We start from the raw sequence: 68,089 nt of genomic DNA, 5'->3' as shown, positions 1-68,089 counted from the left end.
GAATAAAGATCATTTCAGCTCAAAGAAAAGCAAATGTGGATACTGTGAACCCTTCCCAGACTTGAGTCTCAGGAGAAGAGTGCACAAGGATTTTGCTTTTTAAGTTAATGAGCTCTGCCATGCTGGCTGTCTCCATAAACCGAGTTACTGTTACACAAAGGTCAAAGCCCACAGTTACCATCAAATGTAGGGAGGCCTTAAGACGATGGAAAGGAAGCACTCACCCCAATCCTTACCTCCCACAGAGGATATGGTGAGGCCTCCTTGTGAAAGATGGAAGTTTAGTTCACAAAGTAACTCTTCATTCTTCTGTCCTCTCACTGGTGCCCGAATGGGATGCTGGCACCGCAGGTGGCAGCTTTACCCACTACGCCACAGAACCGGCTCCTTATCTCTTTCTCTACCTACCTGTCCATCCCAGGAGTTGGGCCAATCCAAAGCCGAGAGCCAGGAGCTTCTTCCAGGTGTCCCACGTGCGTGCAGGGGCCCAAGGACTTAGGCCATCTTCCACTGCTTTCCTAGGCCATAGCAGAGAGCTGGATTGGAAGTAGAGCAGCCGGGACTAGAACCGGCACCCATATGGGATGCTGGCACTGTAGGCAGAGGCTTTACTGGCTACACCACAGCGCAGGTCCCACCTCAAGTTTTATGCAAGGACGAAGATTTCATCTGTGAGGAAGGCAGCTCTGGCTGGGGCAGATGAGTTGTGTCTGGAGCAGACCTTAAGGGGATGCTGGTAGGTTCTAGAGTGGGCAGTGGCAGGGAAGCAGGTCTAGGCAGGAAACATGAAGAGTGGGTCTGTGACAAACAGTGCCATGCACCAGCAAGATGCACCTGTCCTCACCCTCCCAGCCCGCTGCCCCAGCTCACAGCCCGTGAGCACTTAGGAGTATCAGAAATTGTCTTGGGGCCGGCACTGTGGTGTAGTGAGTAAAGTCACAGCCTGTGATGCCAGCATCCCATGGGGCACCAGTTCAAGTCCTGGCTGCTCCACTTCCCGTTCAGCTTCCTGCTGATGCACCTGGGAAAAGCAGTAGAAGATGGCCCAAGTGCTTGGCTCCTGCTACTTACATGGGAAACCCGGATGAAGCTCCTGACTCCTAGTTTCCATCTGGTCCAGCACTGGTCATTGTAGCCATTTGGGGGGTGAACTAGGGGATGGAAGCGCGCTCTCTCTCTCTCTCTCTCTCTTCTTCCCTCCCTTCCACCCTCCCTCCGTGTGTCTGTCTGTCTCTCCCTCTCTCTCTGTAACTCTGATTCCCAAAGAAATAAATAAATCTTAGGAAAAAAAATTCTACATCCACACCAGCCTCATCTGATCTCAGAAGCTAAGCAGAGTCAGGCCTGGTAAGTTATTGGATGGGGGAAAAAAGAAAAAGAAAAAAATATCTTACTGATTTGCTCACTGGTCTGTTGTCTCCCCACCCCCATCCCAGTCACGTAAAGAGACGCTGAATAATGTCCCACAAGTGGTTTAACCTGGCCCCTGCTCTGAGTGACAGGTGTCATTTGCATCATCTGCTGTTATTATCAGCGCTATCACAGTCACCTGGTGCATGCGCACTCCAGAAACAGCACGTAGGCGACAGTCAGAGCAATGGCACAAGGGACATCTTCTCCATGCCTGTAAGAACAAATGAACAAACTCATTTTGTTTGTGGGTGGGGGAGGGGAGACAGAGGGAGCACGGGAGCCCAGCCTATCATTCATGGCTCCTGGGGTCAGGAAGCACAGATTCGGTGCCTACACTGAACGATGCACCTGCGCCTGCACCTGCAGCTTCTTCCCACGCGAAGAGAGTGGAGAGGGGTGCAGGAAAAGAGTAAGAGGAAAATACAAGCTTAATGGGGTGATGGTGAGAGCCAAGACTGGGTTTTGGGGCAAGGCAAGAGGGCAGACTCAACCTACGTATCATCTAGGGAGGGTGACAGAAGGAAGGAACTACCTACACACGCCAGCTCCTTCCTCCCGCCCCTGCCTAGCTCCTTCGCGGTTGTAGATGTTCCTTCTCCCCTGGCTGAGCACCGGGACACCTGGGCTATTATCTTCCTCCACCTTCCTCTTCCTCCCCTGCCCAGGTGGGTGGATTTCTACAATGCACAATTAATCCCTAATTGTGGACCGGAGTCTTTGAAGAATCAGTTCTCACCCTTCAAACCTGGCCAAGGCTGGGTAGCAGGTTTCCCTGGCATATGTCTGCCCAGGGTATCCATGGGACAAGTGTGCCACCAGTGTGCCTTTCCTCTCCCAGCCCCTCCCAACGTGGCGGCTCCAGCTCTGCCATTGGCAGGAGAGGAGCAGGTACCGAGCTTCCCTGGGCTCTGGGGCATGCATCCGTGTCTCAGTGAGCCTCTCAACTTTTCCTCTCTGGGGTGCACTTGAGTCCAGAACTCTTAGATCTTCCAAGCGAATCACCCTCTGGGATATTATTTAGTGTGTCGAAAAGTAGCTTCTGAGCTCCCCCGTGTGGCCAGCATTGCTCTTAAACACAGCACTCGGGGCTGGCTCCACAGAGCTCGAAAAGAGGGCAGGAAGGGAGAGTTTGGGTTCCAGAAGCAAGGCAAGGCAGTCCAGATACCAGCACGCCTTGGGGTGAGCTTGCTGTGTCAGAAAGCTCAGGGGTCTGGCACCTGGCGGGGAGGGGGAAGGAGGTTCTGGGGGGCAGAGGGTGAGGGCCACGACGAGAGAAGGAAGCAGCAACATCGGTGCCCAGTAATTGCTCTGTCCCGAGACAGACCCCAGACTGAAGCTCCTGTCCACATGTCACGGTGCTCCCCTGGGCTTAGATGCAGCAGGGGGGCCTCCCAGACCCCACACCCCTGCATCCTCCAACCTAGGAACCCTCCATTCTTTTATTTTTTTGTTAAAGATTTATTTATTTATTTGAAAGGCAGAGTTATGGAGAGGCAGAGGCAGAAACAGAGAAAGAAGTCTTCTCCATCCACTGGTTCACCACCCAAATGGCCACTACAACTGGAGCTGCACCAATCTGAAGCCAGGAGCCAGGAGCTTCTTCCAGGTCTCTTACATGGGTGCAGGGGCCCAAGGACTTGGGCCATCTTGTACTGCTTCCCCAGGCCGTAGCAAAGAGCTGGATCAAAAGTGGAGCAGCCGGGACTGGAACCAGCGCCTGAATGGGATGCTGGCACTGCAGGAGGCGGCTTTACCGGCTACACCACAGCACCAGCCCTGAAAACCTCCATTCTTTGGGAACAGAATTACTGAGTCTTTTGTCCTTGGCCTACTTGGAGGTTGCGATGATCAAACTGTGTCTGGCCTGGAACAAAGGGGACCAATGAAGAACATGTTGCAACTCTCCCGTGAGACAAGGTCCTCCGTGGTCAGGGGGAGGAGGTGGCAGAGGCCACCCTGGCTCTCTGTCCCCATGGCCCTGGCCCATTTCTAACACAGACAAACAGATGCAAGTGTCCAAGTAGAGCCACAGCAGAAACCAGGGAGAGTCCCCACCCGCCACATGCACAGCACCAACACCCTGTACCACATCACCCCTCCAGACCAGCAGCCTCTCTGGCATAGCAGGTGTGTTTCCCTCCCAGGCTGCAGGTGAGAGTCTGAGGGTTGAGTTATACAAAAAAGCTCGTAGGTGGCAGTGTTGGGACAGGAATGCGTGATTGCTGAGCTGGCCTGTGTCGATCTCCTCTGCCCCTCCCCCACCACATGACCTGGGGCTCAGAGGTGCTGGTGTCCCTGAGGTTCCCCCAGAGCCGACCCTGCTTTGGCCATCACTTCTCACCAGCCTGCTGGGCTCCCAAGGCCCAGCCGTCTTTGAAACTCATTTTCTTGCATCCAATGCAACAGAGAAAGAAAAGCATTAGTTAGCTCTGGGCACCAAGGAACTGGGAACCTGAAAGAACTGTGGGCAGAGGGCCTCTTTGCACTCCTCTACCCCTCCCCCCACCACCCTAGCTGGGCCCCTCAGCCAAAGGCAGCGACCCAGGCTGGGCAGCCCCACTGCACATGCTCAGGGACTCACACCACCGCCCTGCTTCCATGTGACTTCCTGGGGCTCCAACCCTCCCCTGGCCCAGGCTGAGCCCCCCACCCATGCAGCTGAGATGGGAGGGAGGGAGGAGGCTGCCAGCCACTGGGGAGTGGCCCTGGCTCAGGGTGGGAACAGTGGTGCAGGTACTCCTGTGGAAAGGGAATTCCCAGGGCGTGGCTGCTTCCTCCATGAGTGGGCCACAGTGTAGGGACAGAGAAGGGCAGTGGGCCTCCTACCATGGCCACTGGCAACACCTCCAGATCTGTCACTGCAGGTCCCTGCCTCCTTTCCTGGGGACACACAGTGGAGGATGAGGGTGCTAAGCACATCAACCTAGCACGTCCAGCAGAAGGCTGAGACCCGAAACAAAAGCCGATCTTTGTAGCTTCCCCTTAGTCTGCAGAAAAGAATGGCTGATTTTGCAAGTGAATGCATCAGGCATTATGCATCAAAGCCACTTTACTGCTCTTTGATCCTGAGCACAGAGGGGATTTCTGAGTATCCTGACTTTAGTTTGACATCATGACAATGCAGCTGGCACTGACTGATGAGGCACTGACTGGCTCTAAGATGCCACTGCTGGCCACTTGGCTCGTCCCCCATCCTGCCAGAGATTGGCACACGTTCCATAGGATGGCTGCTGAGGTGGCCTGGAGGGTGAGCTGTGCCCCAGGACTTCAGGCCGAGGACAGGTAGATCCAGATTCCGACAGGTCGGAGAACATCTCCAAGCTGCTTGTGGGTTTTACATCTCCTTTACTTACAGTGATGGTGAGAACAAAACAAGGAACAGCCATGTGTCCCCAGTGGCAATGGGGTGACAGGAGATACGTGCCTTTGTGTGCATAATTGTGGTTGGACACACACACAGACATGTACACACAGCCACATACAGCCACACAGAGACATCTACACACACACAGAGACATCTACACACACACAGAGATGTGTACACACAGCCACATATAGCCAGAGACATCTACACACACAGAGAGACATCTACACACACACAGAGACATGTACACAGAGCCACACAGAGATATGTACAGAGAGACATCCACACAGAGAGACATGCACACACAGCCACACAGAGACATGTACACACTCACACACACACACACACACACACACACAGAGTCACATCCACCAATAGCCACATTCGTGTCCTCAGCCACCCACAGGCAGCCACACCTCACCCTGCCCCCAGTGGCTTATATGGATTTACAGACAACCGGGGCCCAGAGCCACACCATTGCACGACAGACCTGTGGGCAGCTGGACAAGCAGGTGGACCTGCTGGTGACCGTGACACAGTTACCATGGAGAGACAGAGATGTGGGCAGCAAGCACAAGAGCCGTGGGAACATGATATTTCCGCCTTCCCAAGTTCGTCTCCTCCTCAACAGGCTATCTGCCAAAGGAGCCTGGGGGGGCAAAAGGGCACTTGAACCCCCCAACTCCCATTGTGAGAGACCCCGGGGGGCTGCCAGGCTCACATTTCAGCTCCCTTAGGGCTGCAACAAACCCTGGACACGTGGTGGCACAGCGCACACTCATGACCTTGCCAGAAATCGGACAGTGGAAGCAGTAAAGTGTTGGCAGCACCCAGTTCTCCCCGGAGGCTGCAGGAGAGAAGCCACAGCCTTGACTTCTGCTTTGAGAGGCTGCCTTTACGTTCCTTCCTTGCCAGTCCCTTCCCCTTGCCGGGTGAGGGACTATTCATGGATTCCAGGCTTAGCCTCCAGCTGTCTTGAGGTTCCACTGTGCTGCCTGCCACTCCTATTGGGAGTTACTGTAGCTCTGGGAGAGGCCACTGGGCAGGAGCTGTGACCCCAGGTGGGAGAACGCAGCCACTGTCATCGCAAAGCCACAAACACTCCAACCCCTGCTCCAGCCACCCTCTGACCACCAACATTATGCAAACCAAGCCTAAGCCCTGGGGCCAGGGAGCCCGGGGATGGCGTGCATCCATGGCAGATTCCTGGGGCTCAGGGCTGCCAGTCAGGGAAGAGGACACAGCCCCCCGCCCTAATAGAACTAGACCCTGCATGTATTTCAGAGAATGTATACAAAGTAGAGTCTCTCAGGGTCTTCAGAAAGTGCATAGAAATGGGTATGATGAAAAACATATTCAGGGATTTCAAAATTCTTTGCACCAAAATAAATGCACCTTTCTTTTATTTTTTATTTTATTTTTTTGACAGGCAGAGTATACAGTGAGAGAGAGAGATAGAGAGAAAGGTCTTCCTTTTCCATTGGTTCACCCCTCAAATGGCCACTACGACCGGCACTGCGCCAGGAGCCAGGTGCTTCCTCCTGGTCTCCCATGCGGGTGCAGAGCCCAAGCACTTGGGCCATCCTCCACTGCCTTCTCAGGCCACAACAGAGAGCTGGACTGGAAGAGGGGCAACCGGGACAGAATCTGGCGCCCCAACCGGGACTAGAACTCGGTGTGCCAGCGCCACAGGCGGAGGATTAGCCAAGTGAGCCGCGGTGCCAGCTAATAAATGCACCTTTCAATTCTGTTTTTTTTCCGAGAAGTTTTGGGGGTACCCTCTTATATACTCATATATGCTTTTGTGTGTGTATATTATGTATTACATATGTATGTATGTGTACATATACATATACACACAAACACATACGAGTCTGGGTTTCAGAATGATATGACACAAATATAAAAAATTTCGGGGGGGCTGACACCATGGCTCACTTGGTCAATCCTCCACCTGTGGCGCCGGGATCCCATATGGGTGCCAGGTTCTAGTCCCGGTTGCTCCTCTTCCAGTCCAGCTCTCTGCTATGGCTCAGGAGGGCAGTGGAGGATGGACTAGGTGCTTGGGCCCCTGTACCCACATGGGAGTCCAGGGGGAAGCACCTGACTCCTGGCTTCAGATCGGCATAGCTCTGGCCGTAGCAGCCATTTGGGGGGTGAACCAACGGAGGGAGGACCTTTCTCTCAGTCTCTCTCTCTCTCACTGTATAACTCTATCTGTCAAATAAAAAATTTTTTTCTGGGAATTCTGGGACTGGCACTGTGGTTTAGAAGGTTCAACCACCGTCTATAGTGCCAGCATCACGTAAGGGTGCTGGTTTGACTTCCAATTGCTCTACCTCTGTACCGACTTCCTACTAATGCACCTGGGAAAGCAGCAGCAGATGGCCAAGTGCTTGGGCCCTGTACCCACGTGGGAGACCTGGATGAAGCTCCTGGCTCCTTCGACCTGGCCCAGCCCTGATAGTTGCAGCTATTTGGGGAATGAACCAGCAAATGGATGATCTCTTTCTTTGTCTCTGTCTCTCCCCACCTCTCCGTAACTCTGACTTTCAAATAAATAAATAAGACTTTTTAAAAAATCACAAAATAAAATTCCAAATTCTCCTGAAGTTAGAAAGGTAGAACGTCCAATCTGGTGTATGTTTGTTTATTTATAATTTGTTTGAGAAGGGGAGAGAGAGAGAGAGAGAGACTGACTGACTGACTCACAGAGAGCCCCTATCTGCTGGTTCACTCTTTAAATGCCCTAAATGGTCAGGACTGGGCCAGGAGCCAGGAACTCAACCCAGGTCTCTCACAAAAGGGTGGCAGGGACACAACTGTTTGAGCCATCATCTGCTGCCTCCCACGGTCCGCATCAACAGGAAGCTGGAATCAAGAGCCAGACCCAGAAATAAGACCCAAAGACTCTGAATCGGGACAGGGGCCAATGAACCACTAGTTAATATTTATGTGAGGGTCTGGCACTGTGGCACAGTGGGTTAACGCCCTGGCCTGAAGCACTGGCATCCCATATGGGTGCCGGTTCAAGACCCAGCTGCTCCACTTCCGATCCAGCTCTCTGCTATGGCCTGGAAAAGCAGTAGAAGATGACCCAAGTCCTTGGGTCCCTGCACCCGTGTGGAAGACCAGGAAGAAGCTCTTGACTTCAGATCGGCACAGCTCCAGCCGTTGCAGCCAACTGGGGAGTGAACCAGTGGATGGAAGACCTCTCTCTCTCTCTCTCTCTCTCTCTCTGTGCCTCTCCTTCTCTCTGTAACTTTTTCAAATGAATAAATGAATCTTTAAAAAATATTTATGCCTGAGATGTATTCAGAGGAGAGAAGAATATTCCTTAGTAGGGCACAGAAACATACTGGGATGGATGCGTGTGAACAAAACCTGTCCACACACACGCAGGTACACAGATGAGATCCAATAATTGCCAAGTAGGTCATTTATGGTGCCCATGTTTTAGACAGCAGAGTAAAGCTCCAAGAGCCAGGACGGCCCAAATCTGGAATGGGTCATTTTGGATAGAAGGAGAAGGAAGAGGAGGAAGGAGGGGGAGAGATAGAGAGGGAGGGAGGGAGGGGGAGAGAGGCAGAGAAGGAAGAAGGGAGGGACGGCTTCTCCTATCATGGATGACAGGACAGGTGCAGTGAAGTCTGTGTGGCTGAGAGCTCCTGGGACCCTGCACTGATGACTCTAACAGAGTCAGCTCCAGCAGTTGTGGCCATCTGGGGAGTGAACCAGCAGATGGAAGACCTGTCTCTCCCTCCCTCTCTGTCTACAACTCTACCTGTCAAATAAACAAACAAAATCTTGCCCCAAAAAAGGCAGTTCTTGACCATTGGCCGTCATGGTGCTCATTTCTAAGTGGGCACGAAGCCCCCTCCCCACTGCCCTTAGCAGCGAGTGGCAGGCAGAGAGAACGCTTGCCTCCAACTTCTTGTGTTGACCTGGGGAGGGCCAGAGCTAGGGCGGGTGGGCAGCCAGCTCTGAATCCCACTGGACATCCCGGACACTCTGGAGTGTGGAGAACATTGGGAGAAACTTGCGGGAACCATCAAAGGATAATTTTTCAGGAAGTCGTGAATCAGATCCCCGTACCAGTAGAGTGAGCAGCAGCAACAGGGGAAAAGCTGGCTCAGGGCAGAAGCAGAGCAACCGTGGCTCTTGGGCATGGAGAAATAATGTTGAGATGAGGAGGCTGGCATCACGGCACAGCGGGTTAAGTCCCTGCCTGCAGAGCCGGCATCTCATATCAGAGCACTTGTTTAAGTCCCAGCTGCTTTGCTTCCAATGCATGTGGGAAGGCAGTGGAGGATGGCCCAGGTACTTGGGACCTTGCCACCCATGTGAGAGACCCAGCAGGAGCCCTGGGCTCCTGGCTTCAGCCTGGCTCAGCTCTGGCCATTGCATCCATGTGGGAAGTGAACCAGTAAATGGTTTCTCTCTCTCTTTCTCTCTTTCAAATTAATGAATAAGTCTTTAACAAAAAAAAAGGTTGAGGTGAACAGTTTTTTGTAGCTATAAAACTGGCTCTGTTTCTAGAGAGAGAACAATGTATCTACTACCTCTGGGGCAATCTCTTCTGCAAAACAGAAATCGCTGACCTCATTCCTGGACAAAACTATAGTAAAATAATGTAAAATTTACCTTTTTCACAATCATAAAGTGCACAGCTCCGAGGCGTTGTGTGCATTCCCGTTGGTATGCAACCCATTTCCAGAACTTCTCATCTTTTTTTAAAGATTTATTTTATTTATTTGAAAGACAGAGTTACAGAGCTAAGTAGAGCCTGAGAGAGAAAGAGTGGTCTTCCATCCACTGGTTCATTACCCAAATGACCGCAATGGCCAGAGTTGAGTTGATCTGAAGCCAGGAGCCAGGAGCTTCTTCCAGATCTCCCACCTGGGTACAAGGGCCCAAGGCCTTGGGCCATCCTCTACTGCTTTCCCAGGCCACAGCAAAGAGCTGGATCAGAAGTGGAGCAGCCAGGACTCAACCGGCATTCAAATGGGATGCTGGCATTGCAGGCCAGGGCTTTAACCCCTGCACCACAGCGCCGGCCCCAGAACTCCTCCTCTTGCAAGAGAGAAACTCTGCTCATTAAACAACTCCCTGTTAGACACAACTATAAGGGGACTTCAAGACATCTGTGGAAATGGCATTAAGGCATAAGTTTATACTGAGGTAAAATAGTTTGAAATTCATGCGTACAGAGGTCTTTAAAAAGACCATGGAGGGGCCGACATTGTGACCTAGTATAGTGAGTAAAGCCTCCACCTATGACACTCATCCCACATGGGCATTGGTTCGTGTCCCTTGCTCACTTATAACCCAGGGTCCCTGCTGATGGCCTGGGAAAATCAATGGAGGATGGTCCAAGTATTTGGCTGCCTGCACCCATGTGGGAAACCCGCATGAAACTCCTGGTTCCTGCCTTCAACCTGGCTCAGCCCTGGCCATCAAAGCTTTCCGGGGAATGAACCAGCAGATGAAAGAGATCTCTCTCTCTCTCTCTCTCTCTAACTCTGACTTTCAAATAAATAAAATAAACCTTTAAAAAAGATTATTGAAACTGTGTATTATGAAAAAAACCATGCATGGGATTCAAAAATATTTTGACCAAAATAAACTTACCTTTTAATTCCATGTTCCGCAAATGTTTTTTTTTTTTTTTTTTTTTGACAGGCAGAGTGGACAGTGAGAGAGAGAGAGAGACAGAGAGAAAGGTCTTCCTTTGCCGTTGGTTCACCCTCCAATGGCCGCCGCGGCCGGCGCGCTGCAGCCGGCGCACTGCGCTGATCCGATGGCAGGAGCCAGGAGCCAGGTGCTTTTCCTGGTCTCCCATGGGGTGCAGGGCCCAAGCACCTGGGCCATCCTCCACTGCACTCCTGGGCCACAGCAGAGGGCTGGCCTGGAAGAGGGGCCCGACCGGGACTAGAACCCGGTGTGCCGGCGCCGCTAGGCAGAGGATTAGCCTAGTGAGCCGCGGCGCCGGCCTGTTCCGCAAATGTTTTAAATGCTCATATTCCCATTGTCCCAGTCTAATTCCTTCCAAATTCCCCTTCCTCCTTCCCTTTTCCTCCTATGCACACACAACCATGATGCATACACAGACACATGCACACACATTCATGTATGTACATGTTCAGATGCATACACACGCATATGACATGCCTCTGCATACATATATACATATATGTGTGCACAGAGAGACACATGCACGTACACACCCACACACACTCATGCATGCATGCAAATACTCAGACAATACGCATATGACGGGTTCATGTACACACATGCATATGACACACCACACACATACACGCATGTGCACACCCACACACATGCACACGATGCAGTTCATGCTTCAGGCTGTATTGCTTTCACCCTTCTCTCTTTGTGACCATTATTCACAGAGGAAGAAACACAAACCGCTCAATTCACAGAGACTCCACAGGGCAGAGCAGCTGGTTCTGCACAAGGACCCCCTCCCCCCACCCAGGGAACTTGTCCACGTGGGACTCTAGGGCAGAACAGAGCCTCAGACCCAAGGAAGCCTCCTGCTGAAGAGCTGCCCACTGGGCTCAGCCTCCATATGAGGCGCAGACTAGCAGGGCTGGCCAAAGGGGAGGGACGCCGTGGATGCTAGCGAGGAGGGCCTGGGCATGCTCACCCCGTGAAACTTAGAACAAACGGCACACAGAGCAAGTGTGTGTGTGACAGCCTCGCGCCTGTCCGTGTTACTTTTTCACAGTGCAGGCAGCCGCAGGGGCAGCAGGGGGGCTCCAAACACCGTCACACGTCCTTGCAGTGTTTCTCTATCACAGTGAATTCGCCATTCCAGGGAAGCGTTCTTACCCAGAAGTTGCAATATAATTTCTGAAAGACATGGTGACAAAAATCAGTGGGGTACCCCTCTCCAGAAAAAAAAAAGGGGGAAAAACGAGCCTAAGACTAGATGTCGGGTTAAGAATATGCTAGAAGGAGGCCAGCACTGTGGTGCAGTAGGTTAATCCTCCACCTGCAGTGCCAGCATCCCATATGGGCACTGGTTCTGGTCCTGGCTTCTCCTCTTCCAGTCCAGCTCTCTTCTGTGGCCTGGGAAGGCAGTGCTTGGGCCCCTGCACCCGCGTGGGAGACCAGGAGGAAGCTCCTGGCTCCTGGCTTCAGATCAGTGCAGCTCCAGCTGTTATGGCCATTTGGGGAGTGAACCAGCAGGTGAAAGATCTTTCTCTCTGTCTCTCCCTCTCACTGTCTGTACCTCTACCTCTCAAATCAATCAGTCAAATCTAAAAAATAAATAAGAATATGCTAGAAGATGGGTTGCCACCCACCAAGAAAAGCTTCTGGGAGCCTTCAGAGCTGGGGCTGCAGCCCTCGTGGCCATCAGCAGTCCCCCTTGAGGTGAGTCTCTCTTCCACACTAACCACAGGCAGGTAGCAAGTGTTACCCAACATGGTCATTAGTGGGGAGATTAGATGTAAACTTGTTCTCATTTTCGTCCAAAATTGCAATGAGGCAATGTTACATTAGATACAAATGTATGTATTTTAATGATCACATCTATGTATTTCTTTTTTTTATTTTTTATTTATTTATTTTTTTTTTGACAGGCAGAGTGGACAGTGAGAGAGAGAGAGACAGAGAGAAAGGTCTTCCTTTTTGCCGTTGGTTCACCCCCCAGTGGCCGCCACAGCTGGTGCGCTGAGGCTGGTGCACCACGCTGATCCGAAGGCAGGAGCCAGGTGCTTCTCCTGGTCTCGACCATGGGGTGCAGGGCCCAAGCACTTGGGCCATCCTCCACTGCACTCCCTGGCCACAGCAGAGAGCTGGCCTGGAAGGGGGGCAACCAGGACAGAATCCAGCGCCCTGACCAGGACTAGAACCTGGTGTGCCAGCGTCGCAAGGTGGAGGATTAGCCTATTGAGCCGCAGCACTGGCCTGTATTTCTTTTTAATTTGAGAGGTGAAGGGGGTCTCCTATCTGCTGGTTCACTCTCTTGCACGTGTTCCCAACAGCCAGGACTAAGCCAGGCTGCAGCCAGGAGCTGGGAACTCGGTCCTGGTCTCCCACTACTGGAGCCCTCATCGCTGCTTCCCAGGGCGGGCATTAGCAGGAGGCTGCAGTCAGAAGCCAGAGCCAGGACAAATGTGGGTGTTCCATTCGCGTCCTGACTGCTAGGGGAAATGCCTCCCTCTGATGGGGCAGGTTGGAAGATTCTGGGCTGCAACATACGTTTTGTCCCAAAGAGCCTTCTCTTCCTCTCGAAATATGATTTAAATGACAAATGCAACACTCAACGTGTGTGTAATAAATGGATGAATGGGTGAGTGGATGGATGGATGGATAGATGGATGGATGGAGACAGAGAGAGAGAGAGAGCAGATACTGGTACTGGAAAAACTGCCAAGTACACAGCTTAAAGCATTTCCAGGAGCTAAGAAGCAGATGGAGTTAAAAAGAACAAAGTGTGGGGCCAGCGCTGTGGCATAGTGGGTAAAGCCTCCGCCTGCAGTGCTGGCATCCCATATGGGTGCCAGTTCAAATCCCAGATGTTCCACTTCCAATCCAGCTCTCTGCTATGGCCTCAGAAAGCAGTGGAAGATGGCCCAAGTCCTTGGACCCTCATGGGAGTCCAGCACCCTCATGGGAGACCCAGAAGAAGCTCCTGGCTCCTGGCTCCGGATCAGCTTAGATCCAGCCGTTGCGGCCAATTAGGGAGTGAACCAGCAGACGGAAGACCTTTCCCTCTCCCTCTCCCTCTCTCTCTCTCTGCCTCTCCTTCTTTCTCTGTGTAACTCTGACTTTCAAATAAATAAATAAATCTTAAAAAAAAAAGATATGCTTTAAAAAGCCCAGGAAAATCACAGATTCAAGAAGGCGCAAGGACAAGTGTCCTTAACTCTTCAGTTTTTTCTAGAAACTAGCAAAAACAACATTCCAGTAATCCTAAGGACCTGGGGAGAAAAGATATATGTAAAACACATAAAGATCCATTTATTCTACCGCACAGTGGGTAGAAGCAGAAGATAAACACAGCAAACATGGAGTCAGACTGTGTTAGGACAAACTTATTCTTCAATGTTCATACTGGTAGCTATCCGCTATCACCTAGCAATGAGAGGAATTTTTTTTTTCATTTGAGCAGACAAAGGCAGTTTGGTTGAACATAACTGGAGGCCACTTCTTGAACCATGCGACAGGAGTGGTTGTCAAAATGTGGGACCTGCGTTGTGGCGCAGCAGGTAAAGCTGTGACACCGGCATCCCATGTGGGCACCAGGTCATCAGAGTCCTGGCCACTCCGCTTCTGAGGCAGCTCCTTGCTAATAGTCTGGGAAAAGCAGCAGACAGGGGTCCAAGTGCTTAGGCCCCAGCCACCCACCGTGGGAGACCCAGAGGAAGCTTGTGGCTCAGCCCTGGCGTGGACCCAGCTGTTTCAACCATCTAGAGAGTGAGCCAGCAGATGGAAGATTCTCCCTCCCTCCCTCCCTCTCTCTCTTTCTCGCCAACTCTGACTTTCAAGTAAATAAATTAATCTTTTTTTTAAAAAATGTGATCCCAAGACCAGCACCAGCATCACCTGGGACCCAGGCCTTCAGGTGATTCTGATGCTTGTTTATAGGGAAGAATCACCTGCCGAAGGAGGCACAGAGATGCACCTGCTGGGCAAACCTGAAGAACACCTGGAGCCTTCCCTGTCCTCTCTCTCGGGCCCTCCACAAACTCTGAGATCCAGAAATATAAGCCTTAAGCCAAGAAGAGCCCCTGGGACGAGTTTGCCTTTTGGTGCTGGGCTCTGGTCTCGTGACCTTGGTGGAAACCCATGTTGAACCCAGAAAGAATCAACTCTAAGTAAGCCTAGGAGGGCAGTGGCTATATCTGTCCAAGCCTTTGCTTCGTCTCCAGTGCCCACACAGTTCGGGTGCACAGCAGCAAGTTGCTGAGTGGAGGAGAAGCTGCGTGATTTTGAGCAGCACAAAGTTTGCTGCAGCTAAAGTCCAGAGTGGAGGGAGCCCTTGAGATAAGAGAGGACCTAATGGCATCATGCCCCTAGCTACTAAAGGTTCCACCTCCTTGAACCCTTGGCTCTCACAGCCCTGGGAGTGACTGTGCAGAGCTCTGCGCAGAGTGGGTATGGGTCCCCCAAGCTTCCCCCAGCACCCGAAGGCCTGGGTCATCCCTGACAGGGCTCAGAGCGGCTGTGGCCATCACAGACGGTTGGGGCATCCCTTACCTTCCCCAGCTTGGCGTTCTCTTCAATCACACAACCTTCGTCTTCACTCACGGGCTTTCTGCAAGTGCTTCGGGCGATCTCAGCATCGATGAGGTATTCCAAACGGTCGGTGATCTGCCAAGCAGCAAGTGAGCCGTTTCATCCAAAACAGCTCTTCTCCCTGTCCTGCCGAACACACGCCCCTCTCACTTTGCCTCTCCCCCTTTTCCTCACTTCCCGCCCTTGAAGTCTGACCTTCTAATCCCGTTTCCCTCCCTAAGTCTGCGCCATGCTTCATTCTCCATGATTCAGGGCAGGGAGAGGGAGTCGGGGCAGAAGTGGGAGTTACCAAAGCCATCAGCTCTCCTGCACCCTCCCTTTGAGCCTCCAAGCCTCAGTGGAGTCAGATTTCAGCTGCGCTCCTAAGTACTGGCAGAGGTGGCTCTGGCCTGTCTTGGAGGAAACTGGCTGGGAAGCATCAAGGGGTGACCAGCAGGGATCAGTCTTAAGCCACCACCTGCCACCATGGCATCCCATGGAGTCCCCCCCCCCGCCCACTGCTCCACTTCTGTTCCAGCTCCCTGCTCAAGCACCTGGGAAAGCAGCAGACGATGGCCCAAGTGCTTGGGGCCCTGCAGCCTTGTGGGAGACCCGGAAGAAGCTCATGGCTCCTGGCTTTGGATTGGCCAGCCTTCACCATTGCAGCCATTTGGGGAGTGAACCAGCAGATTGGAAGGGGTCTTTCTCTTTCTGTCTCTTTCCCTCCCCTACCCCACTACTGTAACTCTACTTTCAAATAAATAAAATACATATTAAAAAAACACACACAGGATACCAGCACTGTGGCATAGTAGGTAAAGCCACTGCCTGCAGTGCCAGCATCCCAAATGGGCGCCAGCTCGAGTCATGGCTGCTCCACTTGATTTACTTATTTATTTATTTGAGAGGCAGAGAGAGAGGGGTCTTCCATACACTGATTTACTTCCCAAATGGCCTCAACGGCTGTAGCTGGGCCGATCTGAAGCCAGGAGCCAGGAGCTTCTTCTGGGTCTCCCACATGGGTGCAGGGTCCCAAGGACTTGGGCCATCTTCTACTGCTTTCCCAGGCCATAACAGAGAGCTGGATAGAAAGTGAGCAGCCAGGACTTGAACCGGTGCCCACATGGGACGCCTGCACGGCAGGTGGTGGCTTTACCCGCTACACCACAGCACCGGCCCCGTAAATAAATAATTTTTAAGAAGCTGTTAGGCTGGCGCCGCGGCTCACTAGGCTAATCCTCCGCCTAGCGGCGCCGGCACACCGGGTTCTAGTCCCGGTTGGGGCGCTGGATTCTGTCCCGGTTGCCCCTCTTCCAGGCCAGCTCTCTGCTGTGGCCAGGGAGTGCAGTGGAGGATGGCCCAAGTGCTTGGGCCCTGCACCCCATGGGAGACCAGGAAAAGCACCTGGCTCCTGGCTCCTGCCATCAGATCAGCGTGGTGCGCCGGCTGCGGCAGCCATTGGAGGGTGAACCAACGGCAAAGGAAGACCTTTCTCTCTGTCTCTCTCTCTCACTGTCCACTCTGCCTGTTAAAAAAAAAAAAAAAAGCTGTTAAAAAAAACACCTCAGGAAGTTTGCAGATTGCAGATAAATGGAATTAAAAATTCCACGCATAAGTTTTTCAGAATCCCCATTTCCCGGGAACTTTGCAAAGATCCTGCCCTCTTGTGCACAGAGTCCTTCAGTTGCGCAGGCATTTAGAGAAAGCACTGCACGTACACACTGTGGTTCTGGGTGCTGGGTGGGGGTGTGTGCTCCCCAGGCCTAGGCGAGCTCGGGCTGGCCTCACCCTATGCAGGTGGGCTTCTCTGTGGAGCGAACACCTGTACCTGTAGCTGGGCTTGCAGTATCTTGGCCACCAGGAAGACATACTCGTCCTCACTGTGCTTGTTGTACTCTTGCATGGCAAACCACAGACTCTGCCTCACGTTGGCGTTCGTGACATTGACCGGGGTCAGTGTCCTCAACACCTTCATCTCATTGTTACTGGGCTCTTGGCTGGCCGCCAGAGCCAGAGAGAGGGTGAGGAGGAGCAAGGAGAGCTTCCACGAGCTGATCATGGCCCCTCAGGCGGGAGGCACTGGTCCGTCTCCTTGTTGTCTTGGGCTGGAGCTGCAGGGATGGAGCAGTGGCTGCTGCCGCTAGATGCCAAGGGCCGGCTTTGACGGCTGCCTGCTGTATGTGTCGGCTCAGCTGGATTCTAGACACAATCAAAGGATCAGTTTCTCCAGCCACCTCTCTCCTCCACGGACATCCACCCTCCGGGATGCCAGTGAAGGAGTCTCGGCTGCCCGCCTTCCCCCTCCTTCTGCCCTGGCTGCTGTATGTTTCTGGACAGCAGTTCCTGTCTCTCCTTAGCACTAGGGGTGTCTGCCCCTGCCCCCAGTGTTCCTCACCACCTGAGGTTTCCTGGCCCCCAGCCCCACCTGCCCAACCTGCCAAGCTCCCCCATGGAGCTGGGCTCTGATTGGCCAGCCCAGCCCATGGTGCACCTGAAGCTCCAGCACTTTCAGTTCATGCCCGGCTCCGTGGGTTCTGATCTCTGGTCTGGGTGCACCTGCTGAGCCCACGCCCTTCAGGGAGGCCACACTTTGTGATGTAATCCAGCACTTGTGACCCTGCTTCAGGGAGGGCCCCTCTAGCCCACCGGGCTCCCAGCAGCTCTCAGGGGGCCACAAACCACAGACAAGTGCCTCCCACTCTGCCCTAGGAAGGAGAGCTCCTCTGGGGCATCTGCCCGGGGGTGCCAGGAGCCGGGAGGCTGCAGTGCCTGGCCTCTAAACTCCATTGCTCTGGGCTTCTCTCCTATCAGGGCGCGCAGCGGGGGCAGGGGGTGGTCATCCAGTCCACCCTGATGCCTGGGTCTGAACCTTACAGGGAAGAGGGGTGTGCACCCCCTGAGCTCTCAGACAGTCTGCTTTTCTGTGAGACAGCAAATCCTCATCCAGCAAGTTCCTGGAGGGATGTAGATACAGGCATTCGTCCCAGGTGGCCAAGGTCAATGAACTCAAAGTGCACGTTCACAAAGTGCACAGAAATGTGCACTGTGAAAAAAGAAACATGCTTGCCACTGCCCCACTGTTCCTGAGGGAGGACACGCTTGCTGATTCGCCAGGCACTGAGATCTCAAACGATACCGTGCCCCTACCCGATGGTGGCCAAATAGCGTTTTGTAGCTGCTTCGTTGTCCAGGGTATCCTGCTACGTCCTCCTCCTGACAGCGAAGCCAACAGGCCAGTTTCCCCCTGCTGTCCCATATTCCCTGCTAGCAGACTCACAAACCAGCAGGAGCACTGGGCTCAGCGGCCCAGCCTCCTCTGCAATCTCCCTAAAAACCCCCCAGAGCGTCCTCACTGAGCAGGGCACCCTCATCTATGATGGACTTCCTCTTGCCGTTGTCCCCAAACCTTGCCCTGATCATTCGACTCAGCATCAGGGGGCAGGGCTAAGCTCTGAGTGACACCACCAAGGGCCTGCAGCAGGCCAGGCACAGAGGGCACACCAGTATTTGTCGAGTGAATGAGTAAAGGTTTTGTTTGGATGAGAGAAAATAATTCACTTCTTATTTTTCCTTCTATATATTTCTCTTTGAGAAAGACTCTTGGAGCAAACTCCAGTGCACCAGCCCTGATTTCCTCCTTACATTATCTAATCCTAGCAAGAACCTTACTGAGTCAGCTTAGTGGGAGCCCCACCCCTGCCCCTATTCCTTCTGCCCTGCCCCAGGTAATTGATGTCTGCTCACCCTGGCCTGCCCTCTGCCACAATCCTGCCAAGTCCATGTAGGCAGCATCCCCCCACCCCTGGGGTTTTCTGCCTAGCCACTGACCCCCATGCTGATGCACAGCCCTGGGTCCCCACTTTCCCTCGTTGTCCTCAGAATTGACCCCGACATTTCTCCTCCACCCCCAAACTCTGCTGCACTGGTTCCTTGGCCTTTCCCAATTATCCTGAGTGAAGTCAGCCTTCCCTTCTAAACCAGCGTCATGAATAACTTATTTATTGGAAAGACAGGGTTACAGAGAGAGAAAGAGAGAGACAGAGAGAAAGATATATTCTATCCACTGTTCATTCCCCCCAGATGGCCACAACAGCCACGGCTGGGCTAGGCCAAAGCCAGGAGCCTGGAATACCCTCTGGGTCTCTCACATGGGTAGCAAGGACCCAAGGACTTGGGCTGTCTTCCACTGCTTTCCCAGGAGCATTAGCAGGGAGCTGGACCAGAGGTGAAGCAGCTGGGAGTCAATCTGGTGCTCATATGGGATGTTGGCATCGCCGGTGGTAACTTGACCTACTGCACCATGATGCCAGCCCATGGATAACTTCTTCTTTGTTATACAGAGGGCTCCACATCCTCTCCCACCCTCCCTATCTTCATCCCTTCTTGGAAAGCCTTGTCCAGGTGGGTCAGCCACTCACTCATTCATTCCTCTTTCCTATCTATCTCTATTTTTCCGTCCTCGTGGTCTGTATTTCAATCAACATTCTTCTTACATCTAATATGCCCCTTGGTTCTTGTTCGTAACTTTTTGCACTTTGTGTTAGGCATTTCATCTTGCTTTTTGGAACTCTCGGGCAATTTTGCCTGAGTGTTCCGCTCCAGGTGTTGCAGGGCTCAGCAACTTTTCTGTTAAGGAACGGATGGGGAATGTTTTCACGCTGCACAGGCCACGTGGTTTCTCTGAAAGCGTCTCAATTCTGCTAGTGTGACACCAAAGCAACAAGGGACAATATGCAAGGGTAGGAATGTCTATTACACAAAACTATAACGACATGCGGTGGCTTGGATTTGATCCGCGAGAGGGGGATGGGAGCATATGGATTTCCTATCCAGGTTCTTGTCTGGAGATCAGAATTCAAAGCAGAGGCTTCCTAGCACGCACCAATGGGATCAGGATCTGTGTAACAGTGAGAGAATAAACATGCCTTCACAGGTGAGTGTGGGGCACCCCACACGGAGAAACACCCATCATGAGTGCCCCCGAAACAGAGAAAATGAGAGCGGCACCCCTATTTGTGCCCATGGCCAAGAGAGACCTCTCTCCTGCTCTCCACCTCCTTTAATGAGATAAGGGATGGCACCTGCATTGGATATACACATGGCATGGGGTCGTAGCATGTGCCCTGGTCTTGGATGAGACAGGCGGTGTGTCAAGCTGACAGAGAGAGAAACATTACTTGATGGGGATATGAGAATTGTAGAACTCTTACTATCTACTTTTACCCTATCACCCGGGCCATCCTTGGCTGATGCCGTGTTGTGTGTGGTCCACCTGCTGCTTCCACACTCACAAATCCACCTCTGCAGTTTCATGGAGTCTTCTCAGATACTGCTGGATGATCCTCCACTTCACCTGAAGAGTCCCCCATGCAAAATGCCATTCCCCTCACCTCAACCATCCCAGGGTCTCACTGCATCACACAAGCTTGCCAGAAGACTCAGCGTGGGCCGTGTAACTCCCTGAAATAAGGCCTTTGGTCCTGCCTGTTTCCATCAGCTTCCTCTCCCTGGAAGAAATCTCACACTGCCCTTTTCTTGGCCCGAGAACCGGATTACTGGTGTTCATGGAATTCGCAACTGGCTTCTATAGTGAAAATATAAATAATGATTGTTTTAGAACAAGGGCAAATCTATAGCTGCCACTCAGGAGACTACATGGTTTAAACCAGAAAGAAAGAAAGAGGGAGAGAGAGAGAGAGAGAGAGAGAGAGAGAGAGAGAGAGAGAGGAAGGAAGGAAAGATCGAGCAGGTGCTGAGCACAATGGTTGGACAAAGCTGGGACTTGGGGTGCCTGTGTGCCGTGTTGGAGAGCCTGAGCTTGCCTATTTGCTATTGGCTCGGCTCCTGATTCCAGCGTCCCGTTAGCACACACCCTGGGAGGCAACAGGCGATGGCTCAGATAGTGGATCCCCAACACCCACGGGGGAGACTCTGATTGAATTCCTGGCACCTGGCCTAGTCCCAACAGTTGCATACAGTTAGGTAGTAAACCCCTGTATCTGCCTTTCAAATAAAAAAAATGCAACTAGAAACACAAATAGAATAGAACCAGCAGAAGAATCTTTATGTTACCATTGGAAATAATATTAAGGCTATAAATCCACAAAAAGAGAAAATGAAATGAGCACGTCTAGTATAACAGTAATAAAAATAATTCAGTAAATAAGATATCAACACTCATGGATTGAATTTCTTTAAGTATTTACAACACAGTGTCTAAAAAAGACATACTGAAGGGCCGGCGCCGCGGCTCACTAGGCTAATCCTCCGCCTAGCGGCGCCGGCACACCGGGTTCTAGTCCCGGTCGGGGCGCCGGATTCTGTCCCGGTTGCCCCTCTTCCAGGCCAGCCCTCTGCTGTGGTCAGGGAGTGCAGTGGAGGATGGCCCGGGTGCTTGGGCCCTGCACCCCATGGGAGACCAGGAAAAGCACCTGGCTCCTGGCTCCTGCCATCGGATCAGCGCGGTGCGCCGGCCGCAGCGCGCTGGCCGCGGCGGCCATTGGAGGGTGAACCAACGGCAAAAGGAAGACCTTTCCCTCTGTCTCTCTCTCTCACTGTCCACTCTGCCTGTCAAAAAATAAAAAAAAAAAATAAAAATAAAAAGACATACTTAATTGGGCCTGGAGCTGTGGCATAGTGAGCTAAGCCTTTGCCTGCAGCTCCTGCACCCGTATGGGTGCAGGTTCATGGTTCAGGTTCATTGGTCCTCTTCCAATCCAGCTCTCTGCTATGGCCTAGGAAAGCAGTAGAAGATGGCCCAAGACCTTGGGCCCCTGCACCCACATGGAAGAAGCTCCTGGCTCCTGGCTTCGGATCAGTGCACCTCTGGCCATTGCAGCCAACTGGGGAGTGAACTAGTGGATGGAAGACCTCTCTCTCTCTCTCTCTCTCTCTCTTTCTCTCTCTCTCACTGTCTGTAACTCTACCTGTCAAATATATAAATAAAATCTTTATTTAAAAAAGATGCTGTGTCAAGAAGGACAGTTAGATATTGTGTAGTACAGAACGCCTGTGTTGTTACTGATTTTTTGTTGCTGGTTGTAGTTTTTTTTTTAAGATTTATTTATTTATTTATTTAAAATACAGAGTTAGAGAGCAAGAAAGAGAGAGAGAGAGAGAGAGCTGCCATCTGCTGGTTCACTCCCCAGATAGCTACAATGACCCGGGCTGAGCCAGGCTGAATCCAGGAGCCAGGAGCTTCTTCCAGGTGTCCCACATGGGTAGCAAGGGCCCAGGCACTTGGACAACCTTCTACTGCTCTCCCAGGTGCATTAACAGAGAGCAGGGTCAGAAGCGGAGCAGCCAGGACTCAAACCAGTGCTCAGATGGAATGCTAGCATCACAGGCGGTGGCTTAACCAGCCATGCCATAATGCCAGCCCTGCTGGTTTTAGTTTTATCAGTTTCTGGCTGTTGTGCTTGATACATTCTCACTATGATTGTGGATTTAATCAGTTCTTTTTAAAAATTCTTTGTCTTTTTTTCTTTTCTTTTTTTAATTTTTATTTAACAAATATAAATTTCCAAAGTACAACTTTTGGATTATAGCAGCTTTTCCCCCATAACCTCCCTCCTACCTGAAACCATCCCATCTCCTACTCCCTCTCCCATCCCATTCTTCATCAAGATTCATTTTCAATTATCTTTATATACAGAAGATCTACTTAGTATTTACTAAGTAAAGATTTCAACAGTTTGCACCCACACAGACACACAAAGTATAGAGTACTGTTTTAGTAGTAGTTTTACCATTAATTCACATAGTACAACACATTAAGGACAGAGATCCCACATGGGGAGTAAGTGCACAGTGACTCCTGTTGTTGATTTAACAATTGACACTCTTATTTATGACTTAAGTAATCACCCAAGGCTCTTTCCAAGACTGTGGAAGCCTCTTGAGTTCACCAACTCTAATCTTATTTAGACAAGGCCATAGTCAAAGTGGAAGTTCTCTCCTCCCTTCAGAGAAAGGTACCTCCTTTTTTGATGGCCCATTCTTTCTCTGGAATCCCACTCACAGAGATTTTTTATTTAGGTCATTTTATTTGCCACAGTGTCTTGGTTTTCCATGCCTGTGAAACTCTCGTGGGCTTTTTAGCCAGATCCGAATGCCTTAAGGGCTGATTCTGAGGCCACAGTGCTGTTTAGGACATTTGCCATTCTATGAGTCTGCTGTGTATCCCATTTCCCATGTTGGATTGTTCTCTCCTTTTTAATTCTATCAGTTAGCATTAGCAGACACTAGTCTTGTTTATGTGATCCCTTTGACACTTAATCCTATCATTATGATCAATTATGAACTGAAACTGATCACTTTGACTAGTGAGATGGCATTGGTACATGCCACCTTGATGGGATTGAATTGGAATCCCCTGGCACGGTTCCAGTCTACCATTAGGGGTAAGTCCGAGTGAGCATGTGCCGAACTGTACATCTCTTCCTTCTCTTATTCCCACTCTTATAATTAACAGGGATCACTTTTCAGTTAAATTTAAATGCCTAAGAATAATTTTGTGTTAATTAAAGAGTTCAACCAATGGTATTAAGTAGAACAAAAAAAATACTAAAAGGAATAAAATAGTAAGTTGTTCTCAACAGTCAGGACAAGGGATGATCAAGTCACTGTTTCTCATAGTGTCCATTTCACTTCTACAGGTTTCCGTTTAGGTGCTCAGTTAGTTGTCACCAATCAGGGAGAACATATGATATTTGTCCCTTTGGGATTGGCTTATTTCACTCAGCATGATGTTTTCCAGATTCCTCCATTTTGTTGCAAATGACCGGATTTCATTTTTTAGTGCTGTATAGTATTCTATAGAGTACATATCCCATAATTTCTTTATCCAGTCTTCTGTTGATGGGCATTTAGGTTGGTTCCAGGTCTTAGCTACTGTGAATTGAGCTGCAATAAACACTGAGGTGCAGACAGCTCTTTTATTTGCCAATTTAATTTCCTTTGGGTAAATTCCAAGGAGTGGGATGGCTGGGTTGAATGGTAGGGTTATCTTCAGGTTTCTGAGGAATCTCCAGACTGACTTCCATAGTGGCTTTACCAGTTTGCATTCCCACCAACAGTGGGTTAGTGTCCCTTTCCCCCCACATCCTCGCCAGCATCTGTTGTTAGTTAATTTTTTTTCTTTTCTTTTGACAGGGAGACACATGCTTAGAGAGTCTATATCTTCCCAGTTAAGCATTTTCATCAGTAGAAAAATCTCTATTTTAGGTGGTGCTTCTTAGAGTGCTTTTTGTGATATCAGCCCTGCTACATAGATGTTATTTGGTGAGGTTGGCACAGTATGCTTTAATCCATCCTCATTTTCCCAAAATTTCTGGGATCATATATATAAGGTATGTTTTCTTTGTTTTGCTTTTTTAAACCATAAGCTAAATTTGTCTTCTAAATAGAGCATTCAGTCTATTTGCACCATTTTGACCACTTGGTCTTCTCTCCTTAATCTGTGCTATCTTAATATATACTAGTCCTAACATATTTTATAATCTCAAATATAATGTGGTTTCTTTAAAAAAGATGCATTTATTTATTCATTTATTTGAAAGCAGAGTTTCAGAGAAGCAGAAGCAGAGACAGAGAGAGAGAGAGAGAGAGAGAGATCTTCCATTCTCTGGTTCACTCCCCAAATGGCGTCAAGGACTAGAGCTGGGCTGATCCGAAGCCAGGAGCCTGGAGCTTCTTCAGGGTCTCCCACGTGGGTCCAGGGGCCCAAACACTTAGGCCATCTTCCACTGCTTTCTCAAGGCTGTTAACAGGGAGCTGGAGAGGAAGTAGAACAGTCAAGATTCAAACCAGGGTCCGTATGGAATGCCAGCATCATAGGTGGCAGCCTTAACTGCTATGCCACAGTATCAGCCCCTAAATTTGGATTTTTTTAACTGCCTCTAGTTGTGTATTTCCTTTACTAAATCTTATGTGGATTTAGTAAATCCTAAATCCTATGCAGCATGATTTAAATTAATGGCTTGTTGTCTTGGGTCAGGTGTAAAAAACTCAGGTTTTATATTTTGTGTTTTTTTTAAAGATTCATTTATTTTTTTATTTATTTGAAAGCCAGAGTTAGAGACAGAGAGAGAGAGAGAGAGAATGAATCTTCCATCTGTTGGTTCACTCCCCAAATGGTCGCAACAACTAAGGCTGGACCAGGACAAAGCCAGGAGCCTGGAGCTTCATCCCAGGTCTCCCACCTACATAAACAATGGGCATTGGATCCATGAAAGAGAATTGAGGTTCTTGAAACAAATATAATGTCAATGAAAGTGGGCATGAGATTGAAGAACAATGGATATGGGTCCATGGGTCCAAAAACAGAGAGTAAGGTCCATGAAAAATAGGGTCCATGAATAAAAGATGAGATCCATAACAAACAGGTATGTGATCCATGAACAATAGGAAAGGAGCTGATGTCCAATAGACATGAAGACATGAAGACTACAGCAATGGGCACTGCACCCAAGAAGAATGGATGAAATGTGTATGAGATTGACGCCAAGAAGCACAGGATCCAAGGAAAGGGGAATAAGAGCCGTGCACCACTGACATGAGCAGCGCTCGTAGAGGGCTGTGAATGAAAGGTAAGAGGACAGTGAACTACAAGCCTGCATCCATGAGCAATAGACACGGGGATTGTGAATGATGGGGGTGAGGTTCATGGACAGTGAGCTTGAGGTTTATCAAGTGGGCCACAAGCTCTAAGGAGATGAGCACAGGATTCAGGAACAGCAGAATATATCCATGGAAAATGGGTGTGAGGTCCACGGAAAACAAGGATGGGGTGAATTAACAGCAAGTTTATTCGTGGAAGTGGGCACGGGATCCAAGATAGTGAGATGGGGTGTATGACCAAGGGACAAGACATTCATGAACAATGTTTACAGGGTCTATGGGCAAAAAGGAACTGAAATGAGGTCCATGAAAATTGATATATGTCCCGTGAACAATGGATGTGGGGTCTGTAAACAGTGGATATGGAGTCCCTGACCAACAAGCGTGTGGCCCAGGAGCAAGGGGGATGGAACTCAAGAATAACTAGATGGAGACCATGAATGACATCCATGAACAGTGGACACTGGGTGCGTGAACAACAGGAAGTATCCATAAACAATGGCCATGAGGAAGCTGGTGTAGGGTCCATGAACATGCATGGGATCCATGAACAACGACCTGAGGTCTATGAAAATGGGCACAGGATCTAAGAACTATCGGATGGGATCCTTGAACAGTGGCCATGAGATCCATGAAAAAATAACATAGTTTCCATTAAAACTGGCAATGTCATCCATACACAATAGTGTAGGCTCAATGAAAGCAGGTATGTGATCCGTGAATATGGTCTTGGTATATGAAAATATGAGGTTCCAGAACAATGGGTATAAAGCCCATAAGTGTCGGTCAAAAGGTCTTTGAAAATGACATGGAGTCCACACACAACAGACAGATGGTGAAGAACAATGGACGAGAAACAGCCATGGGGTCCAGGAAAATGCCTGGAGCCCTTGAATACCAGGCATGGGGTCCTTGAAAAGCACGTATGGGGTCCTTGAACCCAAAGAGGCTGATTTTGTCCAGCCACAGGCCAGAGGCAGATCAGCCTTGCAGGCCACACAGACCCACCTTGGTAAGTAGACCCTCATTCAAGGTTGAAAGGTATTTACAGATCATACACACAAGCCAGTCAATACACCAAAACACTCAGACCACCATGTCTGTGCTACACCCATGTCATCCACAGCTACCTCTGAAAATCCTGGGTTCAAGAAATGCCTGGGTTCAAGAAAGGGCAAACTCTCTGCCAAGATATAGTGCAATAGAAACCCTCAGAAATCCAAGAGGAGGGGGGACGGCCCTTGCCTTTCCACTCTTTTTTTTTTTTTTTTTGACAGGCAGAGTGGACAGTGAGAGAGAGAGACAGAGAGAAAGGTTTTCCTTTTGCCATTGGTTCACCCTCCAATGGCCGCCGCGGCCAGCGCACCTCGCTGATCCGATGGCAGGAGCCAGGTACTTATCCTGCTCTCCCATGGGGTGCAGGGCCCAAGCACCCGGGCCATCCTCCACTGCACTCCCTGGCCACAGCAGAGAGCTGGCCTGGAAGAGGGGCAACCGGGACAGAATCCGGCGCCCTGACCGGGACTAGAACCCGGTGTGCCGGCACCGCAAGGCGGAGGATTAGCCTAGTGAGCCGCAGCGCCGGCCTGCCTGTCCACTCTTAAGAATCCTCCAGAGAGGAGGCAGGTGCTATGGCACAGTGGGTTAAAGTCCCAGCCTGCAGCACCGGCATCCCATATGGGCGCTGGTTCTAGTCCTGGCTGCTCCTCTTCCGATCCAGCTCTCTGTTATGGCCTGGGAAAGCAGTAGAAGATGGCCCAAGTCCTTGGACCCCTACATCCACGTGGGAGACCTGGAAGAAGCTCCTGGCTCCTGGCTATGGATCAGCTCAGCTCTGGCCTTTGAGGCCATTTGGGGAGTAAACCAGCGGAATGGAAGACCTCTCTCTCTCTCTCTGGCTCTACCTCTCTCTGAGACTCTATCTTTCAAATAAATAAAATAATTCTAAAAAAAAAAAAATCTTCCAGAGAAGGCACTGCCACCTCCACTCGATCCCACGGGTGCCCACTTCCCACACCCCCATCTCTCTACCTTTCCAAGGCTTCCTCCCAGCGAGGACCCCAGCACAGGGATTTGCTACCCGGAGATGTCTGTCACCACCCTGGATGTCTCTCCCAGGGGCATTGGGTGCTGCTGACAGCCACAGAGACCAGGGTGGGCACCCAGTGGGGGAGAGAGGCTTCAAGAAAGTGGAAATTAGCCGGCGCCGCGGCTCACTAGGCTAATCCTCCACCTTGCGGCGCCGGCACACCGGGTTCTAGTCCCGGTTGAGGCGCCGGATTCTGTCCCGGTTGCCCCTCTTCCAGGCCAGCTCTCTGCTGTGGCCAGGGAGTGCAGTGGAGGATGGCCCGGGTGCTTGGGCCCTGCACCCCATGGGAGACCAGGAGAAGCACCTGGCTCCTGCCATTAGATCAGCGCGGTGCGCTGGTCGCAGCGCGCTGGCCGCGGCGGCCATTGGAGGGTGAACCAATGGCAAAACGAAGACCTTTCTCTCTGTCTCTCTCACTGTCCACTCTGCCTGTCAAAAAAAAAAAAAAAAAAAAAAAAAGAAAGTGGAAATCAAGGACCTGAAACTGCTGCCTTCTGAGCTGCTGCCTAGCCCTGAAGCACACGTTCTCGGCATCCAGGCAAGCCACAAGAGAACGGCTTTTCAGCAGCATCAGTTACCCTTCCCCACCCTGTTCAGGGCCTGGCTCCTTTGCAGAAAGGTCACTTGTTCTGAGCCTGGTCCCTGAGATGAGAGCAAAGTGATTGCAGAGAGCTGAGCCTTGCAAAATTTGCATTCCCTTAAGTACAATCCAGGAGGAGTATGGAGAAGTTGAAGAAAGAATGCATGAAAAAATAGAAGGACTAGAGTAATGAATGAACACACCCATCAACTCATGGGGCATCTCTCTGAACTAACACCCAGGAACTGGGGAGTTTAAGTCATTTATCACTCTGCAGCTCAGTTAAATACCGGCAGTGACAATAAACTCTGCATCCTTTATCGCTGGCTGTGACCTCCGTAGCAAACAAGTGATACAAAACACTGCAAAACTGCTCATGGACCTAGAATGCATGCTGGGTTGCCTTTAATTCTGCTGGGGTTATGCAGACCTTGGGCTGCTGATTGGAGAGGACACAGGACTTTTGCTGGGAGAAGTCACAGGCATCCCCCCGGCCGAGGTCTGTGCACAGGTGCTGTCCAGGATGGTAAATTTGGTAATCCATGCCAGGGAATGGATGATATAAGTGCAGCGTACCTAAAATGAGAGCATTGCAACACAGCAATTAGGAAAAGATAAGGCACTGACACCATGCAGCATGTAGAGGAGTCTCAAGGTACAGTAATAAAAGCACAACAGAAAAGGATGGAAGGAAAGACAGAAGGAGGAAGGGAAACCAGGCACCTGGGAGCAGGAATGGAGGAGCTCAAGGATCCACCAGGACAGCATGCAGAAGGGACTGAATTCTCCCAACTGAATCCATGGCCCCGTGAGACAGCAACTTCCTGGGGCCATCACCTGCCCTCTGGGACACTCCATCCCCCTCACAGCCTCCACAGTGCACTGCATGCTGGAGAAACTGCACCCACCCCATGTGTTCCAAGGCCAAATCACTGTCTGAGCCATGGTCCCACTTGACACCCCTCCAACTGGGCAGCAGCACAAACCCTCCCAGGGGAGGCTGCCCACCAGGCTGTGTGTTGGGTGCTGAGACTGGCCTCAAGCTCTCACACCCCACGGGTCACATGTCAGTCACATGAATCATGTGTCAGTCACATAGATCACCCGCCAATCATGGGATGGTGATGACAGAACTCAGACTGACCAGGAAACGGGCTCATGACCCAGGGACTGGGGGGACAGAGTGGTGGAACAGATCACTGGGAAGTCCTCCAGTCCTCAAGAACATGAGCAAGAAGAGTGACGACCACAAGGAGAACATGCTTTGCCTAAGCCTTGAGGGTACAGGGCTGGGACCAGGAGTGAGGTTCCACGCAGACATGGAGGCCCTGTGGACATCTGTCCCCATGAGCCTGTGGTCAGCCTGCTGGGCCGTGAGCAGGGGGCTCCCGCCCAGCACCAGGGTCAGGCTGTGTCCACCTGAGTTGACCAGCTCCTGCTTCTAATGTGGGAGCCCTGACACCTGGTGGGACAGGGGTCAAGAGCTCTCCATCCATCTGCCCCGAGACTTTCCTAAGCCTCCCCCCAGAGACCCTTCATTCTTGCAAGATCCACTGTGATGCTTGCGAGTTGATTTTATCCTCAAACCTTTTTCTCTCCTGGGCCTTCTTGCAATGGGCAGTTGTCAATATCTTCATCGTGTTTTTTGCAAATGGTGCGGCCCAGCTCCAAGTCCACTAAATAGATCCAAGAATACTTCTGTCGAAAAGAAATTGCAGAAACTGCTATGAGATATTTTGCTGGAGGGAGTGAAGCCAAATGAACCAAGGGTGTGGTTGTGCAAAGGTAAGTAAGTAAAAACACACAGATGTATGCAATCTCTCTGAGTTTTATTTTTTCCCATCTTTCCTCTTAATTCTTCATTTCTTTCCATAAACATGCCCTAAAGACGTGCACAAGAGTCTTTGCTCCGCATCATTCCCAATGGTAAAAGCCTGGTTGTAGCTGGAAGATAGAGTGTGGCACATTCACACAACGGAATCCTGCCCAGCTGTAATCTGCCCACTCTGCAACCACACCTGACAACAGATGTCTCACAAACGCGCACCTTGGTAAAGAACACACCTAGGGGTCAGTGCCGACCCCACAGGGCAGGAAGGGGCGGAACTAAGATTGGAGATCAGAGCAGCCCAGAGCAAAGGGGCTCTGGGCACTGCTGTCTTTCGTGGGGAAGCTGACATCACACCAGGGCTCATCTTGCCAAGTCTTTAAGAGGTGAACATTCGGTGTTCCGTGCCAGTCTACATTTTCATGAAAGTTCTTTGAAAAGCTACTGAAGATCCTTTCATTCCCATGAATAAAGGTCCATGAAAACCCAAAAGGCACCACCAGAGAGAGAACAAGCCAGGAAGGAAATTCTCCCAGAGAGGAGCATGCGGCTCACCTGACTGATCTGGAAGTCGTCTGGAAGTGGACTTCCTCTGGGGCTCAACAGGCAGCAATGACTCCCACTCATGCCTTGTGACACCAGCACACACGCATTCACACCTCTTGACACCTACACACTCACAGCCCATGACACCAACACACACGCATTCACACCTCTTGATACCTACATACTCACACCCCATGACACTGACATACCCATATACACCCCATGACATCAACACACACTCATGCCTTGTGGCAACACATCCACACTCACACCCCATGACACTGACACACTCACACTCACAGCCCATGACACCAACACTCTCACGCCCCATGACACTGACACACCCATACAGACCCCATGACACCAACACACACTCATGCCTTGTGGCAACACATCCACACTCACACCCCATGACACTGACACACTCACACTCATAGCCCATGACACCAACACACTCACACTCATAGCCCATGACACCAACACACTCACACCCCATGACACTGACACACCCATACAGACCCCATGACACCAACACACACTCATGCCTTGTGGCAACACATCCACACTCACACCCCATGACACTGACACACTCACACTCATAGCCCATGACACCAACACACTCACACTCATAGCCCATGACACCAACACACTCACACCCCATGACACTGACACACCCATACAGACCCCATGACACCAACACACACTCATGCCTTGTGGCAACACATCCACACTCACTCCCCATGACACTGACACACTCATAGTCATAGCCCATGACACCAAAACACAGCCCATGACACCGACGCACCCATACAGACCCCATGATACTGACACACCCACACACTTACACCTCCTGACACCCCCCCACCCAACACTCATTCACCTCTAGTAACATCTGTGCACTCACACACATACACCCTTTGACACCAACACACAACACACACACACACACACATTCATGCCTGACACACATCAGCAACCCTCACACCTTCTGCCCAGCCCCCACACACCCAGCCAGGTCTGGAGGCCCCCCGTTGGGGCAGATTCTTTAGGATCAATGGGGTCATTGGCACGGAGGGGTCCTCCAACTCCCAAGGCCCAGGCCTGGGGAGGACCCCAGAAGGAAGCAACCATCAAACCCTGGGGAAAGCTGTGTCTCTGGTTACAGAGACAGAAGCCCTGGGGTTACAGAACTTGGTGCACACCTAGGACCTCCTTCCGTGTCCCCACTAATCCCCAAGTGGCTCTTCATCCTGGAAGGTGCTCTAGCCTGGGCACAGGGATGGTTGGACAACACCCATTGCTCCATTCAAAGGAAGCAAGAGTTTTTTGTTTTTTGTTTTTTTTAATTTCAGAATTTTTAATATGCAGTATCTGCAGTAACATTGTGACAGCTCCAGACTGTGGATTGACACACAATACTTAGAACAGATTTATATTTGGTCAACACCGGACATCACTGGGAAGCCTTCCCGTAAGCAGGGGATGATGATATCTGAATTTGTGCCTGGTCTAAGCTCTTCCCCACCCACTGCCTTCGAGTCTGCCAAGGGGCTGCCTTTGAGCCAGCAAGGTGTTGCGCCCCACCCCCACCTCTTCCCTTCCCTCTGCCCCTCCTCTGGCTCCTTCAGCCTCTCAGTGGATAGAATCCTTGTGCCCTGTGCTCAGGACAAGGACCTGCAGCTCCTCCTCGACTCAGCTCCTCTCTGTCTCACACACACCTGCATGCCCCGCACCTGCCTCCACGTCCACCTGCGGGCAGCCAGGTGACCATCCAGGGGGCTGTGCAGGCCACTGTACATGCAACAGCCCACCAGAGAGGGGCCAGCTCCAATGTCCGAGGCTCCCCCTCCAGAGGGATCTCAGTACTAACTCCTCACCCCCCACCTCCCCCTGCACCCCTGCCTCTGAGCACCTCCTTCCTGGAGGCACTGCCCCCACCAAGATGTTCACCTAGCTCGTCTCAGTCCAAGGGCCACTCTGTGGCTGCCTGCACGACCCCTCCCCAAAGCTGGGTCCTTCCAAGCTCCTGGGCCCTTCTAAAATTGGCCCTCCTTACCCAGCAACCCCAGTAGCTGCCGCTTCTGCCCTTCGTGCCTGCCCCCCAACCCCATGTCATTTCACAGATGGCACCTGCTCACCTCCCACTAATGCACTCGCAGGTACGGGAGACTGCACCACCTCTGCTTTTACTCAAGCATGTCAGCCCCATGAGAACAGGTCCCTGGCTGCCTCCACTGCTGATTTCCTGCGCGACATCTTCCCAAGAGTGACACTCCTATCACTGAGGGCCCAGCCCTGCTGAGAGTGGGCACCACCTTTGCCATTGGTTTCAGCAAGGGTACCTGGCACCCCACCCAGCCAGCTGTCAGCCATCACCCATGATGGCTTTTTCCCTCTGCCAACCACTGCTACTCCAGCTCCCTGCCTGCCTTTCTCTGTGTGTGTGTGTGTGTGTGTGTGTGTTCTGGCTTCTCTCTGTCTCACTCCGAGGCTGCATTTCCGAGGTGGTGCTCCCGTCTCCCCATTTCTTCCTCGGCTTCCCAGGGGCTGCCCTTTGTATGGGAAGAAACCCAACAGTTGAGGCTCTTCCATGGAACCCTGTGTTTATAAACTAAAAGATGATATTTCCAAGTACAAAAGGAGCTGCTCTTTGCTGCAAACCCAGGGCTCACGCCCTGACCCGCCAGCCTGCCTGAGCTCCGGGAGGAGTGTGGGAGCTGCAAGGGGCGACGCTGGGGCCACTCACCTTGCGCTTGCTCCGCCTGATCCGCATAAACTTGTAGGCAAACTCATCCTCCTGGGACTCGTTGAACTGATACAGGACATGCTCCACGGAGATGGCAAAGACCTCCTCGTTCTTATTGATGTCTACGAATCTGGAGCTGGAGACCTGGCTGCCCAGAAGGATGAGCCCCACAAGCAGGAGTGCCCTCCACAACATGGCTGTCCTCGGGGATGGGGACATGTAGGCTGTAGGGGACGATGGCGGCGGGACCCGGTGACGTCCTTGTCAGCTGCAAGCCTACACAGCCCTGCCTACGGAGGCCTGGAGCTTCTGACTGCCTCCCTGTTGGCAACGTTGTTGGATCAGCGGCTCTGTCCAGTGCCTTGTCTCCACTCCCCCACGCAGTCCCTCTCATCACGGCCAAACAGGAACAAAGCAGGCAGTCACATTTTCCAGGCTGTGGCCCCATAGGCGTGCATGTGCGTACGTGCACTGTGCTTATCTCCTGCACATTTCCAGGGCTGCCTCATTCACCCATAGCCCAGTCCTCACAAGACCTGGGGGTTTAGGGGGAGGGTTGTCTCTACCTCTGCATCCCAGGATTGGCGGAGTTACAGGAGCTAGCTGGTCCACAAATAACAGTGGACCTGGAGTCCTGGGGATTTGAGGAAAAAACCAAGTCTGCGCCAGCGCCACGGCTCACTAGGCTAATCCTCCACCTAGTGGCGCTGGCACACCGGGTTCTAGTCCCGGTTGGGGCGCTGGATTCTGTCCCGGTTGCCCCTCTTCCAGGCCAGCTCTCTGCTGTGGCCAGGGAGTGCAGTGGAGGATGGCCCAAGTGCTTGGGCCCTGCACCCCATGGTCAAGACCAGGAGAAGCACCTGGCTCCTGCCTTCGGATCAGCGCGGTGCGCTGGCTGCAGCGCGCGCAGGCCGTGGCAGCCATTGGAGGATGAACCAATGGCAAAAAGGAAGACCTTTCTCTCTGTCTCTCTCTCACTATCCACTCTGCCTGTCCAAAAAAAAAAAAAAAAAAAAAAAAAAAAGAACCAAGTCTCCTTTGACCTTGGCCTCCCCATGCCCTAAGGCAGCTTCAGGACAGCAAATAGTGAGATAGTGAGAGGCCAGCATCTGTGGTAGGGAGACTGGCACTCCACCATCACTGGCATCTGCTGGCTGAATTGCCTTCTCTCTCATGCCCTGGTGCCTGTGCTTGGTGGGAGCTGAATTACAGAGAGAGAGAGAGAGAGAGACAGGCAGAAAGGTCTTCAATCCACTGGTTCAGTCCCCAAATGGCTGCAATGGCCAGAGCTGCACCAGGCGAAAGCCAAGAGCCAAGAGCTTCTTCTGGGTCTCCTGCGTGGGTGCAGGGACCCAAGCACTTGGGCCATCCTCCACTGCTTTCCCAGGCCATTCGCAGGGAGCTGGATTGCAAGCAGAACAGCCAGGACTCAAACTGGTTCCCATATGGGATGCTGGTGCTGCAGGAGGGGATTTAACCTACTACCCCACAGCACCACCCGGAGCAATTTCTAACATTCTAGGGTAAGACTCCTGGAACAGGGGGAATGCTGTGTACAAAGCCATAGCTCCGCTGAGATGGGTGTGAATGACAGTCATGGGTTGGAGAAGGAATCAGGCTAGGCTGGGGAAGGGACAGCCCTGTCTAGCCCCAGCTAAAATTTGCATGTGGCAAGGTGGACCTGAGCCCCCCTGTACCCTCCACCTGGGCAGCGGCAGACTCCCAGTCCTTCGTGCTCAGGGTGGTTATAGGGCCCCACCGGGGTCTCTCCGAGGCCTTGTGGGATCTGTGATGAGACTCCTCCTGGGGAGGAGCTCACACTGATGAGTTCTGATTGCTTTCTCCAGTCCCAGGTGGCTTCTTACCTAGGGTTTTCCCTTTCCAAGACCTCATGGAGATTCAAGGCCTCCCTGAGCTCTTCTGTCCACCTGTTTCCTCTTTGCTTCTTTTATGCATTTGTGTCACAATTTTGTACTCTCCAGATCCAACGGGCAATTCTTCACTTCTTGAGAGAGACCTCCCTTTCCATGCTGTCCCCTCTCCAGCACCTGCCTTCCCAGTCGCACAAGTGGACAGCAGCAGCTCCAGGCGCTCACCACTGCCAAAGGCCCAGTGGACACCTGAACACATGCTCGAGAGCCCTCATCAACCCCAGTGCTCACTTCTCTCCTCTGCTTCTGCCTAAACATCGTGGTGGCCGGGGAGCAAGTTCTGTGTGACATCAGATTTTTGAACTTCACTAAGATGTGGTTTAGGTGTTAGGGTATGGACAGTGTTGGCAAATCTTCTATCATTCATTCCAGTGATAGGAAGGAATATAGATTCTATGGCTTCTAGGCAACTGTTCTACATAATAAGAGATGAAATCTGTGTAGCGGATCCTTTAAGCTTTGCATGTGTCTTCTGATTTTTTTCATTGTAGATTCTTTTAGTTATTGAGATAGATGCTCCAAGCACCCAAGCTAGCATTGGCCAATTTTTCTTCTAGCCCTGTCCTGTGTTGCTCTGTGTAGTTTGAGATCATGATAAGAGGCAGCATCACAAGTGGAAGCATTGTGACTTCTATGATCAGGCAAATGTGTACCCCTGAGTTCCCAAAAGGCTTCTAATCCCATACTTGTGGAGTGCTAACACCATCAGAAACAGAGGTATAGCCAGAACTAGTCACCCTCTTTTTTATTGAATTTGTTTATTTATTTGAGAGACAGAAATAGTTCTTGTCCTCTCTCCCAAATGCCAGTAGCAGCCCCCAGCTGAGGCCATAGCCAGCAGCTGGAAAGTCAGCCCAGGTCTCCCTTAGGTGTGGCAACAACTTGACTACTTGAGCCTGCTGCCAGTCAGGGTCTGCTTTAACAAGAATCTGGAGATAGGAGCTGAAGCCAGGTGTTCTGATGTATGATGTGGGGTCTTAACCAGCATCATGACTGCCAGGTCAAACGCCTACCCCAGATGCCCCCATTATTATCAAGGGCTCCAACTAGAGGCTCATGGGACTCACAAGAGGACACTTGCAAATAGCACAGCCTTTGGTCCAGAGCCCTTGGTGATGCTAGGTGCATCTGAGCTCAAACTGCACCTTCAGGTTGGAAAAGATCAGGACACCAGACCTTGACATTGTAAGACAGGAGCCAAGGTGAAGGGGCTCCCCACTGTGTGAGCAGTGCTGGCCAGAGTCCAGGGAATTTGACTGTCCTTGTCTTTAGACAACAGGCACAGGGACTGGGAGCAAGGACGCCACCCCTCAGAGCCTGGGTGCTCTCTTAGCCAAGGACTAGCAACAGACTGCGCTCGCTGACCACATGGACACATTCCCATAATACAGATAGACCTGTGTCATACCCGGAGGATGCAGCAAATCCTACGCACAGGTTGGTCCTTGGGAATGGGTTGGCCAAGAAAGAGATAGGCTCTCATCAACGTCCCCAGCAGCTCAGGAAAAAGAGCCACGATCCTCAGCCACTCCAGTCTGAAGGCTCCACTGTCACTGGCTCCTGCCTACTGCAGTTCCCAGTCATCATTCACCTGTCCCCCTGCCCCTCTGCTCCCCGCCCAGGACCTGAGCAGAAGGACTTGCTGCTCAGGGCTCTGCCACCACCCTACAGGCCTCTTTCAGAATCAGCGAGTGGTGCTGATGGCCAGGGAGACCAGCCTGGGCACCCAGTAGGGAGCACAGGCCCTCAGGGAGAAGGTGAGGGTGTGGGGACCAGGGCTGCTGTTTTCTAAGCTGTCACCCAGCCCTGGAGAAGACAGTGTTGGCATTTGGATGGGCCACACGTTGGCCCCAGTTGGCCTTCCCTACCTCATGCCTGGGCCTACTTCCTCTGCAGAAACGCCACCCACTCTGAGCCTGGTCCCTGAGAGGGAAGCAGACGAGGTACAGGCAGATGCGCCCTGGAAAAAGCTCTCAGAGTGAATGGTGGGAGGCGGGGTGGAGAAATTAGAGAAAAAAAGAATGCATAAACAAAGGACTAAAATGACTGACTGAATGAATGAATGAGCACACAAATCAACCCATGGGGTCCCCACATGACCTTCTGCTCCTGAACTGGGGAGTCTGAGTCACTCAGTGTTGCACCTGCAGCCAGGTAATGATAAATTCCCCATCCTTACCCCTGGCAGTGACCTTCAGGGCAAACAAGTGATACAAGACAGTACAGAACTGCTGGGGGCCCAGAGGCATGCTGGGCTGACTTTAATTCCAACCAAGGCTGTACAGACCTTGGACTGCTGATCATCACACTCTAGACAGAACAGGACATCCACGGGGAGAAGCCACAGATCCCTGCCCCACCTATTTCTGCATGACAGGTGCTGTACAGGAGCGTGAACTGGGAAAACCAAGGTCGAGCATCCACAAGAAAAGTACAGTGCACCTGAAAAAAAAAATTGCAACACAACAATTAGAAAGTTAATGTATGCAGATCACGGATCATATAGTAAGGTCTCAAATGCAGAAAAAGTACCAAAGAGGAAAAGCAAAACCAGGCACCTGGGAGCAGGAATGGAGGATCCACCAGGACAGCATGCAGAAGGGACTGAATTCTCCCAACTGAATCCATGGCCCCGTGAGACAGCAACTTCCTGGGGCCATCACCTGCCCTCTGGGACACTCCATCCCCCTCACAGCCTCCACAGTGCACTGCATGCTGGAGAAACTGCACCCACCCCATGTGTTCCAAGGCCAAATCACTGTCTGAGCCATGGTCCCACTTGACACCCCTCCAACTGGGCAGCAGCACAAACCCTCCCAGGGGAGGCTGCCCACCAGGCTGTGTGTTGGGTGCTGAGACTGGCCTCAAGCTCTCACACCCCACGGGTCACATGTCAGTCACATGAATCATGTGTCAGTCACATAGATCACCTGCCAATCATGGGATGGTGATGACAGAACTCAGACTGACCAGGAAACGGGCTCATGACCCAGGGACTGGGGGGACAGAGTGGTGGAACAGATCACTGGGAAGTCCTCCAGTCCTCAAGAACATGAGCAAGAAGAGTGACGACCACAAGAACATGCTTTGCCTAAGCCTTGAGGGTCTCTGGAAGGTACAGGGCTGGGACCAGGAGTGAGGTTCCACGCAGACATGGAGGCCCTGTGGACATCTGTCCCCATGAGCCTGTGGTCAGCCTGCTGGGCCGTGAGCAGGGGGCTCCCACCCAGCACCAGGGCCAGGCTGTGTCCACCTGAGTTGACCAGCTCCTGCTTCTAGTGTGGGAGCCCTGACACCTGGTGGGACAGGGGTCAAGAGCCTTCCATCTATCTGCCCTGAGACTTTCCTAAGCCTCCCCCCAGAGACCCTTCATTCTTGCAAGATCCACTGTGATGCTTTCAAGTCAATTTTATCCTCAAACCTTTTTCTCTCCTGGGCCTTCTTGCAATGGGCAGTTGTCAATGTCTTCATCGTGTTTTTTGCAAGTGGTGCGGCCCAGCTCCAAGTCCATTGAAAATATCATTGTCCATGTCTGTCAAGAAGAAATTATACCAACTGCCAAATCTTTGTAAATCCAGAATGAAGAAAAAAAAACAACAAGGCAGAGTACCAAGTAGAGTGATGGACAAAAGTGATGGAATCCACATGTGTCTATGAAGAGATGTGTACACAATAGGTGCAAACTGTCTGCATGTGTGCAGCACCATGTCCTTCTGTGACTTCCCAGTGATTGACACCAATATCACATGCCAGGGCATGAATATAAAGGGTGATCCACATTCACACCACTGAATCCTACCCAGGTGACAGCCCCTCAACAATAGGAGGTGACTCTCATGTGTCCCCATGCACAGCATCAGCCAGACACAACAGACAGCTGCTGAAGGACCTTTTGCATAGAGCAGGAAAGAGTAGGACCAAAGCCCGAGACTAGAGACGAGAGCTTTGGCCTCCTTTTGGGTAATAGAATCTAGATTAGTGCCTGGGCAGGACCCGGTGGAGACAGGTGTGTTGCTTCAGCTGGAGCTGGGCAACAGAGTGCAGCTTGCCAATGTCACGGAGGTGAAGACACATGAGCTCTGGGCTGCTGCGTCTGTAAGGGAGTTTTCAGATGATCTCTGTTTTTCATGCGTCCATAAGGTGTTCAGAAGTGTGTCTGCTTTCAGACTGGGGTGCATTGATAGAAACAAATCCAGCCCCCAACACAGTGGGACACTGTATCTAGAAATTGGAAGGCTGACTTTACGTGGCGCTCAGCATCCGAGCAGGTGACAGTAATATCCCCATGCTCATTTGCACTCATGCCTCACACACACACCACCAACACACTCACTCATGCCCACCACAAACCAGCCTGTCATACACTCATGCCTGACAACACACCAACACACTTACTCATGCCTTTCGCACACCAGCCCATCACACACTCATGCCTGACACATCCTGACAGCACTCACAAATGCCTATCACACATTGACACACTTGCACTCATGCCTGACACACACCAGCCCATTCAAACACACCTGACACACCCTGACAACACATATGCTTCTACCTGACACACACCAACACATTCCTACACTCATGTCTGACACACAATGGCAACACACTTGCACACTTGTGTGTGACACTTGTACACTCGTGCCTGATCCACAGACACACTTGCACACTCACACTTGACACCAACATTACTCACACACACTCATTCCTGACTCACTCCAACAGCACACTCACACACATGTCTGACACAATGCAGAAAACACTTGCACATCCATCCCTGACACCAACAGGACTCGCACACTCATGCCTGATTCACCAGTAGTGTCACCTACTCCTCTACAGCTGCCCAAGCCCCGTTGCGTGGTCCCCACACTCTCAGCCAGGCCTGGGGCTTGTGGCTGGGGCAGATGCAGCAGGGTCAGCAGTCATCAGTGCCAAGGGCTCCTGTGGCCCTGAGCACTCGGGGCTGGGATCCACCCAAGGAGACAGCGCCCAAGGTCACTGGAAAGTCCCGGGGAAACTGTGGCTTGTGCCAGAGGGAGGGTCCCCAGGCCATGGTTGCAGGAGCATGGCATGACCCCGGGGCCCACATCACCAAGACTTTTCTGCCTCCTGCCTGGGGGCAGGGCTCCTCACCCAGGAGGTTGCCCTGGGAAGGGACCCAGTGACTGCCACGCACCTTTTGCTGGGCTCGGCCGACCTCCAGCAGCCTGTACACCTGCTCCTCCGTGCTGTCGTCATTGAACTGAGCCACAGCAAACTCCACGGACGCCACGAAATAGTCTAGGTTCTGACTAACATCGACAAACTCCTTCTGAATGGTCCAGAAATGGGTGCCCAGCACAACGAGCCCCGCAAACAGGGGTGTCTTCCACAGCATGGCAGTCCTCGCAGTCAGCACCGCAGTCCTCGCAGTCAGCACCGCAGGCCAGGGCAGGGGCTGTCTGTTCTGGGCCCCGCACAGCCCTGCCCACCAGAGCTCTGAGCCCATGACCACCTCCCTGTAACAGGCACCTCTGTCCAGCGCCTCCTCTCCACTCCCCCCGCCCAGGCTCTCCCGATATCAAGAAATGGAAATAGAGCAGTAGGTCACAGTTCCCACCCTTGGTCACATGAGCTCTGGGTCCTGGGCCATGCACGCCGCGTGCCTGCTGCCTGCACATCTCCAGGGCTGCTTCCCACGAGCTCTGCCAGCAATGCCCCCCAGTGAGGGGTCCTGCACCCACCTTGCTTGCCCTCAATGCAGTACAGGGAAGGATATCCAGGGTCACACGATTCCTGGGAACGCTGATGAGCTCATTCCTGGGAAGCAGAAGAAATCAGCAAGCCTGCCCGTGACCTTGGCTGCAGCTCACCACTCCCCACCCCTAGCTGGGCCCAGGACAGTACAGCGTGTGCAGCCAGCAGTGGGGAGCTACCTAGGAGAGAGGCCAGCTTCTCACTGCTCTGACCTCCTTCTTCCAGAAGGTACATCCCGCTATATGAAAAATGTTACTTTCTATTTTAGCAGGGCCAATACATGGAAAATAGCTAAATTAAATGTTATTATAAAAAGGAAGCAATAATGAGATCCTGGCTAAAGAGGGTGCTAAGTGCCAGTGATATATACACAAAGATGCCAAAACATAAAAACACAAAAAAAGGATGTTATAAAAAAAATAGGGTCAGCCACCATGAGAGCTTGCAAATGCAGTTAAAAAGGAGGATCATGGGCAACGGATTGCGGTGATTTGTCCCTGGTGAAGTCCCTTCAGAGCCCTTTTCCTTTGGAATTTCCCTGGGAACGATGGGGCCACCAGGACAGGGGTGTCCAAGAGTCAAATGTCCTCACGGGGCCGGCGCCGTGGCTACTAGCCTAATCCTCCACCTACGGCGCCAGTACCCCAGGTTCTAGTCCTGGTTGGGGATCCGGATTCTGTCCCAGTTGCTCCTCTTCCAGTCCAGCTCTCTGCTGTGGCCTGGGAGGGCAGTGGAGGATGGCCCAAGTGCTTGGGCCCCTGCACCTGCATGGGAGACCAGGAGGAAACACCTGGCTCCTGGCTTCAGATCGGTGCAGTGCGCCGGCCGTGGTGGCCATTTGGGGGTGAGCCAACAGAGGGAAGACCTTTCTCTCTGTCTCTCTCTCTCACTGCCTAACTCTGCAGAAGACATCTGGTGAAAAGGAAATGCAGCAAAGATACCTAGAGCTGTGACCTTGTAAGCACATAGCACCCTCGACAACTCAAGGTGTCTTGAGCTCCATCAAAAACAACAAAAAATATTTGTGGTTTGTGGTTTTTTTTTTTTTCTGCCATGCTGTGCAATCCATCCTCACGGAGAAATGTGGTACCAACTGGTCCAAATGGATCCAGTACTGAGGTCCCAGCTAATAAGTCTCTGGTGGTTAAAAAGACTTTAAGAGATCATCCCTGGTGCTGGCACTGTGGCATAGCGGGTAAAGCCACCACCTACAGCGCTGGCATCCCATATGGGTACTGGTTCAAGTCCCAGCTGCCCCTCTTCCCAGCCACCTCTCTGCTGTGGCCTGGGAAAGCAGTGGAAGATGGCCCAAGTCCTTGGGCCCCTGCACCCATGTGGGAGACCTGGAAGAAGCTCCTGGCTCCTGGCTTTGGATCGGCGTAGCTCTGGCTGTTGCGGCCAATTGGGAGTGAACCAGTGTATAGAAGACTCTCTCTCTCTCTCTCTCTCCTCTCTCTCCATGTAACTGTGACTCTCAAGTAAAACAAATACATCTTTAAAAAAAAAAAAAAAGATCGCCCAATCTTTCTAAGCTTCTTCAAGAGTTCTGCTGTTCTCAAGCACATTGTCAGGCTTCCCAGTTCGCCTCCTTGTCCTCAGACTGGTGATGTTTTCCCTCTAATTGCATGTTCTCTGCTTCCACATGCTTCATTTGCTCACGGCACCTGCTCCTGACTTCTGCCTGGCTCAGCTCTGGCTGCCGCAGCCGTCTGGGGAGTGAACCAGCACATGGAAAATCTCTCACTCCCTCTTCCTCGCTGTATTTCTGATTCTCAAACAAAACAAATAAATCTTTTTTAAAATTATCAAGATTAGGGAAGCGGCCACTGCTTGGGTTTGATAAAATGCTTGAAGTACAGCCAGCTGGGCCAGTGCCTTGGCTCAATAGGCTAATCCTCCACCTGTGGCACCGGCACCCCAGGTTCTAGTCCTGGTCGGGGCGCCAGATTCTGTCCCAGCTGCTCCTCTTGCAGTCCAGCTCTCTGCTGTGGCCCGGGAGTGCAGTGGAGGATGGCCCAAGTCCTTGGGCCCTGCACTCACATGGGAGACCAGGAGAAGCACCTGGCTCCTGCCTTCGGATCAGCGCGGTGCACCAGCCGCAGTGCACCGGCTGCAGCGGCCATTGGGGGGTGAACCAATGGAAAAGGAAGACTTCTGTCTCTCTCTCTCTCACTGTCCACTCTGCCTGTAAATAAATAAATAAATAAATAAAAATACAGCCAGCAGGGGAGGCGAGAACAGGAAGCGAAGCCACAAGGTAGGATCAGGAGACAGGGGTGGGGGTGTGCGGTGTTCCACACGCTGCTCACCCCCTCCTGCAGGGCCAGGAAGGCTGGCAGGCAGCAGGAAGAAAGTGGCCAGCAGGAAGTGAGTCAGTGCACGCCCCCACCACTCCCACTATGCCTGCCCGCCTTTGCCCTGCAGGCACTAGGGAAGATGAATGCCAAGCTGAAGGGGTGAGAGCAGGCGGGCTACAGCCTGGGGGCAGCCCTGCCCCCACCATCAGAGCTCCAGCAGTCCTTGTCAAGGGCTGGGTACTTAGCGTCTGCCACAGCCAGGGAGGCCGACACTCTGCAAGTGCAATGTGATAAACACAACTGAGGCTTTGTGAATTCTGCTCAGATCGCCCGTGCCTATGGACCCACTGCTTACTCAGCATTTCACCACGTGTCGGAGGTGTGAGACCAAAACCGCCCTCCGCAGGCGAGTTCACTGTCTTCAAGAAAGAAGTCAGGGTGGCCATCTAGGGCTGGCACTGTGAACCCCACCACCAAAATGATGAGGGCACAGGAACTGGTCCCCTTCCATCCTCTGCTCACCCAGCTTCAGCACTCACTCCCATCCTCCAGACTCCATGTTCCGACATCACTGCCGGAGTCCAATAACAGGTAAGAAGGCAGCAGTGGCTCCACGCAGCTAAGTCAGCTCTTGTACCTCTCCAGTGACAATTACACTTAAGTCTCAGCCACCCTGGCCGTGTCAGGGGTCTGGGGAAGGGAGTCCCATGCCACAACAAGCAAGGCCGAGTTACTGAGGAAGAAGGGAATGAGTGGTCTGTGCCGCTGGCCCTGCCTGAATTATCAGAGCAACCCACCAGGGGCTGTGCCAGGGCATAGTGGCTGAGCAGGCATCACACCAGACCCCATGGATGGCAGCGTCTTGCTTTTCTCCAGTGTGCCCCAGGCAAGTTGACGGCAGTCAGGAAGCACAGACAGGAGGCTTGGACACAGTCCCTTTACCCTGCCACCTGCTGCCAAGACACCAGGACCCTCCAAGCACTTCCACTCCTGGCCCCCATCTGTCCTGCCTTCCCAGCCCCGTCTCTTCTGCTTCCCAGCTGTTCTTGCCTGGGAACAAAAGCAGAAGGAACCCTCCTGAATTGACTTGTAAGGGGAGTGGGCGTTTGAGTGCAGACCCGTCTCACCCCCTTGCCCGCCAGGAGGGGAGGCAGCTTCCGGTGAGGTCGCAGTGATACTGCAACCCCGGGAAGACTTCTGGTGAGCACTGTGCTTTCCTTTGCTTCCGTGCCCCTGTGACAGTCTGTGTGTGTGGCCTGGGGGAAGGACACCCTTGCTTGCACGTTCCTGGCCTCCCCTAGGAGACACGTGGGCAAATCCGGCTGATCCTTAATGGGAAAATGAAGCAGGCATCCTGCCGTCCAGATACCCCCTCCTGGGGCTCCCCCGCATTCCCTCCGGGCAGTCCCTACTGGTCTCTGCATTGCGTGTCTGGCGGGGGGTACCTGGGAGCCATGCCACCACCATGCTGGCGCCTGTGCTCTGTGTGCGTGCCTTGGCTGGAGCCTCAGGAGCTGCCCACTATGACTTCTTCCCTCCCCTAGGTGACGCCAACCTTAGGAGTCCCCTCGGGGTCTCGGGGCTCCAGAGCTGTCAGCTCTTTGGGTCCCCCACACCCTCTGAGAGTGCAGAGCCTCCCACTCAGCATCCTGTCTATCCCTTCCTCCTTGTCCCAAGCGTAGAAGGTGCAGTTGAGTTCACACTCGGGCTGGGTGCCTGCAGGCGCCGTCAGACTCTACGGTGACGGCTTCCTGCTCTTCTGCCTGCCCCCGCTGCTTCTTTGCTGGTTGGGGAGGAGCAGTGGCCCAGCGTCGTCTCCGGGCCAGGGGAGAGGGACCCTCAAGAGCACACAGGTGCCTCTTTCCACCAGCCAGCCGCCTCTGCAGGCTCCGCTTCCTGCGACCCAGCACTGTCCACGTCGTCTCCTCCGCCCTGAGGCCTCCTGTGGCCCCTCACTGAGGTTTGACCTCCACCAAGGTGATGCTGGGTTCCTAGGAGCGAGCTTGGTGCCAAGGGAGCAACTCCCAAAAACAAGGAGGCTATGGTGTGGTGGATGTGGGGGAGGGGAGGGGCACAGGCAGGAGTAGGCGTGGGAGATACAAAGTTACCGTGACAAAATGAAAGCAAGTGGGAGTAAGATTGCTCCTGAACAGGCTGTGCACCTGTTCCCCCTGCAGCAACTCCTAGGAGGAGGTGAGAAGCACTGTGGGTGGTTACTACCAGCTGCTCTTAAATCTGGCCAGGGCAGGTAGGGTCAGTGTGATCCCATTGGGCCCTTGGAGCGTGAGGGGGCTCTTCCTGCTCCTCCCCGAGCTGAGGGACGATGGCCAGACCCTGGCAGGCCCCACGGCTCCTACTGACCATCCTGGTGGCCCTGGTGGCCGTCACCTATCAGGGTCGGAGAAAAACCCTCATGAGCATCCAAGAAGTCTCTGCAGTGGAGGAACCTGTGGCAGGGACTTTGCGGTACGTCATCAAGGAGTACAACAAGCAGAGCGAAGACAAGTACAGCTTCAGGATCCTCCGGGTCCTGAAGATCTTGAAAAAGGTCAGTGTGCCGCCCCAGCTCGGTCACCATGCCCACACCCGGACTCCTGGTGCTCGGGGATAGCGCCCCTGGAGCGGACCAGCGTGGCCAGGGACCTACTGTGTGTTTTGTGAATGGATGGACAAGAGGAGCTCAAGGCTCCCAGCACAGAGCAATGATGATGGGAGGGAGGGGGAGGGGGAAGAGGGAAAGGGAAGAGAGGGAGGAGGGGAAGAGGGGAGGGGGAAGGGAGGGAGAGAGGGGAGGGCGAGAGGGGAGGGGGGGAGGCTGTTGGCTTCCATGTGGGCACTGCCCACTGCATGCATGACACACAATGCCACTCGGTGTCCCACAGATGTGCACAGCAGTTGAGAGTTCTGGGCAATTGAGGGAACATTAAAAAGTCTAAGGAGGCCGGCGCCGTGGCTCACTAGGCTAATCCTCCGCCTTGAGGAGCCAGCACCCCGGGTTCTAGTCCCGGTCGGGGCGCCAGATTCTGTCCCGGTTGCCCCTCTTCCAGGCCAGCTCTCTGCTGTGGCCAGGGAGTGCAGTGGAGGATGGCCCAAGTCCTTGGGCCCTGCACCCCATGGGAGACCAGGATAAGTACCTGGCTCCTGCCATCGGATCAGCGCGGTGCGCCGGCCACAGCGCACCGGCCGTGGCGGCCATTGGAGGGTGAACCAACAGCAAAGGAAGACCTTTCTCTCTGTCTCTCTCACTGTCCACTCTGCCTGTCAAAAAAAAAAAAAAAAAAGTCTAAGGATATGGAAATGTTATCTAACCCAATCTGATCACCTCCTCCTGTGGAAGATTCGTGTTGGAATGATCACGCAGTACCCTCCCCCCAAGAAATACGGTCGTTTGAAATATAGGTAGGTGACCCTGCTAAGAGAGAGAGAGAGAGAGAGACCACTTCTGTGAAACTCAGCCTCATTTACTCGGAAGAGGGCATTTTAAGAGAGACACAGATTCACTAGAATGGATCACGATAAGTCACTTAAATGCACCCGAGGTCTTCACGTCCCAAGGACCAAGCACACCTGCCGACCATGTGTGTGAGTCAAGTTTCCTGAAACCACCATCCCTGCACGCAGCTGTCGTCTCCACCAGCCTTCCTGGGGCAGCGGTAGACGGAGGCATTGCAGCAGGGACTAGGTGGCCCTCAAAGACCCCAAACATTTACTGTCCGTGTGGACGTTTGGCATAGAGGCTTGGATGATGCTACTTGGGACACCTGCCATCCCTTATCTCGAGGGCCTGGGTTCAAGTCCTGGCTCTGTTCTCAATTCCAGCTTCCTGCTTAGGTGCACCCTGGGAGGCCACAGATGATGGCTCAAGTATTTGGGTCCTGGCTACCCCCATGAGAGACCCAGGTTGAAATCATGGCTCCTGACTTTGGCCTGGCCTGGAGCCCAGTCATTGCAGGCATCTGGGTAACGAAATAGCAAATGGACATTCTCTCTCTTTCTCTCTCTCTCTCTCCTTCCCTCCCTCCCTTTCAAATGAATAAAATACTAAGTCAACATATAAATAAACGCAGTGTTGACTCTCTTGCCCTTCCCAGAAAAACTCTGCAGACCCTGCCCAGAATCAGTAGCTTCATTTGTGTATCCAAAATGCAGCTTTGCCCACAGAGAAAGAAGGTATTTCTCGTGGTTTCCGGTGAGTTCTCTTTGAATGCCAAAAGGATGCCTAGGCTCAGACAGGAAGGAGAGAGAGGAGGCTGCTGATCTGCCCAGGGCTGGGTGCTTGCTCTTGAGGACCGCGTGAAGGCGGAAACCGCAGAGAGGGAAAATGAGGTCATCTTTCTGCCTCCTTGCCCCCTGCTGCCCTCAGGTGACAGATCACTTGGAATTTCACATGAACTTGGAGATGCAGAGGACCACGTGCTTAAGGGCAGATGACAGCAACTGTGACTTCCAGACAGGCGAGCTCTACAAGGTACTCACAGGAATTTCCCTTTCCAGGGGCGGGTCTTTCCTGTGGGTTTAGGATGGGGCATGTCAGAATTCTTTGGCATTTATTACAGGTGACTTGGAAAGAATGCGTGGACCACACCTTCTTTCTCAGAGAGGAGGCGTGAGTGTGGGAATGGCCAAGAGATCACTCTAAGGTTGCTAGAATGATGGTGAGGAGGCTGGAGGGGTTCAGAGAGAGGAGCCAGACTGCTGCAGGTTCAGGGAGCCACTGCTACCAATCATTAATATTATAGCAGCCAGGGGGCGGGGCGGGGGAGGGGCCTGGCCAGTGTCCCAGCTGAACATCTGAACACCAAGGAGACAGGGAAGTGTAATGGATAGGCTACTGCTCTGTGCTCCTTTGCCACGCAGTGCTTGGCAAAGACAAGGGGCATAGGCCGGCGCCGCGGCTTAATAGACTAATCCTCCGCCTGCGGCGCTGGCACCCCGGGTTCTAGTCCCGGTCGGGGTGCTGGATTCGGTCCCGGTTGCTCCTCTTGCAGTCCAGCTCTTTGCTGTGGCCTGGGAGTGCAGTGGAGGATGGCCCAAGTCCTTGGGCCCTGCATCCGCATGGGAGACCAGGAGAAGCACCTGGCTCCTGGCTTCGGATCAGCGCAGCACGCCGGCCGCAGCTGCCATGGAGGGGGTGAACCAATGGAAAAGGAAGACCTTTCTCTCTCTCTCTCTCTCTCTCTCTCTCTCTCTCTCACTGTCCACTCTGCCTGTCAAGAAAAAAAAAAAAAAAAGACAAGGGGCAGATGAGAAAAACCAGTCCAGAGATGATTTGACTGGTGGTAGGGGTGGGCAGAGGGGACAAAGCTTCATTCATATGATCAGCCAAGGGGCCTTCTCCCCCAAGAGCAATTCAGTCCCCAAAGTGCTAGGCACACCCTGGTCCACACATCACCACTGCAGTCAGCAGGGAATCCCAAGTGCCAGGGAGTCTTACAGCCACAAGTCCCACAAGCCCTGGTTTGAATTATCCAAATGAATTGAACCTAGTATGACTGTAGAGGGTCCACCTTGCCTAAACTAATGCTAATTTATGCTGAACTTTTTAGCATAATAATAGTAGCATCTCATTTTGCATATAATGTGTCCTTGTTGGGGTCATAAATTTTTTAAAAGAATTATTTTATTTATTTGAAAGACAGAGTTATAGAGAAAGGTAGAGCCAGAGAGAGAGAGAGGTCTTCCATTCCACTGGTTCCCTCTCCAAATGACTGCAACAGCCAGAGCTGAGCTGAACTGAAGCCAGGAGCCAGGAGCCAGGAGCTTCCTCTGGGTCTCCCATGAAGGTTCTGGACTCCCATGAGGGTCCAAGGATTTGGGCCGTCTTCCACTGCTTTCCCAGGCCATCACAGAGAGCTGGATTGGAAAAGGAGCAGCTGTGACTCGAACTGGAACCCATATGGGATACTGGCACTTCAGGCTGGGGCTTTAACCCACTGCGCCAAAGCGCCAGCCTCTGGGTTCATAAATTTTATGGTCACCCTAGTTATAATGTCCTAGGTGTTCTCAGCAGAGGTGCGTCCACCCATGGGCTCCTCTCTGACTTCTATATGGATAATTCTTCAATGCCCAGCAATGTAGACTTCATTGTTTCTTCCCTGGGGAAGATCATGAAATCTGCAAAAAGAATAATGGAAGACTACAGAAAAGTAAAACTAAAGAAAAAAAATTTTTGCTAGGCAGAGTTAAACAGTGAGAGAGAGAGAGAGAGAGAGAGAGAGAGAGAGAGAGAGTTATAGACAGTGAGAGAGAGAGACAGAGAGAAAGGTCTTCCTTCCATTGGTTCACTCCCCAAATGGCCGCTACGGCTGGCGCTGCGCCAATCCGAAGCCAGGAGCCAGGTGTTTCCTCCTGGTCTCCCATGCAGGTGCAGGGCCCAAGCACTTGGGCCATACTCCACTGCCTTCCCAGGCCACAGCAGAGAGCTGGACTGGAAGAGGAGCAACTGGGACAGAATCTGGCGCCCTGACCAGGAACTAGAACCTGGGGTGCCGGTGCCGCAGGTGGAGGATTAGCCTAGTGAGCTGCAGCACCGGCCAAGAAGTTTTTTACTAGAAATACTGCGTTGGTAGAGTTGGTATCCTGATTTCTATTTTGTTAAAGATCTATTTATGTATTTCTTTAAGAAGCAGAGTTGGGGCTGGCACTGTGGCGCAGAGGGTTAACGAGCATCCCATATGGGCGCTGGTTTGAGTCCTGGTTGCTCGACTTCCAGTCCAGCTCTATGCTATGGCCTGGGACAGCGATAGAAGATGGCCCAAGTCCTTGGGCCCCTGCACCGGCGGGGGAGACCGGGAAGAAGCTCCTGGCTCCTGGCTTGGGATCGACACAGTTCTGGCCGTTGCGGCCATCTGGGGAGTGAACCATCGGATGGAAGACCTCTCTCTCTGCCTCTCTCTCTGCCTCTGCCTCTGCCTCTGCCTCTGCCTCTGCCTCTCCTCTCTTTGTGTAACTCTGACTTTCAAATAAATAAATAAATCTTAAAAAAAAAAAAATAAAAAGAAGCAGCATTACAGAAAGAGGGAGAGAGAGGGAGGGGGTCTTCCATCCATTGGTTCACTCCCCAGATGGCCACAACAGCTGGAGCTGAGCCAATCCGAAGTCAGAGCCAGGAGCGTCTTCTAGGTTTCCCACATGGGTGCAGGGGTCCAAGCACTTGGCCATCTTTTGCTGCCTTCCCAGGCCATAGCATAGAGCTGTATCGGAAAAGGAGGAGCCAGGACTCGAACCAGTGCCCACATGGGATGCCAGAACTGCAGGTGGAGATCTAGCCTACTACACCACGGTGCCAGCCATTCCCGAATTCTATTTTAAGACAAATGTAAATGCTTACACCTCCAATTCCCTCCCATATCCCAAGTTTTTAAAATAAAGAGCAGGAAAACAAAATCATACAGAGAAATTATAATTGAGAATATGCAAAATATGCTTAAAATATTGATCTCTCATCAGAAGGAAAGGAAGTGACAAAGAAAAGGGAAATTTGGAGGAAACAAGGAGAAAGAAAGGAGAGAGAGACTGCAATGAATAGGTGGATATGTGGACAAATGAAACAGGTTAGGCAGCAAAGATGGATAGGAGGAGGAACCGGTGGGTGGGTGAACGGAGCTGAAAAGTGCATGTGGAAAAATGGATGGATGGATGGATAAATGCATGGATGAATGGATGCATGCATGCATACACACATGAGTAGATGAATAGAAAGAAAAGAGGGAGGAAAGAAGTAAGAAGAGAGAAAACCAGCAGAGGCTAAATGAAGATGTGAAGTAAAAAGAAAAATGAGGGGGCTGGAGCTGTGGCGTAGTGTTAAAGCCAGCACCTGCAGTACTGGCATCCCATATGGATGCTGGTTCAAGTCCCAGCTGCTCCACTTCTGATCCAGCTCTCTGCTGTGGCCTGGGAAAGCAGTGGAAGATGGCCCAAGTGCTTGGGCCCCTGCACCCACAGGGGAGACCCAGAAGAAACTCCTGGCTCCTGGCTTAGGATCAGCATAGCTCCATCCATCACAGCCAGTTGGGGAGTGAACCAGCAGATGGAAGACTCTCTCTTTTCTCTGCCTCTCCTTCTCTCTCTGTGTAACTCTGACTTTCAAATAAATAAATCTTTTTTAAAAAAATCTTTAAAAAAAGAATTGTATCTACGAACCATATTGAATCTGTTAAAAAAAAAAAAGAAAAATGAGGACAAAAGAAAAATGAGGACAAAAATGACCCGTATCTCCTGGGGTCACTTTATTCTCCTCTGCAAATCTGACCACAGCAGGAGGACATTTTCTGGAACGATCCTGGCAATGTTACTGCCAAGTGACTGAGATCAAAATAAATGCCAAACCAGGTCTGGCTCGGAGGGAGGTGGAGAGAGGGTGCAGTGTCCTCGTCTGACCCTTCCATGACCCCCCTGTCCTGTCCATCCTCACTCACCTCCAGAAGAGAGAGGAAGATCTCATCCCGACCTGGCTCAGGCAAAAACCTGGGATTTGATCCCACAGGTGAGCATTTGAGGGTACTGTCACCTTGCACACTGATCTTTTTCAAACATTGCCTTCTGGGTTTTTGTGTTTTTGTTTTAGCAAATCCAGTGTCTCTTCGTCGTCATTGTTGACCCTTGGCTGGAAAAGTACAAAATTGTGAACAAAAACTGCAGCAGTGTTTGAAGTATCTGAGGAGGCACCTGCCATCGCCATGTGTGTGTCCACAGTGATTGCAATCAGCAGACAATAAACACTTGTCACCCTGCCCTGTTAGTGGTCTTAGTGCTTCGGAGTCCCCTATTTCCTCTTTTCTCCCCAGATTCTGCTGCTAATAATAATATAATCTAAGGGTCTGGTGGGCCAGGGCAGCTTTGGGGTCCAAATGAATCAACATGAATCATCTTTGGCCTTGCTGTCCACACATCCATGATGGTAGAACCTCAACCACATGCTCATAGCAAGTGGAACTCCTTAGATTTTTTTTAAAGATTTAATTTATTTATTTGAAAGACAGATTTACACAGAGAGAGAAGGAGAGGCAGAGAGAGAGAGGTCTTCCATCTGCTGGTTCACTCTCCAGATGGCCACAATGGCCAGAGCTGCGCTGATCCAAAGCCAGGAGCCAGGAGCTTCTTCCAGGTCTCCCACGAGGGTGCAGAGGCCCAAGGACTTGGGCCATCTTCTATTGCTTTCCGAGCCATTGCATAGAGCTGGATCGGAAGTGGAGCAGCCGGGACTCGAACCAGTGCCCACACGGGATGCCGGCACTGTAGGCGGCAGCTTTACCTGCTACACCACAGCGCCGGCCCTGACTCCTTAGGTGTTTTTTTTTTTTTTTTTTTACAGGTAGAATTACAGTCAGTGAGAGAGACAGAGAGAAAGGTCTTCCTTCCATTGGTTCACTCCCCAAATGGCTGCCACGGCCAGTGATGCACTGATCCGAAGCCAGGAGCCAGGTGTTTCCTCCCGGTCTCCCATGTGGGTGCAGGGGCCCAAGCACTTGGGCCATCCTCCACTGCCTTCCCGGGCCACAGCAGAGAGCTGGACTGGAAGAGGGGCAGCCAGGACTAGAACCCAGCGCCTATATGGGATGCCGGTGCCACAGGTGGAGGATTAACCAAGTGAGCCCGGCACCGGCCCCCAACTCCTTAGGTTTTAAAATAGGCTGGGGAAGATGAGGAGAAGGAGAGGGGGGAAGAGGAGAGACGCTCACAGTTAACTGAACAGCCAGGCACTATCTCTGAGTATAGTCAGCGCTCTGACCCTCTGCTTCTGCACGCAAGGAATCAACCAGCCTTGGGTGCAATGCTTTCACAGAACAGCACTTGTATCCACTCTAAGCACCTGCAGTCTTTCCCCCTTTATCATTACTCCTCAAACAACGTGAGGGTGTGTTGAAATAGTCGAGGAACACGCACATTATGAAAAAGCTATGCGTGGACTTCAAAAAGGTTTGCACCCAAGCACACTTCCAGTTCCATTTTGCACGAGCTTGTTGAGGTGCGTTCATATACTCTGACGGCTGCTGCCCTAGCACTGACAATGCACTAGGCATGATCAATAAATTAGAGGAGCGACCCGTCAGCAGTGGGGAGTGTCCTCCTCCTGGCATTTTAAATACGGTCACGGGGTCTCCCACTCCACTCCCTCCTGGGGAGTGTCCCTCCTCATGACCCCCCTGTCCTGTCCATCCTCACTCACCAGTAGAGAGAGGAAGATCTCATCCTGACCTGGCTCAGGCAAAAACATGGGATTTGATCCCACAGGTGAGCACTAGGAAGCACTGTAGAGCGCGTGTGCACACACACACCATTCACCTACCTCATGGCAGAAGGAGTAAGGGCATTTCCCGGTTAGTTCCAGTCAGTTCTGGCTGAGGATGGCTCCCAGGGGCCATTGATCCCCTTGACCCTGTGGTCTGGGGTGGCTTGAGGGCAGAGAAGGCAGCATAGAGGGCCCACAGCCTGGCCCAACCCCAGCTGGGCCAGCAGATGGAAGATGCCCCCTCTAACTCTGCCTTTCAAATAAATTTTAAAAATTTTAAAAATATATATAGAAGCCAGAAATCGAAGAATACACTGTAGGACTACGTGTATATAGCTTTGATCATGAGGTCAGCCCGAGTGGGATGTTAGCAACTGAACACAGGTTACCTCAGGAGCCTCCTTGCCCATGAAGTGGATGCAAAAGTCGCTGTTTCTACTGCATTTGAGATGAGATGGTCAGATGAGATAAGGAGGCAGCGGGGTGGTGTCCAGCACCCGGTCAGCCCTTGGTGACATCAGATCGACACAGGAATTTCACTAGCTGTCACCCTTTGTCCCTCTGCAAGCGTGAGGTCCCTGCTTGTGTATATTTTGTCCCCCTCTACCAATGCCCTCACATGGCCACTGAGACGGGGCCTGGGCTGGAGGCCAAATGGTCAAGGCCACAATTGGCCAGAGCCCCGTTTCCAGTCTGGTTTCTCCCTGGGAGAGCATGGGTGTCATTCCCTCGCCCCAAGAGTTCACACGTCCATCTGAGCAAGACTGGCCTGGGCTGGAGCTGGGGACTTGGATGACAGACAGCTGGTGCTGGCACTGCGGGCAAACTCTCTCTCTGCAGGCGACAAGGATCCCAGTGCCTCTACACTGTCTGTCCCGATGCCTGCCCTCCTTCTGGGAGTGGGACTCTGGACCAGGGACTGGCACATGCATGGCAGAGGCTGCCCGCATGACTGGCCCCATGTTGAAACCCTGGACGCTGAGCCCCTAAGGAGCTTCCCTGGAGGACCACACTTCACACATGCTGTGGCAGCTCGCTGTGGGGGAAGGGAGGATCAAGCAGGCACACCCCGTGTGCCTGCACAGCAGGAAGGTCTGAATGCTCCCGCCTGGCTTCCTTGGTCTTGTCCCCACCCCTGTGCTTCTTCCCTGCACTAGTTTTCCTGTCCTGTAATAAAACCACCGCCCTGGGGGTGGCATAGCAGATAAAGCCATTGCCTGCAGGGCCGGCATCCCATATTGGCGCTGGTTCGAGTCCCGGCTGCTCCACTTCCGATCCAGCTCTCTACTATAGCCTGAGAAAGCAGAAGATGGTCCAAGTGCTTGGGTCCCTGCACCTGCCTGGGAGACCTGGAAGAAGCACCTGGCTCTTTCTGGAACTCTACCTTTTAAATAAAATAAAATTAAAAAATAAAAGCCACAGTCCTGAGTAGGATTGTCCTGGGAGTCCTCTAGAGAATCGGTCACTCTGGCTTTGTCTCCATCTCAGACACATCTCTGTGGCATGGGGGAGCCGCCGTGCCATGTGTGCACAGAGACTGAGGCTCCTGCACCCTCGGGTCAGAGGTCAGGGGTGTGCAGGAATCCAGAAAAGCCACAGAGAGGTGGTCAGCATTCAGGTCAGTGTGTGTGTGTGTGTGTGTGTGAGTGTATGAGGGCGCTAGTGTGTTTCTGGTTGTGTGTGGGTCATGACAGCCTGTGTGTGTTTATACACATGCATCTGTGTGCACTTGCATATGTGTGTGCTTGCCCACATGTGAGAGCTGTGTGTACAAGTGTGTATGTGAGAGAGTACTATGAGGGTGTTAGTGTGAGTGTTTCTGGGTGTGTGTGGGTCATGACAGTCAGCCTGTGTGTTTGTTTACATACATGCATCTGTGTGCACTTGCACATGTGTGTGCTTGCACATTGTGAGCTGAGTGTGCACAAGTGTGTGTGTGAGGGTGTTAGTGTTTTTGTGGAGGGGGTTGTGACAGTCATCCTGTGTGTGCTTACATACATGCATCTGCGTGCACTTGCACATGTGTGTGCTTGCATGTGTGAGAGCTGAGTGTGTACAAGTATGTGAGGGTGTTAGTGTGTTTCTGTGGGGGGTTGTGACAGTCAGCCGTGTATGTTTACACACATGCATCTGTGTGCACTTGCACATGTGTGTGCTTGCACGTGTGAGAGCTGTGTGTACAAATGTGTGTATGTGTGTGAGAGTGTGTGTGAGGGTTTTTGTGTGAGTGTTTCTGGGTGTGTGTGGGGGGTCATAACAGCCTGTGTATGTTTACACACACATATCTGTGTGCACTTGCACATGTGTGTGCTTGCACGCATGTGTGAGAGCTGTGAGTGTGTATGTGAAAGAGTATTATGAGGGTGTTCGTGTGAGTGTTTCCGGGTGTATGGGGGTCATGACAGTTGGCCTGTGTGTGCACTTGCACGTGTGTGTGTGTGGTGAGACTCCAACAAGGGAGACGATGTCCTTTAGGATTTTATGACACAGGGGACCACGCAGCTGTCTGGGGCCTCCCAGAACTTCCTGACAGCGCTCAGTCTTCCAGGCAGGAGTTGTTCCACATCTGGTAATACTTCATCCAGGGCACCGTGTATATCAGAGACTCGCAAATCAAACTCTGAGAGGAGAAAAGAAGCAATCAGCTCTGGGACAACCAACGTGTCCTGTCCCCAAGGTCCCGCCTCTGTGGCTGCTCACTGACCCCGCGGGGAGCCAGGAGAAGCTGCTCGGCCCCTCGGGATGCCCAGCAGCAGGTGCACCTGGAGCTGCAGCCTAGCAAGACCCTGGGGTGACAGCAAGGCACGATGGCTTTGTCCTACTGCACCCCTGACCCTTGCACCTGCAGCCAAGGTGAGCAGAGGTGCCCTCTTATCTTCTGCTAACCTGCGGCTGGTGCCAAGGCAGGCAGAACTTGGAAGACAAGGAGTAAACAGGACGATACTCAGAAACCTGGAGAGCGTGAGATGATTCCAGAACAAAGGCACCCAGGAGAAAGCAACACTGCATTCACCCCCACCACATTCAGGTGGCAAAGGAAGCCAGGTGACCAGACGCCACCCTGGTCATGGAGCTTTCTTCCCGCCCTGGGTGCCTGTGGAGGAGTGGGCAGCGCCAGGCCTGCAGAGCACTTTTGTAAATGTTCATTCTCCACCCCCGGCCATGCATCCCCCTGTGATGGCTCCCAGCACACACCTTCTTCAGCTTCTTGCTTTGCAGGGGACAGGAAGAGCTCTTCTTGGAATGCCTCTTGCATTTGGTGCGGCCGATCTTGACCGTGACCTTGTACTCCACTCCCGTGGTCAGCTGCCAAGAAGCAATGCCACTGTCAGTTGTGACTTTGTACTCTCTCCCGGAGATTCTGGGACGGCGAATGAAGCCCCCCCGGAGCAGCAACCCCACCCTGCCAAGGGCTCCCTCCCTCCTCTCCATCTCTGCCAATCTGAGAGAGGCTGCCTAGCAACTAAGGCAGAACTCTGGGGGCCTGTGTTGTGGCACCCGCAGCGCCGGCATCTCATACGAACACCGGTTCGCATCACGGGCCACTCCACTTCCGATCCGGCTCCCCGCTATTGCGTCTGGGAAAGCAGTGGAGGATGGCCCAAGTGCTCGGGCCCCTGTACCCACGTGGGAGACCAGAAGGAAGTTTGAGTCTGAGAACCAAATGGACATGGGCCATGTGTCTCCCCGCCTCCCTAGGCCCTCCCTCTGTGACCTTGAATAAGCGACTCAGCCAGTACAATTTCTTTACTTACTGAGTACAAATAACAGTTGTGCCTGCCCATGGAGTTGACAGGAGCCTGTGTTCCCCTTAATGGATATGGAGAGGTTTTACTAAATCTTATCATGACACATTTTTAGATGTCTTAGCAAAAGTATCCGGGATATTCCTCTGGGGCAGCTATGGAGTGTGGAGAGCAACAGAACAGAAGAACAGAGAACTGCACTCGAGGTCAGGTCTGGTTCCCTCCCCCTGTGAACCTAGATGCATTGGATGGGTCCCTCAGCCTCAGTTTATTTTTCTAGAGAATGGGAGAATCTGGGCCTCTGCTGTGGCATAGCAGCTATAGCCACAGCCTGAGACACCGGCACCCATATGGGTACTGGTTTGAGTCCTGGCTGCTCTGCTTCTGATCCAGCTCCCTGCTAATGCACCCAGGAGGACAGCAGACATGCTTGGGCCCTGCATCCATGTGGGAGATGGCCCTGGGGAGGCTCCTGGCTCCTGGCTTTGGCCTGGCCCATCCTGGTCATTGTGGCCATCTGGGGAGTGAACCAGAAAATGGAAGATTTCGCTCTCTCTCTCTCTCTGGCTCTCTCTCTGGCTCTGTCTTTCAGGTAAATAAAATAAATCTTTAAAAGAAAATGGGAGAAAACTGCCAGCTGAAGGGAGGGGACAAGTTGGCTGCGTTAGCCGTGGGGAACCCACCCCAGTGCCATCCCGATCGGTTGTGACTTGTCCCCCTTGGCTCATGATCAAGACGGAGGCTTTGGAGACTCGAGGGCAGGAAGATGGGGAGCCTTCGTGGGCAGGGGAGTGAAACCCTGGCACTGAAATCCCATGATCCTAGCTCCATGTTGGCCACCAAAATGTGCACCTGTGCGCAGAGAAGCCCCTGCTTCCTCACTCAGATAGCTGTGGCCCCAGCCCGGGAGACGGCGTGGTCCTCCTGGGGTGGCGCCAGAGGCAGCAGGGTCCATCTTTGAAGCTGTCAGGGCCTCATGGTTAAAATGCCACAGCTCACATCAGAGTACCTGAGTTCCGTCCTTGGCTCCAGCTCCTGATTCTAGGCTCCTGCAGACCCAGGGAGGCAGTAGTGATGGTTCACGTCACTGGGTTCCTGCCACCCCACCCATGTGAGAGACCTGAACTGAGTACTCACACCAGCCCCCGCAGCTCCAGGCGCTGTAGGCATTTGGGGAGTGGGCAGGTGGGAGGGAGAGCCTGCCCTCTCCCCCTCCCACCTTCCGTCCCCCCCACCTCTCTCATAGGAAAACACTGAAACACCAGCCACACTAAAGAGCGTAAAGGGTTTTCTCATTCGTCACTGGACGTGACTGCTAACAGGTTGCACTGACACTCCAGTGTTTAAAGTGTCCTCCTCACTCCCAGCGAAGACCTGATTGCTAAGTAAGACTAGGAACAGCCACAGAGTAACAGCAATGCTTTCACAAGGGCACTGCTAAGCAAGCGCCTCTTATTCTGACCCATCTTTCAGAGGAGTAAACTAAGGTCTGGAGACTGTATCACTTGAGTGACCGGGATCTCACTATCGGATAGGCAGATCACCAAACCGCAGGGGGACCTGGGGCCAGGAGAGGCAGCCCACCCAGGTCCACCTTCCATCCTCTCTGCAGGATCTTAGGATCCCCCAGTTACCCAGGGGCGGGCCTGCCGTGTCTACTCATCAATTTGAGTGACATCGCAAGTGGACTCAGGAGCCAACAGTTAAATCACAGGAGACCAACGGATGGGAATCAGCCCGCCGCAGGAAAACCGGTCAGCGAAAAGGAGACACACGTGCTGCACTGCCACCTTGTGGTACAAGTGTGTACTTGCAACAGGGACCCGCCTGACAAGTCTGCCCAGATGATCAGACCCCCCATTTCTGGGCCACCTCCTCCCCACCCCCAGCCACCTCCTTGTCGGTTTCTCCTCATCAGTTTTTTGCCAAAAACCCAGCTAATTGAACCAACATGTGGTATTATGACTACGCTAACTTATAATTTACTAGCTGACATTGAAGGAAGGTTGGAGCAATAAAAAAGTTTCCAATTAGATTCTCTCTCTCTCTCTCTCTCCCTCTCTCTCTCTCTGCCTCTTCTTCCCTCTCTGTGTAACTCTGACTTTCAAGTAAATAAATAAATCTTTAAAAAAAAAAGTGTCCAGTCGGAGGGAAGCTGCTCCCCGACCTGAGTCACCATCCTTTGTCCACAGGCACCAAGAGTGAGGGTCCAGGCGAGAGAGCCCACGCACAAACCTGCATCTGACTCCGGATGAGCTTCTGAACCCGGAACAGGTAGGTGTCGTTGCTGTTGTTGTTGTAGGACTGGATGAAGAAGTTGAGCGTCGAGTTCATGTTCTTTTTGCTCATCGGCTTCTCCTGGAACCCCTCCCATCTCTGGAAGTGGCCCAGCTTGGCCACCAGGGTCAGGGCCATCAGCACCAGCAGGGAGACCCTCCAGCGGCCTCCCTCCATCTCTGAAGCCGCAGAAGCTTCTTGGGCCAGATGCACCTGCCAGGGAGGGCGACGCCGGCAGCCAGCAGGCGGCAAGCAGCTGGTCACTCGCGTGCCAGCACAGGCTTTCCCGGGAGGGGCCCTTCCTGCATTGAGGCAGAGATTGAAGCCCCCTCAACCTCGTGCTGCGGAGACCCCTCCCCCAGCCTTTCCACCTCACCTAGCAGGGAAGAAACGGCCAGCAGGGATCCATTCTGCTATGCCGGGTGTGGCAGGTAGAGGGCGCTGCCGATGGGAAGGCGGTGGAGGAGGTAAAACTTGGCCAAGGGTTGCAGGGAACAAGAGTGACACGGGCTGTGTGCCTACCTTGGGTTCCAGCTGTGCTCACACACCAGTGACCGTCACGGGGGTTGCTCTAGTGACAGCCTCTCCTGACTCCCTGCCACCGACCTGCAACAGATTTCTGCTGCTGGATCCCACTGTGCCTGCATGCAGCCCCAGCACTAGCTTACGCTATCTTTCTGTGACCCCAGGGGAGCCTTGTGAGGTAGGCAGTCTTTATGAGGAGGGAAAGGCTGCCAGTCCTATTCACAAATGAATCCTGCAGATCCCCAGAGGTTAGCTGTTGCCAGCACCCCTGAGAGCACCCCATTTTATAAAGATGCGGTAAGGTGGGATCCCAACAGGGTCCCGTCCCAGAACGAGAGCCTCAGTGGGATCATTGATGAGGGGTGACTGAGACGTGCAGGTGAGTGAATGGTGACATTGTACTGTGATGAGTTGAGATGCTAGCATTCGGGGAAGTGCGATCAGAAAGCTGTTCATGCGGCCTCTTGGGTGTCTGAAATCCTTTTTATTTATTTATTTATTTATTTATTTATTTATTTATTTATTTTTGGACAGGCAGAGTGGACAGTGAGAGAGAGAGAGACAGAGAGAAAGGTCTTCCTTTTGCCGTTGGTTCACCCTCCAATGGCCGCCGTGGCCAGAGTGCTGCGGCCGGCGCACCGCGCCAATCCGATGGCAGGAGCCAGGTACTTCTCCTGGTCTCCCATGGGGTGCAGGGCCCAAGCACTTGGGCCATCCTCCACTGCACTCCCTGGCCACAGCAGAGGGCTGGCCTGGAAGAGGGGCAACCGGGACAGAATCCGGTGCCTCAACCAGGACTAGAACCCGGTGTGCCGGCGCCGCAAGGCGGAGGATTAGCCTAGTGAGCCGCGGCGCTGGCCTGAAATCCTTTCAAAATTGAGTCAAGAAGTCCATTTCCAAAGCCTGGGCCTGTGAGAAGCAGCAGGACAGGGCAGGAGAAGCAAAGCCTCAGAATCCAGCTGCCCTGGTTTCCAGTCCTTTTCTGGAGACAGAAATCCCTTAATCCCCCCCACCACTACCCCACCCCAGCCCAGCCCGCCAAGCCCCCATTGCTTCATTTGTAACTTGAGTATGGGATGGCATCCTCCCCCCAGGCTGGGATAGATGTGCCCAGCCCCCTCCTGCCCCAGAGCCCCAGGCCACCCCCCCACACACCCCTGCACAAGGAGCTATCTTAGTGTCCTCCTTGGCCTGCACCTGGCTGCCTTAGTAGGACTTGACCAGCTGGGGGTGGTGGCTTTGAGAACCCAGGAGGGACTCTGAGAAACAGGTGAGACTAGACAATCTCAGCCAGCCCTGGACGCCTGGGATGTGCTGGCGTGGACCCAGTAGACGGTGGACCCAAGAGAGGACCAGCAACATTTGGGTGTGTTATTGTAGCAAACCTTTGAACTTGGGGCTGAAAGCATAGGAAAAAAAAAAAAGCAAACAACTGGCTTAAGAAACATGGGAGTAGGTTATGTCCATGGAGTAAGAGGAAGACATGGCCCTCAGGATGTATGAAAAGAAAATTAGTGGGGCCCACACTGTGGCACAATAGGTAAAGCCGCCGCCTGCAGTGCCAGCATCCCATATGGGCGCCGGTTCGAGTCCTGGCTGCTCCACTTCAATCCAGCTCTCTGCTATAGCCTGGGAAAGCAATGGAAGATGGTCTGGGTGCATGGGCTCTTGCACCCACATGGGAGACCTGGAAGAAGCTTCTGGCTCCTGGCTTCGGATCGGTGCAGCTCCGGCCATTACGGCCATCTGGGGAGTGAACCAGCAATGGAAGACCTCTCACTCTTTCTCTCTCTATGCCTCTCCTTCTCTAACTCTTTCAAATAAATAAATAAATATTTAAAAAAGGGGGGGGGGGCCGGCGCCATGGCTCACTTGGTTAATCCTCCGCCTGTGGAGGATCCATGCCATATGGGCGCCGGTTCTGGTCCTGGTTGCTCCTCTTCCAGGCCAGCTCTCTGCTGTGGCCCAGGGAAGGCAGTGGAGGATGGCCCAAGTGCTTGGGCACCCGCACCCGCATGGGAGACCAGGAGGAAACACCTGGCTCCTGGCTTCAGATTGGCGCAGCGCACCAGCCATAGCAGTCATTTGGGGGGTGAACCAACACAAGGAAGACCTTTCTCTCTCTCTCTCTCTCACTGTCTATAACTCTACCTGTCAAATAAAATAAATTAAATCTAAAAAAAAAGAAAGAAAATTAACAAGGAGGCTTTAAGAGGCCTAACACGCCACTGCCCACTCCCAGCATCCTCTGGGTTGTAGCAGAGGAACCAGTCCCTGCTGTAAGGGGGGTGTGACATGAGGGCAGGCTTGAAGTTCTACCATTGCCAGCCAAAGAGTGCCAGGAGTGACGCAATAAGCCCCCCTCCTATCTTCTTCTATGGACATGGAATAAAGAGAAGACAGCATTCTAGAAAGTTCTATGGCACAAAGAGAAAACAGAAAACTTAGCTAAAACCATAGAGGGGAGGGGGAATGAGAAATTGCTGACCTGGTTATCTCTATGGAATAATGGGGATATAAAGCAGGCAGCGGGATGTGGCTGGAGCTTGAGGCGCGCAGGGCCGGAGATGCTGCAGCCCCGCGACCCGGAGCAGCTCGGAGCGGTGAATAATAGCTCTTCAAGTCTGCAATAAAAAATGGCCTCCAATAAAACTACATTGCAAAAAATGGGAAAGAAACAGAATGGAAAGAGTAAAAAGGTCGAAGAGGCAGAGCCTGAAGAATTTGTGGTGGAGAAAGTATTGGACCTACGTGTAGTGAATGGGAAGGTGGAGTATTTCCTGAAGTGGAAGGGATTTACAGATGCTGACAATACTTGGGAACCTGAAGAAAATTTAGATTGTCCAGAGTTAATTGAAGCATTTCTTAATTCTCAAAAAGCTGGTAAAGAAAAAGATGGTACAAAAAGAAAATCTTTATCTGACAGTGAATCTGATGATAGCAAATCAAAGAAGAGAGATGCTGCTGACAAACCAAGAGGCTTTGCCAGAGGTCTTGAACCTGAACGAATAATTGGTGCCACAGACAGCAGTGGAGAATTGATGTTTCTCATGAAATGGAAAGATTCAGATGAGGCTGACTTGGTGCTGGCAAAAGAGGCAAATATGAAATGTCCTCAGATTGTGATTGCTTTTTATGAAGAGAGATTAACTTGGCATTCTTGTCCAGAAGATGAAGCTCAGTAATTGTTTGCATTGTTTTTTAATATATATTTATATATATATATAAAATCTGGGTCTTGGTTTTCGATTTACTAGTGTGAAGAAATAACTACATTCTAATGAAAATCAAGTTTGATACATTGGTTTTGAAAGTAGTATTGGGGGAGTTGTTGTGAATTTTTTTATTTTTATTTTTTGCATCGATGGCACTGGTTACTTCTAACAGATAAAAGCTTTCTGTAGTTGCTTCCTTTATCAGAAAAGAACGTTTGCTTTTCTGAATATTGGGGAAAGTTGTCATAGTCAGTTCTTCAATCAGAACTTGATTTTAACTGATACTAAAGGATCATTCTGGGTTGTTGTATGTGTATACTTTTATAAATGGTTTTCTTTTTTTGTTTTTGTTTTTAAATTTTACCAAAAGAAAAACCATGGGAAGACCCATGTTTCTGAGGTTCCATCATTCTGAGCAACCTAAGAAATAAGTCCCTTCAAGTTAAACTGAAGATTTTCATGAAGCCATAACCTTTTAAATTAAATAGTTTGTAAGTCATTTGGACAAGTTAAATTAGATAATTTAAAAGAAGCCATATCAGAACCTGTATCTAAATCTATAGTCATAAATGCAATGGCTTATAAAAACTTTATTGGTACTAGTAGTCATCCCTCCTGAGATCAGAAAATAGACATCCTGGTGTGCTGTAATAAACTAAATAAGCAAGGTAAATGGACATTTGAATATTTGTTCTAGCGAGCCATTACTTTACAAACGCCAAAATCCCTATGCTGTATCGACTAAAAGGCCATGATTCATGGAATGACTAAGACTTGGCTCCTGAAAACCTGATCAGATTGTTAGACATTGGCATTTTAGGACCTGCTGGCATAAGTGGGTAAACAAGTGGTTGTAATCTAAATTATTGACCTGCATGTTTTGTCTTTGTCCCGTCTCATTCCTTACATGTAGGCTCAATCTTCGCGGTGTTTGGGTTACTGGTTCAGCAGATGCCAGGAAAAATAACTTTGTAGTAATCAGAATGTTATCCAACTGTATATTGTTTACTTTATTGTAAATACTGGTGAACAGTGGTCAATAAATAGTTTTATATTCCTTTAAAAAAAAATAAAGCAGGCAGCAACTTAGGGCACAAGAAATAAGGCGATGATAAGAGACTTCTTCAGGCCCACGGCAGACTGAAAACAGGGGCCTCCTGGGGGGATGGAGTGACGGTAACCTGGGGACACTGGTTGAGGCTGTGGAACACGAGGAAGGCAGGGTTGGGGCCAGAACCATGGCATAGCGGGTAAAGCCTCCGCCTGCAGTGCTGGCATCCCATATGGGCATAGGTTTGAGTCCTGGCTGCACCACTTCTGATCCAGCTCTCTGCTATGGCCTGGAAAAGCAGTAGAAGATGGCCCAAGTCCTTGGGCCCCTGTACCCACATGGGAGACCTGGAAGAAGCTCCTGGCTCCTGGCTTTGGATGGGCCCAGCTCCGACCATTGTGGCCATTTGGGGAGTGAATAGAAGACCATTCCAGCGGATGGAAGACCTCTCTCTCTCTCTCTCTCTCTCTCTCGCGCGCTCGCTCCCCCCGTCTCTTTGTCAATCTCTCTTTCCCTTTCTCTCTGTCACTCTGCTTTTCAAATAAAAATAAGTAAATTGTGTGAGAGACAGAGAGAGAGAAACAGTGGTCTGATTATCTATTTCATTTCATTTATTTTATTTTATTTTTTTGACAGGCAGAATGGACAGTGAGAGAGAGAGACAGAGAGAAAGGTCTTCCTTTTTGCAGTTGGTTCACCCTCCAATGGCCGCCGCGGCCGGCGCGCTGCAGCCAGCGCACCGCGCTGATCCGATGGCAGGAGCCAGGAGCCAGGTGCTTTTTCCTGGTCTCCCATGGGGTGCAGGGCCCAAGCACTTGGGCCATCCTCCACTGCACTCCCTGGCCACAGCAGAGGGCTGGCCTGGAAGAGGGGCAACCGGGACAGAATCCAGCGCCCCAACCGGGACTAGAACCCGGTGTGCCGGCGCCGCTAGGCGGAGGATTAGCCTAGTGAGCCGTGGCGCCAGCCTGATTATCTATTTCATAGAATGGAAAGAAACATGGAGACTGGCCATGTCCATGAAATAAAAAAAATTAAGAGGCTTAGCTATGTGCAAGCAAAAGGGGGAAATGAGGTGCTGTTCATAAAAACAGGGGAAACAGATGCCACATTGTGTCATGGATACAGGGAAATCAGAGGCCTTGGGTGTAGATGTGCAAAATACGGGGGGTTTTTAGGTCCAAAGAGAAGGAGAAAAACTGAGATACTGGCTGTGTCCCTGTAGCAAGGCAGACAGGACCCTGCTCAAGTCCATGCAATGCAAGAAAAACACCTGCTGTATCCATGGAAATGGGGGGTAAGGGACCTGGCTTTGCACAAGATGAAGGAGAAAGTTTGCAACATGAGAGCATACAGTGAGGAATACAGTGAGGTCTAGAAACGAGAGGGAAACTGGAGACCCACCAGATCCGCGGAACTAGAGGGACACAGTGTTCCTAGTCACGCTCACAAAATGAGAATGGGGTGAGTCTGTAGTTTCAATGGTTGAGATGACCAGTTCAGCTGCCTGTGTCCCGGAGTGCCTGGGCTGGGTACCAGCTCCAGTACCTGACTCCAGCTCCCTGCTGATGTAGATCATCCTAGGAGGCAGCATGAGATGACAGCTCAAGCGATTTGGACGCCTGTCACTCACGTGGGCAACCTGGACTGAGTTCCTGGCTCTTAGCACCTCTCTCTCCCCTCTTTCTCTGCCCTCTCCCTCTTCTCTCTTTCCTCTCTCCCTCTCTCTCTCTCCCTCCTCTCTCTCTCTTTCACCTCTCTTCTCTCTCCCTCCTCTCTCTCCCCTCTCTCCCTCTCCTCTCCCTCCCCCCATATCCTCTCTCTCCTCTCTCTCTCTCTACCCCCCTCCTTCTCAAATAAATTTTAAAGCGTTTTTTAAATAAGAAAATGGAGATCCCATCAAATTATGGAATAACAACAACAAAATCTTCCTTAGGAAAAACGGAAGACTCCTTCCCAAGGACCCAGGAACTCCGGCCGCTGAACCTGGTACCAGGGTTCCCGCAGGGTTCCCGCTGGGTCACCCAGATACACACACGTGGGATTCCTCTTGTGGCAGCCCGAGGAAGATGAAGGCTAGACGGGATGGGGTGTTTGCCAAAGAGGGCCCCTGTGAGCCCTCCGACTTCCTGATGTTGGCTGCAGACAGTCAGCCTTGAGGTTTCTCCATCAGTCTGCTTCCAGGGAGGCAGCGAGCAAGATGCAGACAACAGGAAGGTGTGCCTTATCACCCCAGGCTCTGCTGGTACGGCTGGGACAGCTGCAGACTGATCGGTCTCTGGCCAAAACTCACTGCTCATCGTGTCAGGCCTCTGACGGGTGTCAGGCCTGCAGCAGGGGTGCCCCTACTCCCCTCGGTGGAGGTCACCTAGCTGATAGCCACCGGAGCCCAGGGGATCCAGGGCCTGCGCCCAGAACAGGCAGCTGCACAGAGCATCCCCTGCCTATCCTGCCACCATCCGAGGCAGGTGCCTCTCTCCAGTCTCACTTTGGGGCCCTAGGGCAGCCTTGCTGGGAGCAGGTTCCAGAGGGGGGAAGAGGTAGTATAGCCTGTTTGCACAGGAACCTGGGCCAGCTGGTTTCCTTTTTTTTTTTTTTTTTTTTTTGAGTCTCAGCTTCCTCCGGAGACGATGGTGCAAATTGACGACCACAGGAAGCGCCCTGGGAACCAGCGCTCCACTGTTGCTAATTTCACTAAGGAGGGAAACCGCAGGGGTGGGAGGGGGTGGAGCCAAAGGAGCTGGCAGGAAGGGTGGGGGGCTCCAGGCTGCTCTCTGTGGATGCCCTCCCCCTCCCCATCTCTTGGCCATCAGTTCTAACAGTGTTACATCTGGCAGGAAATCCCTCAGGGCAGGGAGGTGGGTCACGGGGCGACCCCCTCTCACCAGCCTCCCCCTGGTTCCCGAATCTTCTGTACGTTTTGGGCATAGCGTGGGGGGATCCTTATTTATTTTAATGCAGCGTTTTTTAGATAAACTAATCTTTGTCCCTTAAATAGCGCTTCCCCGCCCCCCTCCCCCATCAAGACTGGCCGTCAGATGTGGTGTAACCCCGGAAGGAAGCGTTACCTATTTAGAGACTCCTCCCAGCCTCCACCCCAACCCCAGCCCCGTGCCGCCAGCTGCTGTTCCCAGGCAGCCCAGCGAGGGGCGCTCAGCGGTCTGCGGACCTGCGGGTGAGTTGCCTGCCACACGCGCCATCCAGTTTGCAGCAGCAGCAGCAACCCGGAGCCCGGAGCCCGGAGCCCGGAGCCCTGAGCCCTGGGGCTGCTGCATGAAGACGTGGTTGACCTTGGCTGGAAACAGCCTCGGATCCGGAGAGCAGGCCGCCGGCAGCGGGCACACAGAATGCGAGCGACAAGGCGGTGCTACGGACGGCTGGCGCTGGCAGCACACCAAAGGAAGCATGCGCGCAGCGCGTTCCCGCTCCAGACTAAGAGACTCCAGAAATCGCAGGAGCAGAGAGGGGGAGCGCTCCTCTGCTTGCGCTTGCCTCCCACCTGGGGCTATGCAATGGGGAAGGTCACCCAAGTGGAGGATCCCCCCACCCGCAGGTCCTCCTCCGCACCCAGTCTATGGTCTCCACTCTGCAGGTGTTTTCCACAATAGTGGCTTGCCACTCCGGAACAGGCTATTCTATT

The 68,089-nt window shown here is 52.2% G+C and overlaps 6 protein-coding genes across 12 annotated transcripts; 2 read left to right on the top strand and 4 right to left on the bottom strand.

Annotated features, from left to right (window-relative positions):
• Positions 1-2,883: 2,883 nt before the first annotated feature.
• LOC100342783 (cystatin-8) lies at positions 2,884-17,087 on the bottom strand. Of its 4 annotated transcripts, none has more exons than XR_016217108.1 (4): positions 15,583-15,708; positions 15,011-15,124; positions 11,633-11,653; positions 2,884-3,277 (listed from the first exon to the last, which is right to left on the bottom strand). XR_016217108.1 is itself a non-coding variant. In XM_008256323.4 (3 exons), exons 1-3 carry the CDS (start codon positions 17,085-17,087, stop codon positions 11,570-11,572), a joined length of 429 nt encoding a protein of 142 aa, XP_008254545.1. In that variant the 3' UTR covers positions 11,486-11,569. The 4 variants fall into 4 exon arrangements, 1 of the variants encoding a protein (XP_008254545.1); XR_016217109.1 differs by lacking the exon at positions 15,583-15,708 and adding an exon at positions 15,339-15,559; XR_016217110.1 differs by lacking the exon at positions 15,583-15,708 and adding an exon at positions 15,245-15,358.
• Positions 17,088-24,545: 7,458 nt separating this feature from the next.
• LOC108176692 (cystatin-12) lies at positions 24,546-33,788 on the bottom strand. Its single transcript, XM_070052142.2, has 4 exons — positions 33,438-33,788; positions 29,905-30,015; positions 28,748-28,893; positions 24,546-24,802 (listed from the first exon to the last, which is right to left on the bottom strand). The coding sequence occupies exons 1-4, from the start codon at positions 33,654-33,656 to the stop codon at positions 24,760-24,762; spliced, it is 519 nt and encodes a 172-aa protein (XP_069908243.2). The 5' UTR covers positions 33,657-33,788; the 3' UTR covers positions 24,546-24,759.
• A 3,809-nt stretch (positions 33,789-37,597) lies between these two features.
• LOC149123444 (cystatin domain-containing protein 1-like) lies at positions 37,598-40,892 on the bottom strand. The gene is made up of 3 exons (XM_089307383.1): positions 40,548-40,892; positions 38,790-38,900; positions 37,598-37,810 (listed from the first exon to the last, which is right to left on the bottom strand). Exons 1-3 carry the CDS (start codon positions 40,857-40,859, stop codon positions 37,679-37,681), a joined length of 555 nt encoding a protein of 184 aa, XP_089163509.1. The 5' UTR covers positions 40,860-40,892; the 3' UTR covers positions 37,598-37,678.
• A 4,653-nt stretch (positions 40,893-45,545) lies between these two features.
• On the top strand, positions 45,546-52,136 carry CST11 (cystatin 11). Of its 4 annotated transcripts, none has more exons than XM_089309041.1 (3): positions 45,552-45,952; positions 47,768-47,872; positions 47,961-48,029. In XM_089309041.1, exons 1-3 carry the CDS (start codon positions 45,728-45,730, stop codon positions 48,012-48,014), a joined length of 384 nt encoding a protein of 127 aa, XP_089165167.1. In that variant the 5' UTR covers positions 45,552-45,727; the 3' UTR covers positions 48,015-48,029. The 4 variants fall into 4 exon arrangements, with proteins under 4 accessions (XP_089165169.1, XP_089165167.1, XP_089165168.1 ...); XM_089309042.1 differs by lacking the exon at positions 47,961-48,029 and adding an exon at positions 51,828-51,889 and having other exon boundaries at positions 45,553-45,952; XM_051845311.3 differs by lacking the exon at positions 47,961-48,029 and adding an exon at positions 51,971-52,136 and having other exon boundaries at positions 45,557-45,952.
• Positions 52,137-56,069: 3,933 nt separating this feature from the next.
• Positions 56,070-59,933, bottom strand: LOC100343295 (cystatin-like 1). The gene is made up of 3 exons (XM_089309040.1): positions 59,617-59,933; positions 56,831-56,941; positions 56,070-56,255 (listed from the first exon to the last, which is right to left on the bottom strand). The coding sequence occupies exons 1-3, from the start codon at positions 59,833-59,835 to the stop codon at positions 56,172-56,174; spliced, it is 414 nt and encodes a 137-aa protein (XP_089165166.1). The 5' UTR covers positions 59,836-59,933; the 3' UTR covers positions 56,070-56,171.
• Positions 59,934-62,717: 2,784 nt separating this feature from the next.
• LOC108176623 (chromobox protein homolog 3) lies at positions 62,718-64,455 on the top strand. Its single transcript, XM_051845304.3, has one exon. It carries the CDS (start codon positions 62,820-62,822, stop codon positions 63,366-63,368), a length of 549 nt encoding a protein of 182 aa, XP_051701264.3. The 5' UTR covers positions 62,718-62,819; the 3' UTR covers positions 63,369-64,455.
• Positions 64,456-68,089: the final 3,634 nt, after the last annotated feature.

This window comes from Oryctolagus cuniculus, chromosome 11, assembly GCF_051225735.1.
Source record: "Oryctolagus cuniculus isolate XC-2025 breed Fujian yellow rabbit chromosome 11, ASM5122573v1, whole genome shotgun sequence".
Taxonomy (NCBI): Eukaryota; Metazoa; Chordata; class Mammalia; order Lagomorpha; family Leporidae; genus Oryctolagus; species Oryctolagus cuniculus.
This window is presented reverse-complemented; position numbering and strand designations above follow the sequence as displayed.

Bases quoted from the DNA above. Each gene is read 5' to 3' on its own strand.
- LOC100342783 (XM_008256323.4), bottom strand. From the start codon at position 17,087: ATGATCAGCTCGTGGAAGCTCTCCTTGCTCCTCCTCACCCTCTCTCTG. The intron at 15,125-16,856 runs GTACAGGTGTTC...GCTGCTTGGCAG, and splicing joins TACTGCAAGCCCAGCTACAG to ATCACCGACCGTTTGGAATA. The intron at 11,654-15,010 runs GTAAGGGATGCC...CATGTCTTTCAG, and splicing joins AGAACGCCAAGCTGGGGAAG to AAATTATATTGCAACTTCTG.
- LOC108176692 (XM_070052142.2), bottom strand. From the start codon at position 33,656: ATGTCCCCATCCCCGAGGACAGCCATGTTGTGGAGGGCACTCCTGCTT. The intron at 30,016-33,437 runs GTGAGTGGCCCC...TCTTTTCGACAG, and splicing joins TCAGGCGGAGCAAGCGCAAG to AAGTATTCTTGGATCTATTT. The intron at 28,894-29,904 runs GTTTGAGGATAA...CTCTCATTTTAG, and splicing joins AAGGCCCAGGAGAGAAAAAG to GTACGCTGCACTTATATCAT.
- LOC149123444 (XM_089307383.1), bottom strand. From the start codon at position 40,859: ATGGGCTCAGAGCTCTGGTGGGCAGGGCTGTGCGGGGCCCAGAACAGA. The intron at 38,901-40,547 runs GTGCGTGGCAGT...TCTTCTTGACAG, and splicing joins TCGGCCGAGCCCAGCAAAAG to ACATGGACAATGATATTTTC. The intron at 37,811-38,789 runs GTTTGAGGATAA...TTTTTTTTTCAG, and splicing joins AAGGCCCAGGAGAGAAAAAG to GTGCACTGTACTTTTCTTGT.
- CST11 (XM_051845311.3), top strand. From the start codon at position 45,728: ATGGCCAGACCCTGGCAGGCCCCACGGCTCCTACTGACCATCCTGGTG. The intron at 45,953-47,767 runs GTCAGTGTGCCG...TGCTGCCCTCAG, and splicing joins TCCTGAAGATCTTGAAAAAG to GTGACAGATCACTTGGAATT. The intron at 47,873-51,970 runs GTACTCACAGGA...TTTTTGTTTTAG, and splicing joins AGACAGGCGAGCTCTACAAG to CAAATCCAGTGTCTCTTCGT.
- LOC100343295 (XM_089309040.1), bottom strand. From the start codon at position 59,835: ATGGAGGGAGGCCGCTGGAGGGTCTCCCTGCTGGTGCTGATGGCCCTG. The intron at 56,942-59,616 runs GTTTGTGCGTGG...GCTTCTTGGCAG, and splicing joins TCATCCGGAGTCAGATGCAG to CTGACCACGGGAGTGGAGTA. The intron at 56,256-56,830 runs GTGTGTGCTGGG...TTCTCCTCTCAG, and splicing joins AAAGCAAGAAGCTGAAGAAG to AGTTTGATTTGCGAGTCTCT.
- LOC108176623 (XM_051845304.3), top strand. From the start codon at position 62,820: ATGGCCTCCAATAAAACTACATTGCAAAAAATGGGAAAGAAACAGAAT.